Here is a 72089-nt window from a genome sequence, read left to right as displayed (position 1 = left end):
AGCCCTTAGGGCTGCTAAATACAAAATCTATATGCACGGTGATAGGGGCTCCAAGCTACTATCACAAATGATTAAAGGACAAAGAGTGAAAACTTTTATACAGGAAATTAAGTCGGAAAAGGGACATAAGATCACCAATACCACTGCGATAGCAGAAGAATTTGCTAAATTTTACTCCTCTCTCTACAATTTAGAATCAAATAACCCAGAACACACATTGGCCAAAATTAAGACCTTTGTAGAGACAATTAAAGTCCCGACCTTAGATTCACTTGAAAAAGATAGGTTGCTATCCCCGATTACAGCAGAGGAGGTACTAGAAATTTTGGCAAATACCCCGTCAGGGAAATCCCCGGGTCCAGACGGACTACCTATAATATATTACAAAAAGTTTAAAAATATCCTGGTCCCACATATAGCAGACCTGTGCAATTCATTATTAAATGGCACTTCCCTCCCACCACAATCTCTAATCGCTCACATAACAGTTATCCCCAAAGAAGGGAAAGACCCTGCTAAATGTAGTAGCTACAGACCGATCTCTCTACTTAACGTAGATGTTAAATTATGGGCCAAACTTCTAAGCCATAGAATAGCGAAACTCCTTCCCAAGCTGATTGGTGAGGAACAAGTAGGTTTTGTGAAAGGACGAGAGGGGAAACATAATGTTAGCAGAGTTTTACACGCCATATACTACGCAAAGAAACACAAGATCCCATTGACCCTGTTAGGAACCGATGCTGAAAAAGCGTTTGACAGGGTCAATTGGATTTTCATTGATAGTGCCTTACGTCATTTTGGTTTTCCACCCTTATTTATTTCTGCTATATTTTCGCTTTACTCAAAACCTTCAGCTAGGGTTCTCATCAATGGCACCTTATCCCCGAGACAGGGCTGTCCTCTCTCTCCAGCTCTGTTTATATTGACCCTAGAGCTACTCCTCTGCAAATTAAGAACATCCAAGGTCATTAAGGGACTCCAAGTGAAGGGGAAAACTCATTCTTTGGCAGCTTTCGCAGATGACCTGCTTCTTTTTATTACAAATCCAGCAGTTGCAATCCCAGAGGTGACTAAAATTTTCACGAATTTTGGAGAAATCTCCAATTTTAAGGTCAACTATGACAAATCTGAAATACTCAATATCTCAGCACCGAATAAACATATGATAGATGATAAAAAACACACCACCTTTCAATGGCCGAAAGAGGCTATTAAACACTTGGGAATCATGATTCCGGCTAACCCCTTACACCTGTTCAAGCTTAACTATGTTCCTTTATTTGATAAAATCAAAAACTTTCTGGCTTCTATGAAACTACCTTTTCTTTCATGGTTGGGTAGGAAAAATCTGCTTGCGACCTACGTTCTCCCGCAGATTCTCTATATTCTAAGATGCTTACCTATACCACTGGCAAATAGTTTTTTGTCTAATTTCCGGACAATCTTCAGTAACTTTCTCTGGTCTACAAAAAACCACGACTAGCATACCCCCTACTTATCAGGAAAACAAATAGAGGAGGATTATCCTTACCTGATCTTAAAACATATCTCTATGCCATTCAATTGGAGAGATGGGTTGAATTGGCTAGACCCCTTAATGATTCAATACATGTGACACTGGAAAAAGCTCTACTGGGAGAGGACGCCACTCACATGCTCTGGGTTCCATCTCCAACCAGAAAGAAAAAGAAACCTCTTAGTGCTTTAACGAATAGCTTGCTTCAAATTTGTAACAGCTCAGAGGCTTTATCAATATCTACTAATAAATTATCCCCCTTAGCTCCTTTATCTGTCCTCCCGCATTACCTTAATAAAGGTGGATGTGACTTTCATAAAGCGTGGTCATACCTCTCAGATCTTAAAATTTCAGACCTGGTTAAAACTAAAAACCTTCAGGAGTTCCTGGAAAAGATTTATACTAAAATACCTGAGTCTCAGCGTTCCAGACTAGTGGAATTAGATCTAGAACTTAGCTGCAAAAAATATAGGAAGATACATGCGAAATCTCATAATGACCCCACTTGGCTAGAAAACTATGTTCTGCTGCCTTCCCCCCCCACAAAAACTCTCCAAGTTGTACTCTCAACTTATATTAGACTCCTCAAAGGAGAAACCCACATACTTAAGAGCTTGGGAACAAGAGCTGCAGATATCTCTGACAGATGACGAAGCCAATGTAATTTTAAAGCACTCTCATGGATTTTCGAGATGTATCCGTTTCCAGGAGAACTCCTTTAAAATTATAGCTAGATGGTACAGAACACCAGACTTCTTGTATAGAATCCACTTGATACCATCAGATAGATGTTGGCGCTGTCAAGAAGAAGGTGGAACCATATCGCACATCTGGTGGTCCTGTAAAGCTATCACCAACTTCTGGATTTGGTGTGCGTGTGTGTGGGGGCACGGGTGTTCACAAACTCACCCTAAAACTAACAGAAAAAAAAAAATAACAAAAAAAAAGGCAAAAAATGTGAAAAAAACCCTCAAAAACGCTGATCAACCGTCCGAAGTTGATCAGCGGTGGGGTGTGCGATTCACTAACAGTGGCCGGATGCTAAGAGTGCCGGCCACAGTCAGCGTACACAAAAAAAATCCTGCACCCCAAAAAAGTGGGGGGGGGGGGGGCAAGCGGCATCACACCTGGGGGGTCTAGGGTCACACAGCCGTGCTGTGGACCCCATACACCCTAACTTAGGGTGATGCAATCAAAGTTTTCAAACTAACTTTCCCTTTATTTTCCCTGCCTAACCCAAACTTTCCCTATCCTTTCCCTATGTACCTGAAGTTCAGATGGGGGGTGCTGGGGCACAGATCGGGTCCTGGGGGGCACAGATGGGGTGATGCTGGCAGCGATGGACGACGTGCAGGCAGCTCCTCTCTCCTCCGGCTCTGGAACACAAAAGGAGGAGGAGAGGAGAGCTTGCTTCATTTGAATCTGCCGCCGGCCCGCCCACAGACCAATCAGAGGCGATCCTGAGAGGTGATATCACCATCACCTCTCAGGATCGCTGGATGGTGATTGGTGGGGTAAAATCACACCACCATCACCATCCTGTTCCGGGTTATTGGGTCTTCAGAGACCCGAATAACCCAGAAGCGCAGAAAACCGCAGTTCTGAATTGACCTGCGGTTTTCTGCGATCGCCGACATGGGGGGCATTTAGCCTAGGTGCCTGCTCAATGATTTGAGCAGGCACCGGGTTCCGATCAGCGCCCGCCGCGGTGATCGGAACCATACATGACGTACCGGTACGTCATGTGTCCTTAAGTACCAGGACATCATGACGTACCGGTACGTCATGTGTCCTTAAGAGGTTAAAGGGCTTCTGTCACCCCACTAAACAGTTTTTTTTTTTTTGGTTACTTTTAATCCCTATACTGCAATTTATGCATACATACTGTAATTAATCATTTTGGTTCAGCAGATTATGTTAAAAACTTACTTTTAAAATATGCAAATTACCTTGCTACCAGCAAGTAGGGCGGCTACTTGCTGGTAGCAGCGCATCCTCCTATCCTAAAGACGCCCCCTCCGCATGTTGATTGACAGTGCCAGCGGACGGGATCTCTCTTTGCTGGCCCTGTTTGCATTCAAAATCTGGCGCCTGCGCCGTACCTGTCTTCAGTCGGCGCAGGCGCACTGAGAGGCGGATGCTCGCTCGGCCGCTCCATCCTTAATGCGCCTGCGCCGGGTGTAGATGTGACGTCATCGGCGCAGGCGCATTGAGGATGGAGCGGCCGAGCGAGCGGCCGCCTCTCAGTGCGCCTGCGCCGACTGAAGACAGGTACGGCGCAGGCGCCAGATTTTGAATGCAAACAGGGCCAGCAGAGAAAGATCCCGTCTGCTGGCCCTGTCAATCAACATGCGGAGGGGGCGTCTTTAGGATAGGAGGATGCGGCTTCTACCAGCAAGTAGCCACCCTACTTGCTGGTAGCAAGGTAATTTGCATATTTTAAAAGTACGTTTTTAACATAATCTGCTGAACCAAAATGATTAATTACAGTATGTATGCATGAATCGCAGTATAGGGATTAAAAGTAACCAAAAAAAATAATAATGTTTAGTGGGGTGACAGAAGTCCTTTAAGGCCCAGCTGCAAGTGCATAGTGTCACCAGCGCAACTCATATCTGGTGACACAGTAGATTACATTTAAAGAAAAACAACAATTTTGACTGTGAATAAATAGCAGTCAGTTGCACACACGTGTTTGTGTGTTTAAGGCCCAGCAGCAAGTGTATAGTGTCACCAGCGCTACTCATATCTGGTGTCACAGTAGATTACATTTAAAGAAAAAAAAAAAATAGCAGTGTTCTGCCCATTTTTGTGCATAATAAATGTATGTAATGTGCTGTAAAGATTATACTGAAATGTTATGTTTGACGTTGCTGCCATCTAGTGGTCAAAGTTAGTTTCTACTTTGCCAGAACTTTACAGGAAGTGTATTTTTCTCAGAGTCAAAGGCAGTAACCTTTAACCTGGAACTGTATTTCCTCCATTTCATGACTGCTCCTGGATCTAGCAGGCTGCATGCAGAGGAGCTCTTGATCTATTCCTGGACTTATGATGGAATTGTTTGTGAGTACTCTCACTGATGGAGTGAGGATGCTGTATTATGTTTAATGTATTGACACATATGTTTTGTTTATGTTTATATTGTAGTTTTACAAAGTTATTCAGAAAAGAGAATACATACAGATCTAACGCGAATAACGCGAAGCAGAACAGTAAAAAGACAACCCACGTGGGGGTCTGGAATAAACTGAGACGCCATTACTGCAGCATGAGTCTAAGATCAGGAACAAAGTACTAGGCTGATGCCATGCTACCGCCGACACAGCAAGGCAGGGAGAACATTCCCAGTGCCCAGCAAGACGATGCAAAGTCGGATGTGTCCAGAACTTCACGGGCTAGCAAGATGTCCTCAGCAAGTTCCTCAGCAGTTAGAGCTCGTGCCAAGGCAGAAGCTGCCAGTGTCCAGCTACAGTACGCAGAAAAAGAAGCCATGATGATGCAGGAGTGAGCAGCAAAGAAAGCTGCCATAGCACAAGAGAGAGCTAAGGAAGCAGCTAAGGAAGCAGCTAGGGAAGCTGCCATAGCACAAGAGAGAGCTAAGGAAGCAGCAAGGGAAGCTGCCATAGCACAAGAGAGAGCAGCGAGGGAAGCTGCCATAGCACAAGAAGAAGCGGTTTTAGAATCAAAATTGCTCATCCTGCAGCGACAGACTGCAGCTGCAGCTGCTGAAGCAGAGGCCGCTGCCTACATGGGAACAAGTCGGTCAGGAAGTGAAAAATGATATAAAGACTCAGAGGTTCCAGAAAAACCTCTATTCTCTGCAGATCGTACAAGTGAGTACGTCCAGACCCTTACTGATGCGCATACAAAGGAACAGTCTCTTAAACCTGAAGCAAAGAAATTCAGGCTGAGATCAACATACCCCCTGAGCAGGCCCAATCAACCACATGAGGTCAGCGGCTGCCAGCAAACCAAGAATGAAGCACCAGAAACCCCTAAGAACAAAAAACAAGTGTTCCCATCACCTCAACCTATAGATTACATGCGCGAACAACAATGTGCAGTGGATGTCACCAAATATCTCATCCGCAAAGAAATGGTTAGCTCAGGCTTTCCCCAATTCGATGACTGTCCTGAAAACTATTGGGCATGGAAATCTTCCTTTCTAAATGCCACTGAAGGTCTGAACTTATCACCAGCAGAAATGCTTAATTTAATGATAAAATGGCTTGGCACCGAGTCAGCAGAGCATGCTAAGAGGATGAGAAGAGCAAATCTGTTCAACCCTGCAGCAGGACTCAACATGACCTGGAGAAGACTAGAAGAAACGTATGGATTCCCAGAGGTAATAGAAGGAGAACTGTTGAAAAAACTTGAAGTCTTTCCCAAGGTGGGCTACACAGACAACGTGCGGCTACAAGAACTAAGTGATCTTCTACTAGAGATAGAATATGCCAAAGAGGATGGCTACCTGCAAGGACTTTCGTATCTAGATACAGCTAGAGGCACTAATCCGATAGTAGAGAAACTACCCTCAAATCTGCAAGACAAGTGGATGTCTGTGGGAGGTAAATTCAAAGAAGATTATGGAGTCACTTTTCCCCCTTTCTCTGTGTTTTCTAGGTTTGTCCGACAGCAAGCGAAAATCCGAAGTGATCCCAGTTTCGCCTTCACCACCAGCGGCAATCAATCACACAGACCTGAGAGACCTCATGGTAGGACCTATGTATCCACACACAAAACAGATGTACCTTCAGAAGTCACAGACTACCAAAGCACCCACAAGGTACACACCATAGAAAACCCTGATAGACATTGCCCAATACACAAAAAACCACATCCACTAAAGAAATGCAAAGGCTTTTGAAGCAAACCCATTGCAGAGCGAATGTCCTTCCTTAAACAAAACGGCATCTGTTTCAAGTGCTGCGGATCTACTTATCACATTGCCAAAGACTGCAAAATACCAGTAGAATGTACAGAATGTGGCAGTGAGAGACATATTGCAGCTTTGCACACTGGCCCTGCTCCTGCCCCATTAGAGACTGTAGAACCCAGGAAAGATCAGGGCAGGAAGCAACAAGAGACCCCACTCTCCTCTGTAATGTCTAATTGCACCGAAGTATGTGGACAAGGCAAGAGTGCACGATCATGCTCTAAAATCTGTCTAGTGACTGTGTATCCCACTGGCAAGAGAGAAAGGGAAGTGAAAATGTATGCAGTGCTAGATGAACAGAGCAACAGATCCCTTGCAAAGTCAGATTTCTTTGATATCTTTAACCTTAAGGCAAATGCAGTTCCATACACTCTAAGGACATGTGCGGGGACAATTGAAACCACAGGGAGAAGAGTTACTGACTTTACCATTGAATCCTTCAATAAGAAAGTGCAGTTCCCACTTCCTACCCTAATACAGTGTGGCATGATACCTGATGACAAAACTGAGATTCCATCTTCAGAGGTAGCTCATCACTAGTGATGAGCGGGAGGTGCCATATTCGATTTCGCGATATTTCGCGAATATTCGCATGAATATTCGTGTTATATTCGTCGAAATCGAATATTCGCAATTATTCCAATTATCGCGAAATTATTTTTTCGCATATTGCGAAAATATATCTTGATAGTATAAGGCAACGTTCCTATGCTAATGACTTGACTATGGCTAGGCTAATATGTGTATTTTACGAAATTTCGTAATATTGCTCTAATTTCGTCTCTTAGAATATTACGAATATTCTAAAAGACGAAGTTAGAGCAATATTAAGAACATTTGCAAAAGTCGAAATTGCGATGCGAGTAATATAACACGAAATAGTCGCATGAAGATTTAAACTTAGCACTGCTATATTCCATATTCTAGCCTAATATGGAATATAGCTGTGCTAAGTTAGCAATGCTATATTCCATATTAGGCTAGAATATGGAATATAGCTGTGCTAAGTTGAAATCTTCATGCGACTATTTCGTGTTATATTACTCGCATCGCAATTTAGACTTTTGCAAATGTTCTTAATATTGCTCTAACTTCGTCTTTTAGAATATTTGTAATATTCTAAAAGACGAAGTTAGAGCAATATTACGAAATTTCGTAAAATACACATAGATTGTATTTAAGCTAATATACTGCTATAGTAATAATCTTTAATAGTGTACATATTTTACAAAACTTAAGTTCAGAAGAGTCAAAAAAAAATTACAGGAAAAAAAAGGGATTATAGCACTATATTAGCTAAATTACAATCTATATGTGTATTTTACGAAATTTCGTAATATTGCTCTAACTTCGTCTTTTAGAATATTCGTAATATTCTAAGAGACGAAGTTAGAGCAATATTACGAAATTTCTAAAAGACGAAGTTAGAGCAATATTAAGAACATTTGAAAAAGTCGAAATTGCGATGCGACTTATATAACACGAAATATTCGCATGAAGATTTCAACTTAGCACTGCTATACTCCATATTCTAGCCTAATATGGAATATAGCAGTGCTAATTTAGCACAGCTATATTCCATATTAGGCTAGAATATGGAGTATAGCAGTGCTAAGTTGAAATCTTCATGCGAATATTTCGTGTTATATTACTCGCATCGCAATTGCGACTATTGCGAAATTTCGTAAAATACACATATAGATTAGATTGTAATTTAGCTAATATGGAATATAGCAGTAAGTTGAAAACGCCACTGACTGGAGCAGCCAGGAAACCAGGAATCCAAAGGACAGGTAAGAACAACTTTAGGGAAGTGGGAAAGAAAAAAATATAATAAAAAAAAAAAGAAAAAAAAAGAATATTCGATTTCGCGAATATATAGAACGATATTCTAAATATTTGCGAAATCGCGAATATGCGATATTCGCGCGAAATATTCGCATCGAGAATATTCGCGCCCAACACTACTCATCACCACCCTCACCTCCGCTCAATTGCTCACCTTATCCCAGCTGTTGAGCCAGATGTTTCTATCCTTCTACTTCTTGGAAGAGATATCCTTCAGGTACACAAGGTACGCCAGCAGATCAATGGACCTTATAATGCCCCCTATGAGACTGGACCTGGGGTGGGTCATTGTAGGAGAAGTTTGCCTGGGGACAGTGCACCAGCCTGACAACATTAGCACTTTGAAGACGTCTGTGTTAACAAATGGACGCACATCCCTTCTCAGTCCCTGTCACAACAGCTTCATTGTCAAGGAAAGTTTTGGCAGGTCAACACAACACTGTGACTCATCTACACTATATGGTAAAGAAGAAGTCAATTCCAACATTGAGACAGACAATCTAGGGATAACAGTATTTCTGAAAACTAAAGATGATGATAAACAGGCCCTCTCTATAGAGGATCAGATCTTCTTGCAGATTATGGCTAAAGAGGCTTACCAAGATGACAATCACAGTTGGGTGGCCCCTCTCCCCTTTGGCACACCCAGACGAGTTTTGCCTAGTAACATAGAAACATAGAAACATAGAAACATAGAATGTGTCGGCAGATAAGAACCATTTGGCCCATCTAGTCTGCCCAATATACTGAATACTATGGATAGCCCCCGGCCCTATCTTATATGAAGGATGGCCTTATGCCTATCCCATGCATGCTTAAACTCCTTCACTGTATTTGCAGCTACCACTTCTGCAGGAAGGCTATTCCATGCATCCACTACTCTCTCAGTAAAGTAATACTTCCTTATATTACTTTTAAACCTTTGCCCCTCTAATTTAAAACTGTGTCCTCTTGTGGTAGTTTTTCTTCTTTTAAATATGCTCCCTTCCTTTACCGAGTTGATTCCCTTTATGTATTTAAAAGTTTCTATCATATCCCCTCTGTCTCTTCTTTCTTCCAAGCTATACATATTAAGGTCCTTTAACCTTTCCTGGTAAGTTTTATCCTGCAATCCATGTACTAGTTTAGTAGCTCTTCTCTGAACTCTCTCTAGAGTATCTATATCCTTCTGGAGATATGGCCTCCAGTACTGCGCACAATACTCCAAGTGAGGTCTCACCAGTGTTCTGTACAGCGGCATAAGCACTTCACTCTTTCTACTGCTTATACCTCTCCCTATACATCCAAGCATTCTGCTGGCATTTCGTGCTGCTCTATTACATTGTCTTCCCACCTTTAAGTCTTCTGAAATAATTACTCCTAAATCCCTTTCATCAGATACTGAGGTCAGGACTGTGTCAAATATTCTATATTCTGCCCTTGGGTTTTTACGCCCCAGGTGCATTATCTTGCACTTATCCACATTAAATTTCAGTTTCCAGAGTTCTGACCATTCTTCTAGTTTTCCTAAATCCTTTTCCATTTGGCGTTTCCCTCCAGGAACATCAACCCTGTTACATATCTTTGTGTCATCAGCAAAAAGACAAACCTTACCAGCGAGGCCTTTTGCAATATCACTTATGAAGATATTAAACAAAATCGGTCCCAGTACAGATCCCTGTGGAACCCCACTGGTAACATGACCTTGTTTTGAATGTTCTCCATTGACTACAACCCTCTGTTGTCTGTCACTCAGCCACTGCCTAATCCACTCAACAATATGGGAGTCCATGCTCAATGACTGCAGTTTATTGATAAGTCTTCTATGTGGGACAGTGTCAAAAGCCTTACTAAAATCTAGATATGCGATGTCTACTGCACCTCCACCATCTATTATTTTATTCACCCAGTCAAAAAAATCTATAAGATTTGTTTGACATGATCTCCCTGAAGTAAACCCATGTTGTTTTTCATCTTGCAATCCATGGGATTTTAGATGTTCCACAATCCTATCCTTTAATAGGGTTTCCATTAATTTGCCTACTATTGATGTCAGACTCACTGGTCTATAGTTGCTCGATTCCTCCCTACTACCTTTCTTGTGAATGGGCACGACATTTGCCAATTTCCAATCTTCCGGGACGACTCCTGTTACTAATGATTGGTTAAATAAATCTGTTAACGGTTTTGCCAGCTCACCACTAAGCTCTTTTAATAATTTTGGGTGTATCTCATCAGGCCCCTGTGACTTATCCGTCTTCACCTTAGACAGCAAACTTAGAACATCTTCCTCTGTAAAGATACATGCATCAAACGATTTAATAGTCATTCTTTCTAGTGGAGGTCCTTCTCCTTTTTCTTTTGTAAAAACTGAACAGAAGTATTCATTAAGGCAGTCGGCTAGCCCTTTATTCTCTTCTACATACCTTCCGTCCTTTGTTTTTAATTTAGTTATTCCTTGTTTTAATTTCCTTTTTTCATTTATATATCTGAAGAATGTCTTATCCCCTTTTTTCATAGACTGAGCTAGTTTTTCTTCTGCCTGCGCTTTAGAAGTTCTTATAACTTGCTTGGCCTCTCTCTGCCTAATCTTGTAGATTTCCTTATCTTCATTGCTCTGGGCTTTTTTATAATTACAAAATGCTAGCTTTTTATTTTTAATGATTTGGGCCACTTCTGCTGAGTACCACATTGGTCTCCTCCTTTTTTTGCTTTTACTGACAAGTCTAATGCAATTTTCTGTTGCCTTCAATAATGCACCTTTTAAGTAGTCCCATTTCTCCTGGACTCCATGTAATCCGTTCCAGTCTGATAAGGACTCATTTATGACTAATTTCATTTTTGAAAAGTCTGTTTTTCTAAAATCTAAAACTTTTGTTTTTGTGTGGTGGGACTCTTTCACAGTTCTTAACAGGGAGCAAGCCATGAAGCGTTTGCATTCACTCAGCAAAACACTGCAGAGAAAGCCAGAAGTGAAAAGAGATTTCACTGAATTCATTAAGGGGATGCTAGACAATGATCACGCTGAAGTTGCAAGACCACTTGAGACAGACAGGGAACACTGGTATCTACCAATGTTTGGTGTGTACCAACCACACTGTGAGCAGATAGACACTGCTAATGTTTATCCACTCATATTGCCTGAAGCTGACCCTGAAATCAGATTTGAAATTACAAGCTTCAGCACCAGAGCTTCTGAAGCCACACTTCACTCACATTGCTTTGATAGATTTTCTTGCTGGAAGATATTAGTTAAGACCCTAGCCAGACTAATCCATGTCGCTAAAACCTTCCGGAGGGAAACCAGCAGCAATCAGGTCAGAAGGTGGGGAAGTTTCCATGAGCAGGTCAATCTAGAAGAACTTGCTCAGGCAAAGTCTGTTATAATCTCTTCTGTTCAAAACAAACATTTCCAGAAGGAAATTGACTGCATTAAAAAACAAAAGACATTCCCAAAACTAAGCCGTCTTAGGAAGCTTAGCCCCTTTTTAGACAAAAATGGGTTGTTGAGAGTAGGTGGACGTTTGTCTCTTGCAGAACTTTCCGAGGAAGAGAAACAGCCTGTCATTATACCTTATGATCACCACATTGCGACACTGCTTGTTAGGTACTATCATGAACGAGTAGTTCACCAGGGGAGACACATCACAGAGGGTGCAATTAGATCCGCAGGTTTCTGGATTCTTGGTGGCAAACGCTTGGTATCAGCTGTTATACACAAATGTGTCATCTGTCGCAAGCTGCGAGGAAGGCTACAAAGTCAAAAGATGGCAGAGCTACCAGAGGACAGAGTAATTGCTCAACCACCTTTCACCAATGTGGGCTTAGATGTATTTGGTCCGTGGTCTGTTTTAACCCGCCGCACTAGAGGAGGCAGCGCAGACAGTAAACGATGGGCAGTCCTTTTCACTTGTTTGTCCACCCGAGCTGTACACATAGAGCTACTTGAAACCATGTAAACATCAAGCTTTATTAATGCCTTTAGGAGATTCTTCTCAATTCGTGGCCCAGCAAAACTGCTCCGTTCTGACAGAGGAACAAACTTTGAAGGAGCCTGCAAGGAACTTAACATTTGTGCCAGTGAATCACAATTGCAAGACTTTCACCAAAACAGAGGATGTACATGGGTCTTTAATCCTCCACACTCTTCACACATGGGTGGTGTCTGGGAGAGACTTATAGGTATTGCCAGGCGAATCTTGGACGCTATGTTGCTACAAACCAAAACTGCTCACTTGACCCATGAGACTTTAAGCACCTTTATGGCAGAGGTTACAGCTATTATGAATGCCAGGCCTATAGTTCCTGTGTCCTCAGACCCAGATACACCTATGGTCCTTACCCCAGCAATGTTGTTGACTCAAAAGGTGAACTCTTTGTCTGCTCCATCCGGAACCATAAGTACAGCACAAGTTCATGCTAAACAATGGAAGCAAGTACAATGCTTGGCAGACACCTTTTGGAAAAGATGGAAGAGGGAGTGTCTGTCAAATCTGCAACACCGTAGGAAATGGACTGAGGATCGCCCAAATTAAGGCAGTGTGATGTTGTTCTGTTGAAGGACAGCCAAGAGAGCAGGAACGAGTGGCCTGTAGGACTTATTGTCAATGCTCTACCAAGCAGGGATGGCAATGTTAGGAAGGTGGAGGTCAAGATTGCAAACAATGGGACTTCCAAAATTTATCTTAGACCTATAACTGACATTATAGTTTTAGTTTCAGATTAGCTAGGATTCAATTTCCTGTTTATATGTTTTTTTTCTGCATAGCAGTAGTTATTTAGGTAGTGACATAATAATTATGCTAGACAGGGAGTGTTCTGCCCATTTTGTGCATAATAAATGTATGTAATGTGCTGTAAAGATTATACTGAAATGTTATGTTTGACGTTGCTGCCATCTAGTGGTCAAAGTTAGTTTCTACTTTGCCAGAACTTTACAGGAAGTGTATTTTTCTCAGAGTCAAAGGCAGTAACCTTTAACGTGGAACTGTATTTCCACCATTTCATGACTGCTCCTGGATCTAGCAGGCTGCATGCAGAGGAGCTCTTGATCTATTCCTGGACTTATGATGGAATTGTTTGTGAGTACTCTCACTAATGGAGTGAGGCTGCTGTATTATGTTTAATGTATTGACACATATGTTTTGTTAATGTTTATATTGTAGTTTTACAAAGTTATTCAGAAAAGAGAATACATACAGATCTGATGTCTCACATTTCTTGACTTCTGAATTATTGTTAAGCTGTCTGACTAGTGTAATACAACAGTCAATAACGCGAAGCAGAACAAGCAGTCAGTTGCCTGCACGTGTTTGTGTGTTTAAGGCCCAGCTGCAAGTGCATAGTGTCACCAGCGCAACTCATATCTGGTGTCACAGTAGATTACATTTATAGAAAAACAACAATTTTGACTGTGAATAAATAGCAGTCAGTTGCCTGCACGTGTTTGTGTGTTTAAGGCCCAGCTGCAAGTGCATAGTGTCACCAGCGCAACTCATATCTGTTGTCACATTAGATTACATTTAAAGAAAAACAACAATTTTGACTGTGAATAAATAGCAGTCAGTTGCTTGCACGTGTTTGTGTGTTTAAGGGCCTGCTGCAAATGCATAGTGTCACCAGCGCAACTCATATCTGGTGTCACAGTAGCTTGCACGCATAGTACAACTTAACTAATCTAAAAAAAATGACAGGCAGAGGCAGGCCACCCCGCAGGGGCCGTCGTGGTCGTGTAGCTGTGATTCCCTTTGGCCCTAGAATAATGCCCAGTGTTCAGAGGCCACGTACCCTGAACTCGAAAAGTTCTAAGGACATAGTTGACTGGCTAACACAGGACACCCAATCTTCTACAGCTTCCGATCGGAACCTTGACGCACCATCCTCCTCCAGCTCAGCTTCGGGCACCTCTCAAGTTACCACTCACCTGCCTGCCGCCACCACCAACACTATCACTACAGCCGCTTCACTTGATCTGTCAGATGAGTTATTTACACATCAGTTGGAAGAAATGAGTGATGCGCAACCATTATTGCCAGATTATGTAGATAACAGGGATATGTCTCAGTCAGGCAGCATTACACACATGGACATACGGTGTGATGATGATGATGTTGTACCCGCTGCTGCTTCCTTTGCTGAGTTGTCAGATACAAGTGAAGCGGTTGATGATGACGATGTGTCCGTGGATGTCACGTGGGTGCCCGCTCGAAGAGAAGAAGAAGAGGTGGAAAGTTCTGATGGGGAGACAGAGAGGAGGAGGAGACGAGTTGGAAGCAGGGGGAGGTCATCGCAAGGAGCTAGTGGCACAGTCAGACAGCATGCATTGGCACCCGGGGTCAGCCAGACAGCACGCCAATCAACGCATGCTAATGCCACCACCAGAATGCCGTCATTGCAGAGCTCAGCAGTGTGGCATTTTTTTTTGTGTGTCTGCCTCTGACAACAGCTATGCCATTTGCAACCTGTGCCAAAAGAAACTGAGTCGTGGGAAGTCCAACACCCACCTAGGTACAACTGCTTTGCGAAGGCACATGATCGCACATTAAAAACGCCTATGGGATCAACACATGAGTACAAGCAGCACACAAACTCAAAGCCGCCATCCTCCTCCTGGTCCAGCATCTTCAGCCACGTCAACCACTGCTGTCCTCCTTGCCCCCTCTCAGCCATCCGCCACTTCGTCTCTCGCCTTGAGCAGTTCCTGCTCATCTGCCCACAGTCAGGTGTCTGTCAAGGACATGTTTGAGCGTAAGAAGCCAATGTCACAAAGTCACCCCCTTGCCCGGCGTCTGACAGCTGGCTTGTCGGAACTCTTAGCCCGCCAGCTTTTACCATACAAGCTGGTGGAGTCTGAGGCCTTCCAAAAATTTGTAGCTATTGGGACACCACAGTGGAAAGTACCCGGCCAAAATTTCTTTGCACAAAAGGCAATCCCCAACCTGTACTCGATTGTGCAAAAGGAAATGATGGCATGTCTGGCACACAGTGTTGGGGCAAGGGTCCATCTGACCACTGATACCTGGTCTGCAAAGCACGGTCAGGGCAGGTATATCACCTACACTGCGCATTGGGTAAACCTGCTGACGGCTGCCAAGCATGTAATGCGTGGCTCTGCAGAGGAGTTGGTGACACCGCCACGACTTGCAGGCAGGCCTGCTGCCACCTCCTCTACTCCTCCTACTCCATCCTCTTCCATAACCTCCTTGGCTGAGTCCTCTTCTGCTGCTGTGTCTTGCTTCACATCAACGACACCCCCCAGCTCCCCAGGGGCTATTCCACATCCCGGATACGACAGTGTCACGCCGTCTTGGGGTTGACTTGCCTGAAAGCAGAGAGTCACACCGGACCAGCACTCCTGTCCGCCCTGAACGCACAGGTGGATCAGTGGCTGACTCCGCACCAACTGGAGATCGGCAAAGTGGTGTGTGACAATGGAAGCAAGTTGTTGGCGGCATTGAATTTGGGCAAGTTGACACGTGTGCCGTGCATGGCACATGTCTGTAATTTGATCGTACAACGCTTTGTGCATAAGTACCCAGGCTTACAGGACATCCTCAAGCAGGCCAGGAAGGTGTGTGCCATTTCAGGCGTTCCTACACGGCCATGGCGCACTTTTCAGATATCCAGCGGCGAAAAAACATGCCAGTGAGGCGCTTGATTTGCGACAGCCCGACACGTTGGAATTCAACACTCCTAATGTTCGACCGCCTGCTCCAACAAGAAAAATCAGTCAACGAGTATTTGCATGACCGGGGTGCTAGGACAGCCTCTGCGGAGCTGGGAATTTTTTTGCCACATTACTGGACGCTCATGCGCAATGCCTGTAGGCTCATGCGTCCTTTTGAGGAGGTGACAAACCTAGTCAGTCGCACCGAAGGCACCATCAGCGACATCATCCCATTTGTTTTCTTCCTGGAGCGTGCCCTGCGAAGAGTGCTGAATCCGGCCGTAGATGAGCGTGAAGAGGAAGAGTTGTGGTCACCATCACCACCAGAAACAGCCTTATCAGCATCACTTGCTGGACCTGCGGCAACGCTGGAAGAGGAGTGTAAGGAAGAGGAGTCAGAGGAGGAATGTGGCTTTGAGGAGGAGGAGGAAGACCAACCACAGCAGGCATTCCAGGGTGCTCGTTGTCACCTATCTGGTACCCATGGTGTTATACGTGGCTGGGGGGAAGAACATACTTTCAGTGAGATCACTGAGGACGAGGAACGGGACATGAGTAGCTCGGCATCCAACCTTGTGCAAATGGGGTCTTTTATGCTGTCGTGCCTGTTGAGGGACCCTTGTATAAAAATGCTGAAGGAGATCGACCTGTACTGGGTAGCCACGCTACTAGACCCCCGGTATAAGCAGAAAGTGCCTGAAATGTTACCGAATTACCACAAGTTTGAAAGGATGCAGCAGTTCCAAAATAAATTAAAAAGTATCAAATTGTATATATGGACAGAGCACTCAAAGAAATCCGGGACCATGTGTTGACACAAAGAAATTAATTTTATTGACTAATATATGAGCAAAAGATAAAATCAATTACGAATAGTACCTAAAAATCTCTATATAGATAATAGATCACAACCTCATATGGATATAGACAGTATTAAAAGATGCTGAAATTCGAATTATTGAATTAAGTCGGGACCATACATATACTCAAAATGACAAATACAAAAGTCGGTGAATATTCGATAAATTATTCGATAGAATGTTCGACCCAGTGTCCATAGAAGTAATATATGCCCTAAAAACGATAATAATAAAAATCAATTCTGATAAAAATCGGTTATGTGCAATGTCCTGCAGAAAGTTAATTAATAGTATCCGATGAATTCGAGATCAAGAAACAATGTCAATATGACACTTTACCCACACCTGGAATAGCGGCGTCCCGCTTAAACAGGGTAGGTAGCGGCGTCCTGCTACTTAACAACTTGCAAGTCACTTTACCTTTGATCGACTTCACCTTTTGCCAGACCTCGAGATGTTTTCACTCCCCAAATGTGCCTTCATTATTTGTAGCACTATTTTATCGGGAGATTTTCGCTGAGGAAGGGGTGAACACTGGGACCCGAAACGCGTCTGGTGCTACATCCCCCACTTTTGCTGCACGAAAAGACTGAACACCAACTATCGACCGCCATTTACCAGAGGTGTGTTGCTTTAAATCGACGAAAGTTGAAAGCACAGATTTCTCGAGGATCGACCATCTTCTATTAGCAAAAATCTCCCGATAAAATAGTGCTACAAATAACGAAGGCACGTTTGGGGAGTGAAAACATCTCGACACTGGGAGCCGACACACGTCTGGTGCTACATCCCCCACTTTTGCTGCACGAAAAGACTGAACACCAACTATCGACCTCCATTGACCAGAGGTATGTTGCTTTAAATCGACGAAAGTTGAAAGCACAGATTTCTCGAGGATCGACCATCTTCTATTAGCAAAAATCTCCCGAAAAAATAGTGCTACAAATAACAAAGGCACGTTCGGGGAGTGAAAACATCTCGAGGTCTGGCAAAAGGTGAAGTCGATCAAAGGTAAAGGGACTTGCAAGTTGTTAAGTAGCGGGACGCCATTACCTACCCTGTTTAAGCGGGACGCCGCTGTTCCAGGTGTGGGTAAAGTGTCACATGGACATTGTTTCTTGATCTCAAATTCATCGGATACTATTAATTAACTTTCTGCAGGACATTGCACATAACCGATTTTTATCAGAATTGATTTTTATTATTATCGTTTTTAGGGCATATATTACTTCTATGGACACTGGGTCGAACATTCTATTGAATAATTTATCGAATATTCACCGACTTTTGTATTTGTCATTTTGGGTATATGTATGGCTCCGACTTAATTCAATAATTCAATTTTCAGCATCTTTTAATACTGTTTATCCATATGAGGTTGTGATCTATTATCTATATAGAGATTTTCAGGTACTATTCGTTATTGATTTTATCTTTTGCTGATATATTAGTCAATAAAATTAATTTCTTTGTGTCAACACATGGTCCTAGATTTCTTTGAGTGCTCTGTCCATATATACAATTTGTTCCTTTTTTCCAATCGAGTGAGTGTTCTCGATTGGACGGGTGCACCTACTTGGTGACCGGGTTTCCTTAGTGCGACATTTTCAATCGTATAAAATTAAAAAGTATGCTTTACACAGCGTATAAGGGTGATGTCACAGCACAACGGGAATCAAACAGGGGAAGAGGTGAAAGTAATCCTCTTCCTACCACGACCACGCCGGTAAGAACAGGACGCTTTACAGACGTGTTGTTGATGGAGGACATGCAGAGCTTTTTAAGTCCTACACATCGCCACCCCCCTTCGGGGTCCACCCTCAGAGAACAACTCGACCGTCAGGCAGCAGACTACCTCGCCTTAACTGCAGATATCGACACTCTGAGGAGCGATGAACCCCTTGACTACTGGGTGTGCAGGCTTGACCTGTGGCCTGAGCTATCCCAATTTGCGATAGAACTTCTGGCCTGCCCCGCTTCAAGTGTCGTGTCAGAAAGGACCTTCAGTGCAGCAGGAGGTATTGTCACTGAGAAGAGAAGTCGCCTAGGTCAAAAAAGTCTAGATTACCTCACCTTTATTATGATGAATGAGGCATGAATCCCGAAGGGACTGACAGTGGGCGATACATTCGACTAAAAAAGGCCTGATGAGATGAGCTGCCTTGGGCTAAAAATGCTGCTGTATTTTATTTCTGAATGTCGGATGACTTGCAAGACTTATCCTCCACCAACTAGGGTTCAAGCCGCAATGTTTTAGGGCACTTTCTGCCTGGGAAACATCAATTTTTCCGGCCGCTGCTACAGCGGCTGCAACAATACCTAATTTTTCAGGCATGTGTACATGCCTAATTTTTCTGGCCTCTGGTGCTGCACTGTGGCTGCAAAAAAAAAAAGGCACATACATGTGTCAATTCCCCTTCGTGATTGTTACCTTGTTGTGGTGAAGGGGCTTGCGTATCACAATGAAGCGACCACCTCTATGAGTATGTTGGCAATGGCAATCTTGGCACACCCCAGATGATTAGGTTGTTGCTTCATTGTGAACAGACCAAAAGCGATCGGCTGGATAATTTTGCATAGAAAAAACATGAATTTTCTTTGTGATCATCTAAGGCCATCATTAAAGCCTACTAGGCCAACAATGGGCCCACACTGCAGAATCATTGTTTTCTGGGTCACTTAACTGTCACTGAACTACCTCAGCACGACCATAGGCTTTGAAAAACCCCCATCGCCTGCAATCTCCCAAACGTGCGCACGAGCACAGTCATCACTACACCAAGATTGACGCATAGAGGAATACTCTTTGCGGTTGACTAAAATCTATTCCATAGATGTCCCCTGATAGGAGACGTAACAGGGATTACACTGATAGGAATAGTACTACTTAACACACCCCACCTATCTGGTGGCACAGTACATTGCACGGCGCACGCGCAGTGCCCAAAATTGGAAGTAGGAGGACCGACCAAGCATCTTTTTCCATCTCCTGGTTCCTAAAATCTATTCCATACACGTCCCCTAATAGGGGACGTAACAGGGATTAAACTGATAGGAATAGTACTAGTTAACACACCTTATAATAATAATAATAATAATACTAGTGGACGTAACAGGGATTAAACTGATAGGAATAGTACTACTTAACACACCTAATTATTATAATAATAATAATAATAGGGGACGTAACAGGGATTAAACTGATAGGAATAGTACTACTTAACACACCACTCATATCTGGTGGCACAGTACATTACACGGCGAGCGTGCAGTGTCCCAAATTGGAAGTAAGAGGACCGACCAAGCATCTTTTTCCATCTCCCGGTTCCTAAAATCTATTCCATACACGTCCCCTGATAGGGGACGTAACAGGGATTAAACTGATAGGAATAGTACTACTTAAACACACCACTCATATCTGGTGGCACAGTACATTGCAGGGCGCACACGCAGTGCCCCAAATTGGAAGTAGGAGGACCGACCAAGCATCTTTTTCCATCTCACGGTTCCTAAAATCTATTCATTACACGTTCCCTGATAGGGGACGTGACAGGTAATTAAACTGATAGGAATAGTACTACTTAAACACACCACTCATATTGGGATTGCACAGTACATTACACGGCGCACACGCAGTGCCCCAAATTGGAAGTAAGAGGACCGACCAAGCATCTTTTTCCATCTCCCGGTTCCTAAAATAAATTCCATACACGTCCCCTGATAGGGGACGTAACAGGGATTAAACTGATAGGAATAGTACTACTTAAACACACCACTCATATTGGGATTGCACAGTACATTACACGGCGCACGCGCAGTGCCCCAAATTGGAAGTGGGAGGACCGACCAAGCATCTTTTTCCATCTCCCGATTCCTAAAATCTATTCCATACACGTCTTCTGATAGGGGACGTAACAGGGATTAAACTGATAGGAATAGTACTACTTAACACACCACTCATATCTGGTGGCACAGTACATTACACGGCGCACACGCAGTGTCCCAAATTGGAAGTAAGAGGACCGACCAAGCATCTTTTTCCATCTCCCGGTTCCTAAAATCTATTCCATACACGTCCCCTGATAGGGGACGTAACAGGGATTAAACTGATAGGAATAGTACTACTTAACACACCTAATTATAATAATAATAATAATAATAGGGGATGTAACAGGGATTAAACCTATAGGAATAGTACTACTTAACACACCACTCATATCTGGTGGCACAGTACATTACACGGCGCACGCGCAGTGTCCCAAATTGGAAGTAGGAGGACCGACCAAGCATCTTTTTCCATCTCCCGGTTCCTAAAATCTATTCCATACACGTCCCCTGATAGGGGACGTAACAGGGATGAAACTGATAGGAATAGTACTACTTAAACACACCACTCATATCTGGTGGCACAGTACATTGCACGGCGCACACGCCGTGCCCCAAATTGGAAGTAGGAGGACCGACCAAGCATCTTTTTCCATCTGACGGTTCCTAAAATCTATTCCATACACGTCCCCTGATAGGGGACGTAACAGGGATTAAACTGATAGGAATAGTACTACTTAAACACACCACTCATATCTGGTGGCACAGTACATTGCAAGGCGTACGCGCAGTGCCCCAAATTGGAAGTAAGAGGACCGACCAAGCATCTTTTTCCATCTCCCGGTTCCTAAAATCTATTCCATACACCGGCCCCTGATAGGGGACAAAACAGAGATTAAACTGTTAAGAACAGATTTTTTTTTTATTTAAAAAAAAGAGGACAGCCTCTGCGGAGCTGGGTATTTTTTGGCCGCGTTACTGAACACTCATGCACAATGGCTGTAGGTTCATGCGTCCTTTTGCGGAGGTGACAAACCTGGTCAGTCAAACACAAGGCAATATCATCGACCTCATCCCATATGCGTTTTTTCTGGAGCGTGCTCTGCAAAGAGTACTGGATCAGGCCGTAGATGAGCATGAAGAGGAAGAGTTGTGGTCACCATCACCACCAGAAGCAGCCTTGTCGTCGTCGATTGCTGGACCTGCGGCAACGCAGAGAGAGGAGACTGAAGAAGAGGAGTCAGAGGAGGAAGGTGGCTTCGAGGAGGTGGAAGACCAACCACAGCAGGCGTCCCAGGGGGCTTGTTGTCACCTTTCGGGGACCCTTGGTGTTGTACGTGGCTGGGTGGAGGAAGAGACCTTCAATGACGTCAGTGAGGACAAGGAACGGGACATGGCTAGCTTGGTATCCAACCTTGTGCAAATGGGGAGTTTGCGGTTGTGCAAATGGACTGTTTGCGGTTGTTTGCGGTGATTTAAACGGGGAGTTTGGTCTGTCACTGTGAAGCGTGCGTTACCCTTACACTACCTGATCGATACAACATCATACCTGATGTTTTAAAGCACGTTATTCCAAACAATTTAGGAATGTTAGGTGATTTATGCCCTTTATGGATTAAAACCCGACTCTGCGTCAACTACGTAATTTTCCATGGGATCCCCCTCCGGCATGCCACAGTCCAGGTGTTAGTCCCCTTGAAACAACTTTTCCATCACTATTGTGGCCAGAAAGAGTCCCTGTGGGTTTTAAAATTCGCCTGCCTATTGAAGTCTATGGCGGTTCGCCCGTTTGCGAACATTTGCGGAAATTCGCGTTCTCCGTTCGTGAACGGAAAATTTTTAAGTTCGCGACATCTCTACATGGCATCTGTGAGGTAAGGCAGAGGGAGGCGGCTCCCTGTGTATTTCCGATTGGATCCTTCGCAGGGAAATTTGGGTGCTTCAATCAGTAACCATGACAGCCTGGGGCCTGCTGATAGTAATCTGCCTTATAGAGCAGCAGAATCCTAATCACCCTAATGGATCTCTACTAGAGTGTCTAGGACAAGGAATCAAAAGATCCCAGGTTGAATGTGTTTATATAAGGGGGTTAATTTATTTCTAATTTAAAAACTAAATTAAAAGAACATAAAAATTAACTACTTCTACCCCAGACCAGTTTTTGCCCTTCTGCCCAGGCCATTTTTTGAAAATCTGACATGTGGCACTTTATGTGGTAATAGCTTTAGAACACTTTTATTTATCCAAGCTATTCTAAGACTGTTTTCTTGTGACACATTTTAATTCATGATAGTCATAAATTTGAGTCAATATATTTCACCTTTATTTATGAAAAAATCCCAAATTTACCCACAAATTTGAAAATTCACAATTTTCTAAATTTCAATTTCTCTGCTTTTAAAACAGAAAGTGATACCTCATAAAATATTTATCACTTGACATTCCCCATATGTCTACTTTATGTTGGCATCATTTTGTAAATGTCGTTTTATTTTTTTAGGAAGTTAGAAGGCTTAGAATTTTTTAAGCAATTCTACATATTCTACAGTTCTACAATTCTACAGTAGAAACCCCCAAAAAGTGACCCCATTTTGGAAACTAGGGGATAAGGTGCCAGTTTTATTGATACTACTTTGGGGTACATATGATTTCTAATTGCTCTATATTAAGTTTTTTGAGAGGCAAGGTAACCAAAAAATGGCACCGTTTTTATTTTTTATTTTTTACAACATCTGACAGGGTAGATTATGTGCTATTTTTATAGAGCAGGTTGTTACGGACGCAATTATATCAAATATGTCTACTTTCTTTGTTTGTTTGTTTCAGTTTTACATAATAAAGAATTTTTGAAAAAAAATTGTTTTTGTGTCTCCATTTTCTGAATGCCTTATTTATTAAATTTTTCTGCTGATTGTCTTGTGCAGGGGCTCATTTTTTGTAGAAAAAGTTGGTGTTTTTATTATGATTTTTAGATTATTTGTTATTACACTTTATAGGGCAAGGTGACCAAAAAATTTGTTGTTTTGGCACAGTTTTTATTTATTTACTTTTACAGTGTTCACCTGAGGGGTTAGTTCATGTGACATTTTTATGGAGTACATCGTTACGGACGTGGCAATACCCAATATGTATACTTTTTCTTATTTATTTAAGTTTTACACAATAATAGCATATATGAAACCAAAAAAATGATGTTTTAGTGTCTCCATTGTCTGAGAGTCAGAGTTTTTTTATTTTTTGATCAATTGCCTTAGATAGGGTCTAATTTTTTTGCGGGATGAGGTGAAGGTTTGATTGGTTCTATTTTGGGGGGCATGCGCCTTTTTGATCGCTTAGTGTTGCAATTTTTGTGATGTAAGGTGCCAAAAAATTGCTTTTTTGGAACTGTTTTTATTTTTTCATTTTTTTACGGTGTTCACCTGAGGGGTTAGGTCATGTGATATTTTTATAGAGCTGATTGTTACGGATGGGGCGATACCTAATATGTATACTTTTGTTTATTTATTTCACTTTAACACAATAATAGCATATCTGAAACAAAAATTATGTTCTGAGAGCTATAGGTTTTTTATTTTTTGAGCGATTTTCTTATCTAGGGGCTAATTTTTTTCGGGATGAGGTGACAGTTTTATTGTGGGACATACTCCTTTTTGATCGCTTTGTGTTGCACTTTTTGTGATGTAAGGTGACAAAAATGGCTTTTTTTGACACAGTTTTTTTTTATGGTGTTTATCGGACGGGGTGAATCATGTGATATATTTATAGAGCTTGTCACTCTCATTCCATTTCCCCCCCCACTCCCTTGTCACTCTCATTCCATTCCCCCCCACTCCCTTGTCACTCTCATTCCATCCCCCCCACTCCCTTGTCACTCTCATTCCATTTCCCCCCTACTCCCTTGTCACTCTCATTCCATTCCCCCCCCCCCACTCCCTTGTCACTCTCATTCCATTTCCCCCCCACTCCCATGTCACTCTCATTCCATTTCCCCCCACTCCCTTGTCACTCTCATTCCATCCCCCCCCACTCCCTTGTCACTCTCATTCCATTTCCCCCCTACTCCCTTGTCACTCTCATTCCATTCCCCCCTACTCCCTTGTCACTCTCATTCCATTTCCCCCTACACTCCATTGTCACTCTCATTCCATTTCCCCCCCACTCCCATGTCACTCTCATTCCATTTCCCCCCCACTCCCTTGTCACTCTCATTCCATTCCCCCCCACTCCCTTGTCATTCTCATTCCATTCCCCCCACTCCCTTGTCACTCTCATTCCATTTCCCCCCACTCCCTTGTCACTCTCATTCCATTCCCCCCACTCCCTTGTCACTCTCATTCCATCCCCCCCACTCCCTTGTCACTCTCATTCCATTTCCCCCCCTACCCCCTTGTCACTCTCATTCCATTTCCCCCCACTCCCTTGTCACTCTCATTCCATTTCCCCCCCTACCCCCTTGTCACTCTCATTCCATTTCCCCCCACTCCCTTGTCACTTTCATTCTCCCCCCCCACCACCCCACCCCTAATGTAGCGTGGCCGAGCTCTGTTCGGTCCGCGGTACAGGAGCATTTGTTTCCTGTACCCGGCCGGACTGAAAGGAAGTGCACACTAAGTGAGCACTTCCTGTCAGTCCGGCCGGGTACAGAAAACAAATGCTCCTGTACCGCGGACCGAACAGAGCTCGGCCACGCTACATTAGAGGAGCTTCCCTCCTGTCAGTCCCTCTCTATGGGCAGTGCGGCAGCTGCCCGGTGCAGGGGAGGGCCCGCCACCGCCCGCCGTACTTAAAAAAAAAGAAAACTTGAGGCAACGCTTTTTTTTAACTGCTTACCGACTGCCTAACGCAGGGATGCGTCCTGGCTGCAGTCGATTCATTCCTCCTAGACGCATATATGCGTCATCTCGCGAGACGGAACTGCAAGTAAGCTAGTGGATCTACAGCCTGCCAGCGGCGATCGTTCGCTGGCAGGCTGTAGATGCGATTTTTTTAACCCCTAACAGGTATATTAGACGCTGTTTTGATAACAGCGTCTAATATACCTGCTACCTGGTCCTCTGGTGGTCCCTTTTGCTTGGATCGATCACCAGAGGACACAGGCAGCTCTGTAATAAGTAACACCAAGCACCACACTACAATACACACACACCCCTGTCACTTATTAACCCCTTATTAACCCCTTATCACCCCATATAGACTCCCTGATCATCACCCTGTCATTGATTACCCCCCTGTTAGGCTCCAATCAGACGTCCGTATGTGTTTTACGGATCCACGGATCCATGGATCGGATCTGCAAAAAACATACGGACGTCTAAACGGAGCCTGACAAGGGGGTGATCAATGACAGGGGGGTGATCACCCCATATAGACTCCCTGATCACCCGCCTGTCATTGATCACCCCCCTGTCATTGATCACCCCCCTGTAAGGCTCCATTTAAACGTCCGTATGTGTTTTACGGATCCATGGATCGGATCCGCAAAACTCATACGGACGTCTGAATGGAGCCTTACAGGGGGGTGATCAATGACAGGGGGGTGATAACCCCATATAGACTCCCTGATCACCCCCCTGTCATTGATCACCCCCCTGTAAGGCTCCATTCAGACGTCCGTATGTGTTTTACGGATCCACGGATCCATGGATCGGATCCACAAAACACATACGGACGTCTGAATGGAGCCTCACAGGGGGGTGATCAATGACAGGGGGGTGATCACCCCATATAGACTCCCTGATCACCCCCCTGTCATTGATCACCCCCCTGTCATTGATCACCCCCCTGTAAGGCTCCATTCAGACGTCCGTATGTGTTTTACGGATCCACGGATCCATGGATCGGATCCACAAAACACATACGGACGTCTGAATGGAGCCTCACAGGGGGGTGATCAATGACAGGGGGGTGATCACCCCATATAGACTCCCTGATCACCCCCCTGTCATTGATCACCCCCCTGTCATTGATCACCCCCCTGTAAGGCTCCATTCAGACGTCCGTATGTGTTTTACGGATCCACGGATCCATGGATCGGATCCGCAAAACACATACGGATGTCTGAATGGAGCCTTACAGGGGGGTGATCAATGACAGGGGGGTGATCACCCCAAATAGACTCCCTGATCACCCCCCTGTCATTGATCACCCCCCTGTAAGGCTCCATTCAGACGTCCGTATGTGTTTTACGGATCCACGGATCGGATCCGCAAAACACATGCGGACGTCTGAATGGAGCCTTACAGGGGGGTGATCAATGACAGGGGGGTGATCACCCCACATAGACTCCCTGATCACCCCCCTGTCATTGATCACCCCCCTGTAAGGCGTTATTCAGACGTCCGTATGTGTTTTGCAGATTCGATCCATGGATCCGTGGATCCATAAAACACATACGGACGTCTGAATGGAGCCTTACAGGGGGGTGATCAATGACAGGGGGGTGATCACCCCATATAGACTCCCTGATCACCCCCCTGTCATTGATCACCCCCCTGTCATTGATCACCCCCCTGTAAGGCTCCATTCAGACGTCCGTATGTGTTTTACGGATTCACAGATCCATGGATCAGATCCGCAAAACACATAAGGACGTCTGAATGGAGCCTTACAGGGGGGTGATCAATGACAGGGGGGTGATCACCCCACATAGACTCCCTGATCACCCCCCTGTCATTGATCACTCCCCTGTAAGGCTCCATTCAGACGTCCGTATGTGTTTTGCGGATCCGATCCAGGGATCCGTGGATCCGCAAAACACATACGGACCTCTGAATGGAGCCTTACAGTGGGGTGATCAATGACAGGGGGGTGATCAGGGAGTCTATGTGGGGTGATCACCCCCCCGTCATTGCTCACCCCCCTGTTAGGCTCTATTCAGTTGTCCGTATGTGTTTTGCGGATCCACGGATCCGTGGATCCGCAAAACATGGACACCGCGGATCCGCAAAACACATACCAACGTCTGAATGGAGCCTTACAGGGGGGTGATCAATGACGGGGCGGTGATCACCCGATATAGACTCCCTGTTCACCCCCCTGTCATTGATCACCCCCCTGTAAGGCTCCATTCAGACATTTTTTTGGCACAAGTTAGCGAAAATTGATTTATTATTTTTTTTGGTTTTCTTGTTTTTTCTTACAAAGTCTCATATTCCACTAACTTGTGACAAAAAATAAAATCTCACATGAACTCACCATACTCCTCACGGTATCCAAATGCGTGAAATTTTTTAGACATTTATATTCCAGACTTCTTCTCACGCTTTAGGGCCCCTAAAATGCCAGGGCAGTATAAATACCCCACATGTGACCCCATTTCGGAAAGAAGACACCCCAAGGTATTCGCTGAGGGGCATATTGAGTCCATGAAAGATTGAAATTTTTGTCCCAAGTTAGCGGAAAGGGAGACATTGTGAGAAAAATAAATAAATCAATTTCCGCTAACTTGTGCCAAAATTATTATTTTTCTATGAACTCGCCATGCCCCTCATTGAATACCTTGGGGTGTCTTATTTCCAAAATGGGGTCACATGTGGGGTAGTTATACTGCCCTGGAATTTTAGGGGCCCTAAAGCGTGAGAAGAAGTCTGGAATCCAAATGTCTAAAAATGCCCTCCTAAAAGGAATTTGGGCCCCTTTGCGCATCTAGGCTGCAAAAAAATGTCACACATGTGGTATCGCTGTACTCAGGAGAAGTTGGGCAATGTGTTTTGGGGTGTCATTTTACATATACCCATGCTGGGTGAGATAAATATCTCGGTCAAATGCCAACTTTGTATAAAAAAATGGGAAAAGTTGTCTTTTAGAGAGATATTTCTCTCACCCAGCATGGGTATATGTAAAAAGACACCCCAAAACACATTGCCCTACTTCTTCTGAGTACGGCGATACCAGATGTGTGACACTTTTTTGAAGCCTAGGTGGGCAAATGGGCCCACATTCCAAAGAGCACCTTTAGGATTTCACAGGGCATTTTTTACACATTTTGATTTCAAACTACTTCTCACACATTAGGGCCCCGAAAATGCCAGGGCACTATAACTACCCCACAAGTGACCCCATTTTGGAAAGAAGACACCCCAAGGTATTCCGTGAGGGGCATGGAGAGTTCCTAGAATTTTTTATTTTTTGTCACAAGTTAGCGGAAAATTATGATTTTGTTTTATTTTCTTACAAAGTCTCATATTCCACTAACTTGTGACAAAAACTAAAAACTTCCATGAACTCACTATGCCCATCAAGAAATACCTTGGGGTGTCTTCTTTCTAAAATGGGGTCACTTGTGGGGTAGTTATACTGCCCTGGCATTTTAGAAGCCCTAATGTGTGAGAAGTAGTTTGAAATCAAAATGTGTAAAAAAAAGGCCCTGTGAAATCCTAAAGGTGCTCTTTGGAATGTGGGCCCATTTGCCCACCTAGGCTGCAAAAAAGTGTCACACATGTGGTATCGCCGTTCTCAGGAGAAGTAGGGCAATGTGTTTTGGGGTGTCTTTTTACATATAGAAAGATAACAGAAAAAAAGAAAGGAGGTTAGGAAGACCTTGTGACAAGGAAAATCCCACTTGTAAGGCGCCAGCGGTGATGGGACTAGGAATTACTGGAATATTAATTCTTAAATAAAAAAAGATATAAATAAATTATAAAAAATAAAATATTGTGTTTTAGATGTTAAGGACAGCAGTGATAGGGGAGGCTGCACGAAAAAAATATAGTGTTAACACAAGGTTAGACACTTGAGTAGCGGAAGATATAATTATGTGTAAAATTTGGTCTATAGTGTTGGTGACCTTCAGAACTTCTAGATACACATAAACAGCGCCAAATCCCCACAAACATAAAATTACGTACAGAAGCGCAATGAGCTCTAACGATATCCCTAAAGGGCAAGTATCCGTAAGTGATGACTTGCTTTGGTGGGGGGCTGTCAAACGGGTATAAAGGCACCTGCGACAGTGACCCCCCAAGCAAGTTAACCAGAAGAAAGGCACAAATAAGTAAAGATCAGTGTTTACAGCTTGAAGTGAACCGGACTACTCACTTCACTGGGGGGGCTGTCACATAGGTCAATGGTCGCAAGTACCTAGGACAGTGAACCCCCCTGGCCAAGGTCGCTGGAATTCACTTGGACAAACAAATACTTTTGTAAAGGCAGTTATTACTCACTTCACTGGGGGGCTGCCAAACAGGTATAACGTATGGTACCTGAGACAGTACCCCCCTGGCCGAGTCAGCTTATCCAGGTCTCCAATTGGAAATCAGTGTCTCCAGTCTTTAAAATAGGTATCTTCAAATATTTTAATAAACAAAGCTCTACGCGTTTCGGGGTTATGCAAAACCCCTTCCTCAGGAGCAAGGTATTCACTAATACATAAAATCAAAGAAACTCACATATTAAATAGATTCCTCTCACCAATGCATCTTGTTCCCGCGCACGAGAATCGAAAAAAGGCGGGAAATTGCGTTTAAACATAGCCTCCGGTCAAGTGGAACGCATCCAGGGACCGGAAATCGTGCATCTAGCGCGACTTCCGGTTCGATGAAACGCACGCCGGCTGTGTGTGGAACGCACGCCGGCTGTGTGCGGAGCGCACGCCGGCTGCGTGTAGAACGCACGCCGGCTGAGGGGAGCGTCACTTCCTGGCTCTGTGTGGAACGCATGCCGGCTGCGTGTGGAACGCACGCCGGCTCGGGGGAACGTCACTTCCTGTCTCGATGCGCTCCAACTAATGGAACGCATCGGCAGGGGGGGGAAAAGAGAGGGGAGGGAAACCTGCTATTGGCGATGTCCCTCCCTTGCTAACAGCCGCCTGCTGATGCGATCTGGGAGGAGGAAAAAGTCAGTAGATAATGACCTCCTATCGAATTCTCTCTACATTCATATATGTAGGGCCCCCTGATAAGAATTATTTCATGATTTAGGAAGAGGGATATGATATAAAATATAATAATATTAGAAGGACAAATAATTTCATAAATTTGCAAAGGAAAATTAGAATAGGATGTAAAAAATAAATATTTGTGGATCATAAGAAATCAATAATAGAAAATTGATAATAAAAAATTAAAAGACACGTGCAGCACGGGTGGTCAGCGCATGGGTGTAGAGGAATAGAGGAATAGATATTAGGGATATGAGATTTAAAATTTAAAAATCACAAAAAATACATAAAAAATCCAATGAAGATATATAAATATAAATAGTCAATAATAATAACAATGTAGTCAGGTATAAGATCTTTTCCGAATGATAGATAAAATGATATATAAAATATAAAATATGAAGTAGGGAAAGCACCTATATTCAAAATCATATATCGATTTTCTCTTCAAAAAGTGTATAAAATGCTGGTAGTGTATAGATAACTCCTAACGTCATGGGATCTTTTTTCAGGTAAATGTTTATTTTCTCAATTTGGAAATTAGTAGTTAGCGTATTCCAAGGCCTCATTGAGACCAAACGGTGCAAGTGTATTTAATTTATATATCCAAAACATCTCCTTTCTTGATAGTGTCTGATAAGATTGTGGAACCCATTCTAACGGAGTGACTTTCAGGCCCTTGGAGTCACCCTCGTGATATAATGAGAAGTGTTTAGACACACTATGTGTAGTCACTTTCCGTTTTATATTAGAGCGATGTTCATTCATACGCTCTCTCAGAGCCTGTATTGTACGACCCACATATAAGAGCTTGCAGGGACACTCTAATAGATAGATGACATAGGAGGTGTTGCAATTCATTGTTTGTTTAAGGGAAATCGGTTCTTTTGGTGGCGAGAGGATCAGTGTTTTTCCGCAATATATCATTGGACAACACTTGCACTTTCTTGAGCCGCATTTAGATGATCCTGCCTCACTTATCAGACCTTTGTAGTCTGTTTGTATAGTTTTCTGAGGTAGTTTGGGACATGAAGGTGCTAATATATTTTTTAGGGTTTTTGCTCTGCGGAACGTTAGGGTAGGGGCTGATGGGATTGTTTTCTCCATAATTGGATCTTTCAAAAGAATTTTCCAGTGCTTATTAATTATTTTCCTGATCTCTGCATGGCGATTGTTAAAACTAGTGGTTAAACCTAGATTACTATATTTCTGTTGAACTTCTTTCTTTGTGACTTTCGTAAGACTTTCTTTTTGGCTTTCCTTCAGGATTCTGGCTTCGGATTCCAATATTAATTTATTGGGATATCCTTTCTCCTTAAATCTTTCTTTCAGAATATCAAGCTGTTTTTTCATAGTAGCATCGTCACTACAGTTTCTGCGGATCCTTTTCAGAATCCTGAAGGAAAGCCAAAAAGAAAGTCTTACGAAAGTCACAAAGAAAGAAGTTCAACAGAAATATAGTAATCTAGGTTTAACCACTAGTTTTAACAATCGCCATGCAGAGATCAGGAAAATAATTAATAAGCACTGGAAAATTCTTTTGAAAGATCCAATTATGGAGAAAACAATCCCATCAGCCCCTACCCTAACGTTCCGCAGAGCAAAAACCCTAAAAAATATATTAGCACCTTCATGTCCCAAACTACCTCAGAAAACTATACAAACAGACTACAAAGGTCTGATAAGTGAGGCAGGATCATCTAAATGCGGCTCAAGAAAGTGCAAGTGTTGTCCAATGATATATTGCGGAAAAACACTGATCCTCTCGCCACCAAAAGAACCGATTTCCCTTAAACAAACAATGAATTGCAACACCTCCTATGTCATCTATCTATTAGAGTGTCCCTGCAAGCTCTTATATGTGGGTCGTACAATACAGGCTCTGAGAGAGCGTATGAATGAACATCGCTCTAATATAAAACGGAAAGTGACTACACATAGTGTGTCTAAACACTTCTCATTATATCACGAGGGTGACTCCAAGGGCCTGAAAGTCACTCCGTTAGAATGGGTTCCACAATCTTATCAGACACTATCAAGAAAGGAGATGTTTTGGATATATAAATTAAATACACTTGCACCGTTTGGTCTCAATGAGGCCTTGGAATACGCTAACTACTAATTTCCAAATTGAGAAAATAAACATTTACCTGAAAAAAGATCCCATGACGTTAGGAGTTATCTATACACTACCAGCATTTTATACACTTTTTGAAGAGAAAATCGATATATGATTTTGAATATAGGTGCTTTCCCTACTTCATATTTTATATTTTATATATCATTTTATCTATCATTCGGAAAAGATCTTATACCTGACTACATTGTTATTATTATTGACTATTTATATTTATATATCTTCATTGGATTTTTTATGTATTTTTTGTGATTTTTAAATTTTAAATCTCATATCCCTAATATCTATTCCTCTATTCCTCTACACCCATGCGCTGACCACCCGTGCTGCACGTGTCTTTTAATTTTTTATTATCAATTTTCTATTATTGATTTCTTATGATCCACAAATATTTATTTTTTACATCCTATTCTAATTTTCCTTTGCAAATTTATGAAATTATTTGTCCTTCTAATATTATTATATTTTATATCATATCCCTCTTCCTAAATCATGAAATAATTCTTATCAGGGGGCCCTACATATATGAATGTAGAGAGAATTCGATAGGAGGTCATTATCTACTGACTTTTTCCTCCTCCCAGATCGCATCAGCAGGCGGCTGTTAGCAAGGGAGGGACATCGCCAATAGCAGGTTTCCCTCCCCTCTCTTTTCCCCCCCCTGCCGATGCGTTCCATTAGTTGGAGCGCATCGAGACAGGAAGTGACGTTCCCCCGAGCCGGCGTGCGTTCCACACGCAGCCGGCATGCGTTCCACACAGAGCCAGGAAGTGACGCTCCCCTCAGCCGGCGTGCGTTCTACACGCAGCCGGCGTGCGCTCCGCACACAGCCGGCGTGCGTTCCACACACAGCCGGCGTGCGTTTCATCGAACCGGAAGTCGCGCTAGATGCACGATTTCCGGTCCCTGGATGCGTTCCACTTGACCGGAGGCTATGTTTAAACGCAATTTCCCGCCTTGTTTCGATTCTCGTGCGCGGGAACAAGATGCATTGGTGAGAGGAATCTATTTAATATGTGAGTTTCTTTGATTTTATGTATTAGTGAATACCTTGCTCCTGAGGAAGGGGTTTTGCATAACCCCGAAACGCGTAGAGCTTTGTTTATTAAAATATTTGAAGATACCTATTTTAAAGACTGGAGACACTGATTTCCAATTGGAGACCTGGATAAGCTGACTCGGCCAGGGGGGTACTGTCTCAGGTACCATACGTTATACCTGTTTGGCAGCCCCCCAGTGAAGTGAGTAATAACTGCCTTTACAAAAGTATTTGTTTGTCCAAGTGAATTCCAGCGACCTTGGCCAGGGGGGTTCACTGTCCTAGGTACTTGCGACCATTGACCTATGTGACAGCCCCCCCAGTGAAGTGAGTAGTCCGGTTCACTTCAAGCTGTAAACACTGATCTTTACTTATTTGTGCCTTTCTTCTGGTTAACTTGCTTGGGGGGTCACTGTCGCAGGTGCCTTTATACCCGTTTGACAGCCCCCCACCAAAGCAAGTCATCACTTACGGATACTTGCCCTTTAGGGATATCGTTAGAGCTCATTGCGCTTCTGTACGTAATTTTATGTTTGTGGGGATTTGGCGCTGTTTATGTGTATCTAGAAGTTCTGAAGGTCACCAACACTATAGACCAAATTTTACACATAATTATATCTTTTTACATATACCCATGCTGGGTGAGAGAAATATCTTGGCAAAAGACAATTTTTCCCATTTTTTTATACAAAGTTGGCATTTGACCAAGATATTTATCTCACCCAGCATGGGTATATGTAAAATGACACCCCAAAACACATTGCCCAACTTCTCCTGAGTACGGCGATACCATATGTGTAACACTTTTTTGCAGCCTAGGTGGGCAAAGGGGCCCACATTCCAAAGAGCACCTTTAGGATTTCACAGGGCATTTTTTACACATTTTGATTTCAAACTACTTCCCACACATTAGGGCCCCTAAAATGCCAGGGCAGTATAACTACCCCACAAGTGACCCCATTTTGGAAAGAAGACACCCCCAGGTATTTCGTGATGGGCATAGTGAGTTCATGGAAGTTTTTATTTTTTGTCACAAGTTAGTGGAATATGAGACTTTGTAAGGAAAAAAATAAATCATCATTTTCCGCTAACTTGTGACAAAAAATAAAAAGTTCTATGAACTCACTATGCCCATCAGCGAATACCTTAGGGTGTCTACTTTCCGAAATAGGGTTATTTGTGGGGGTTTTCTACTGTCTGGGCATTGTAGAACCTCAGGAAACATAACAGGTGCTCAGAAAGTCAGAGCTGCTTCAAAAAGCGGAAATTCACATTTTTGTACCATAGTTTGTAAACGTTATAACTTTTACCCAAACCATTTTTTTTTTACCCAAACATTTTTTTTTATCAAAGACATGTAGAACAATAAATTTAGAGAAAAATTTTTATATAGATGAAAAATTTTACAACTGAAAGTGAAAAATGACATTTTTTTGCAAAAATTTTGTTAAATTTCGATTAATAACAAAAAATGTAAAAATGTCAGCAGCAATGAAATACCACCAAATGAAAGCTCTATTAGTGAGAAGAAAAGGAGGTAAAATTCATTTGGGTGGTAAGATGCATGACCAAGCAATAAACGGTGAAAGTAGTGTAGTGCAGAATTGTAAAAAGTGTTCTGGTCATTAAAGGGAACCTGTCACCGCGATTTTGTGTATAAAGCTGAGGACATGGGTTGCTAGATGGCCACTAGCACATCCACAATATCCAGTCCCCATAGCTCTGTGTGCTTTTATTGTGTAAAAAAAACGATTTGATACATATGCAAATTAACATAAAAGAGTCATATCTTACTTGTGTGACCAGAGAAGAGTCATATTTTCAAGCTCTGACTTATCTCAGGTTAATTTGCATATGTATCAAATATTTTTTTTTACACAATAAAAGCACACAGAGCTATGGGGACTGGATATTGCGGATGTGCTAGTGGCCATATAGCAACCCATGTCTTCAGCTCTATACCCCAAATCCAGGTGACAGGTTCCCTTTAAGGGTGTTTAAGCTAGGGGAGCTGAGGTGGTTAAACTGCACGGCGCCCCCTGCTAAATTGCGTCCTAGGCGTGGCGCTGGCCCTGGCAGCACGATCTCCAGACTCAAATTCTCGCACTTCACACAGTCACCCTGTGCAGCGCTGGGGTTCACCTCGATTCCTGTTCTCTGCACCAACATGATGCAGTGGCCCTGCGAGGTTCGGGACCCTTCTTTCTCAGTAGATGGGAGGATTCATATACATGCCAATATTAGAACTTCTGGCTGTACTGTGCAATTAATTGCCAAATACCCGCTTCTGGCCGTACTTATATATAATGGGGGTAAGTATAAAATATATATAAAATATGATTAAAGTTCTTTTAGACGGTGTGTGGCCATGCTGAAGGGGTGGAATTATTATAGGGCACCAGATATATAAAAGAATATTAAAATAGACATGTCTACCAACATAAATAAAAGCATATTAGGATTGCAACCATGGCAATCATATATATAAAAAATATAATAAATAATAGGTCTCTACCTTGTTCCATTTTTATGGCGCAGATCAGATACATGAACTCCCAGGGAGCACAATTAATGGAAGACATTAAGTGAGTAAATAGATACATAAAAATAAATAAATATATGAATGGATATATGCAACGAAAGAGGTATTATCTAACTCTGTACTATTAACCCTAATTGGATACATGAAATAATAGGGAAATCATAATTATGGTAGGAAGGGCAAAACATTAATATTGTGGTGAACTTGAATTGGGTTATTGGGAGAGGGGGGGGGGGGTTTGGCTCCACTTTCAGCATTATTATTGGCAATTCCTTTTGAGAGGACAAATATGTGTTTTTGTCCCCCCCCCCATTTACTTTCTTTCATTATGCAGATCATGAGTATCTGCCAGCAGATATACCACCATGTATATTAGTGTCCATGTATATACAACTATGTAATTTCGGACTAGACCGGAACCATATAGACCCAAATCTTAGGACTAGACAGAACCAATGTAGATAAAAGAAAAGGAAAAAGGGGATTCACCCAGAGGAAGCGGATCCGGACAGGTTTCTCTATAGAAAAATTATTATAGAAAGATTATACAGATATATATATAGAGTCATGTGTCCCTGCCCATCTGTATATCTAAATGACATATATATATATAAGCAAACAAAAACGGAACAGCACCTCCTGAGACAAATAGCAGGTGCAAGCCTCGTGGGCTTAGTGTATCTAGTTGGTACATCCAATATACTTCCCTCTTCTGTAGTTTTTCAAAGCGATTATATATATATATATATATAAGCAAACAAAAACGGAACAGCACCTCCTGAGACAAATAGCAGGTGCAAGCCTCGTGGGCTTAGTGTATCTAGTTTGTACATCCAATATACTTCCCTCTTCTGTCGTTTTTCTAAGCGATTATTTATATATATATATATATATATATAAGCAAACAAAATGGAACAGCACCTCCTGAGACAAATAGCAGGTGCAAGCTACCCGGCAATAATACAACAAACAAATAAAGTAGCAGCACACCACTAAATGCGCTAAGACTGAGTGAACAGGTGAATGTGTGAACAGGGTCAAATACATGACGCCACTATTTACTGCAAAGCAGTGAAGAAGCTCTTAGCGCATATTATTGATCAAAAATATGTCGAGCCCACCTACCAGACGACAAGGTAGCTTCTTATCAGGTGGGACCTACTCTACCATGGAGGGTCCAGCTCCATTGTTACTCTGATTAAAAACACCAAAGGGTGGGGGATGGGCAGGGAGTGCTAAGTTCCAAAGAGGATGCCTGGTCCTCTATAATATATATATATATATATATATATATATATATATATATATATATAAAAATAAGCAAGCAAAAACAGAACAGCGCCTCCCGAGACAAATAGCAGGTTATTTTTGGAGTGCTGTCCGATCTTCGTTTTTATATTTTGGCATTGAGCATATGCCTTGGGACACAGCACCCGCCTATATCTAGATTTAACTCTCTTTGGCTGAGCACACGTTTTTGTGGACTTTATTTCTCATTTTTAGCATGGATATGGATTTCCCATGTGGTTCTACCTACTCTCAGGAGGAGGCGGAGCAGATACTGCAGAGGAATGAGGGAGATGCCACCTTTCTTAACATACCATCGGTGAAAGAACTGAAGAGAAAATAAGAGTTCCTGTCTAAGAAAGTTGCTTCAGCCCGTCTACATATGACTACCTTAAGCGAGTACTACAAGGCACAAAGAACACCACGTGGTATGAGATCACATTTACATCCCAATTAGTTTTTTTATAATGCTACATTTTGCAAGACATTTTAGTTACTTTCTAACAGATACTCCTTAGATTTTATTATTTTGAATATTCAATTTTTGCAGCAGGAACTTTTCACTCTCTCTACTGAGTTATCTGAAATTGAACAATCACTCCAGGCCCTTTTGCCAGCAGAGGACTTTGGTTGCTTTATAGAGCAATATGCCCTCCAACTTGCCAAGTTGAGGCATTTCAACAATTCAGGGATAATCTGTCTGTTTACGGTGAAACCTGCTGACAAGGGTGGGGCCGTTGTGATTTTGGATACTCACAAATATGTTGCTGAAGTCAGGCATCAGCTTAGTGACACTGAGGTATACAGTGTTATTGAGGCGGATCCTAGATTTCAAATTGCACGACTGATCAAACAATGCTTGCCTGAAGCTGTTTCAGCTGGCATTATTGACAATGATTTGTGTGAGTACCTCACAGTGGCCCACCCTGTCACCCCTGTGATTTATGTATTACCTAAGGTTCATAAATCTCTCATTGACCCCATGTGGTGTCCCATCGTGTCAGGCTCCAATTCTATTTTCTCCAGCATTGCAATTTTTTTTTTTTACAAAATTTTTCGTACTTTTGCTATTGGGGTGTTGTCCTATATTCAGGACACAACTGATTTTTTTTGTGCAAGTTGGAGTCAATAGATCTGGTTGATACACATATGATATATTTAGCATCTTTCGACATTGTATCTCTATACACCTGAATTGACCATGACCTGGGCATCCTTGCCATTAGAAAGATGTTGGATATGTCTTCTTTATCAGCGGCAGCTTGTGACTTTATCATCGCGTTGCTCAATATCATCCTGAGACAGAATTATTTTCTGTTCCAGGATGTTTTTTATATGCAAAAACAGGGCGTGGCGATGAGCTCGAACGTGGCGCCCACTTACGGCAATGTTTTTATGAGATGCTTTTAGGAGGATGTCGTCTATGTGTCCCACCACTGCAGACATGTTCTGTGGTGGTGGCGATACATCAACGACATCTTCCTCATTTGGACGGGTAGTCCAGTACAGTTAATTGAATTTCAGACTAATGTTGAATAATGTGAACAAGGATCTACAGATTACTTTGGTATACTCTGACTCAGAGATTCAATTTTTGGATACTACAGTCAGAGTGCTCAATGGTAATCTGGATACCTCTTTGTATACTAAACCCACAGACAAAAACACCTTTTTACGTTATGAAAGTAATCATCCTAGGAAAATGGTAAAACATCTCCCTTTTTCACAGTACCTGAGGGCCAAACATATTGTCTCTGACCCTTTGGCTCTAGATGGTACTCTAGACATTCTGACTGACAAATTTTTACAAAGAGGTTATCCACGTGGCTTATTGCAATCAGAGTTAGTGAGGTCCGCAAGATGGACAGGAGAACTACTTTGACTAGGAATGCACTAAAAGATTCGCAAAAAAGAATTCCCTTTATTTCTACATATTCTGAACATAGTATAGGTCTTCAACGTATTATTATACGTCATTGGGGTACACTTTGTGGTAGGATACCTGAATTTATGTCACCACCACTCTTTTCATACCACAGATCCAGGAATCTGCGGGATCAACTTGTCCGTGCTGACATAGGCCCAAAAACCAAACTGACACAGAGTTCATTGACACATTCAGAATTATCTCACGTGTAATTCCAACTTTGTTGTGTATGTTTTAATATGCCCTTGCAAACTTTTATATGTTGGTGAGACCTCCACTGACCTTAAAGGGATTCTGTCACCAGGTTTCACCCCCTCCAGATAAAAATATGGTTTTGATCAGGGAGCTTTCATGATTCCTAATGTGGTCTTATAAATGTAATCTGTAGGCTCATTTTGCAAAAAAAAACGCTATTACAAACCTGTCATTCAACAAAATAAGGTGCCCAAGGGGATGTAAATGGATCCAAGCTGCCGCCCGCACCTGCCTCCGTTCGTGCCCAGCTCCGCCTTTCCCGACCTCAGCGCCGCCTCATAATCCTGTGTGACGCCTCCGGCTCTCCCTCCCTCCCCCCTCCTTCTGCTCTAAGATCTCGCGCGTGCGCACAGGGCTCTGCCTGATGCGCCCGTGCGGACTTCTCCGTTCGGCTTCATAGAGCGAAGTGCGCATGCGGCGGCACTTCGCTCAACCTCTCGATGACCTGCGCACTGGCAGAGCCCTGTGCGCACGTGCGAGATGTTAGAGCAGAAGGAGGGGGGAGGGAGGGAGAGCCGGAGGCGTCACACAGGATTATGAGGCGGCGCTGAGGTCGGGAAAGGCCAGAATTCCCTCTAGTTTACATATGGTAATGAGCTGCTAAACTAGATATACCAAGATACAAATAAACATTAGTACATTTATGAAGTGTATGCCATTTAAAAATACAAGTGTAGGCATCCAACTCCCTAGGCTTAGATTGAAGAATAGAACATCCAATTTTTAGAGCCACAAATCTAACAGATTATTGACTATGAGACAGAAATGTAAAATATGGTACTTGGAAATATCCTCCTTGATAATAAGTTATGATGAACAATTTAACAAACATTTTTTATGTTTATTTTTCCCAGGCCCACCTAGATTGTATGTATAGAGCAATTTAAAGGGGAAGTGTCAGAAAATGACCTGCTGTTTAAATAACAATTTTTTTTATTTGTAATACATTTTTTAAGAATTTTGATGATGTTTTTAATTTTCCATGCATTCCACATATTTCTTCACAAAAGACAAAATCTTCAAATTTTTGCAATGGCCAGTATGTCTAATAATTGACACCGCTTATTGGTCTGTATAGGTCACTTTACTGCAGTTAACTTATTCTAATCCTGCCTGTAATGATACCACCTTTGTGTATAGATAAAACAGGTTCCACCATTCACAATGGGTGATTGTCGGAGCTTATCTACTCTTTCCTTGTACAATCCCCTCTGCACAGGTCACAGGTCACAGAAAATGCCTATAAAACTCTCCCATAAAAGTCAATAAGGTCCCTCCTGACCATTGTGTCTATGGCACATGGGGCTTCCGTTAAGCAATTTTCTTAAAGCTTTCTAAAAGAACAACTCAGGCAAGATGGCCGTGCCCATAATCATGCTTTGAAAATAGAATAAAAAATCTACAATCAGAAAATAAAGACAAAATGAAAGGTTGGAGGGCACTCAGATCTTTAGAGTTCATAGGGAGATATAGTGCATTATGTTTCTAGTAAAATAAATTCATTATAAAAATTGAAATTAAGGGTCAACAACATCCCAAAAAAATGCATAAAATGTGGTATGCACAAATACAATACAATATATTCTAATTGTATGTATCCCCTTTCAATAGTCCATATGGAAATCGGTGCAACGGTACACACTATGTGATGTATCGGCAATGCAGTGTGTTCAGACTATAATAACCTATTCCACTTAGACTATTCAATTAAGGGTGTACATTCCCCAAAAGTTATAACAAATACAAAAAGGTGCACACTCCTCGATACACCCATTATCGATTTGCAGAGAAAATGTAAATTGGAGGGCACTCAACTATCTGCAAGCATACAGGACACTCCAAATTATATAAAAAAAGCTGAATTTATTAAACTAAAAACACAGTGATATACGGTTACAAATTCCTCACTAACGTAAATCCGGATTATCTATCTAATATATACACATTGCATCATTGTAGTACCCTGAATTCAAGAGCAAACACCCAGCTTCCTATGGTAATGATGGTCAGCTATTATTGGCTAAATATGCCAAAAAGGTTACTGAATGTTATCTTACAAATCCACATCAATAAAAATAACAATAAAATTTATAAAAAGCAATACAATTAAAACATAAGTTAATGATCATAAGATCAACCACTTGAATTATCAGCAGCAACACTGTAGTTGTTAGGGGCAGCGGCGCAGGCACAGGCCGCTGGGCTATCAGCAGGCACGGGCGCCGGGCTCCCTCTTTTCCCTCCTGCCGCCCAGCTGACAAACACAGGCAGCAACTAACTTTACTCTGCTACATGTGATCCATGCCAGTTGTTTCCTCGCTGCTGGAGACTTGCACTGGTGCTGAAGCTTGCGTGGGTGTGTCTCTCCTTCCTATGTGGCAACACACACACGCCCTCTGTCTCAGCAGCCAATGGCCGGATTGCAGCATGTATTTAAAGGCACTTCCTACTACAGGAAGTTGCCTGAGCAACCTCAGTGTCTAGCTTGTCTAGTCCCTGTGCAAATGTGTTTATCTTGTCTGCCGTCCTGTGTACCGAATCCTGCTATTGTACTCCTGGACTTTGCTTTCTGCCGCCTGCCTCTGACCTCGGACTTCGTTTATGGACTTTGCCTGTTTGCCGCCTGCCCCTGACCTCGGATCTTGTTTGCTGACTTTGCTTGATGGTCGCCTGTCCTGACCCATACCTCCAGGCCTCGTAAGTCCCCTCGGTGCTTGCACCGAGCACTCTGACCCCCTGGTCAGCTGCCACTGACTTGGGGACTACTCTGGAGTGGCACCTGGCACCTACCCTATGGCCCAAGCCTATCCCCACCATCAGGGGCTCTATTGAATACCAGGTAGCTGCTTAGTTACGCCCCTCCAGGGTATACCCAGTCAGTGGCGCAGTGGGTCCACACCCGCTTTCATAACAGTAGTCCTTTTTGCAGATAGTTAATCGTATGATTCAACAACAAAGCTGCAATAGACTAATAGTCTTTTTCAATAGGCCCAGTATAGCTCAATACAAAGATGAATATGGTGGGCACGATGTAGCTGAATACAAGTTGGTATAATAAACTCAGTATGGCTGAGTACAAAGTTTATGTGGCAAGCTTAATACAACTGAGTATAGAGTTACTACAGTGGACTCCGTATAGCTGAGTACAAAATAGGGTTCGCAATTGTGACAGTTTGGAACACATATAGCAGCACTTGAATATAATGGTATATATGTTACCACTTCTTGGAAGCTCACTATGGGCACAGTCCGCACGCCGATACAGCGTCCCACGTGACCAGGAGCTGATTCTTGATTGGTCACGGGGCTTCCCGAGTGATTCCTGGTATGGAATGTACAGCTTGAATAGGAGCGGTATCTGTAGTTGGTTATTTGTGGTTCAGATAGGTCATCATCCAAAAAAGGGATATAGATCTGTACTTTGATCTTTGAGTCCCCCGAATCTTATGCTGCCATTTATAAAACCAAACGTGTTTTGGGACTAGCGGTCCCTTCCTCAGTGGCAGGCAGAATACCTATTTGATCTCCTTTATAAAGTAAAACTTTAATTACGGGGGTGTGTGGCTTCTTAAAACATATATATAACATGTGGAGTGGATTTGAGATTGTTTCATTAGAAATGGCATGATTTGTATAATTTCAGAGGCTCCTTTGTGTTTTCCATGCGTTTTTCATGCGGTAATTGTGTTATACTTATCTTTGAATGGTTTACCATATTTATCCACATGTATACAGAATCCAATAATTATATGTAAAAAAATATACAAATTTTTTATTTATAAAACAAAATTCTGCATAACGGTGAGAATAAAAATGGAGGAATATAAAAAGTGGATCTCAAATATAGATTATAAGTGTGTTATAACACTACAGTACATTATACTCTTTGTATGTCACACTTCAATGTATCCATTGTGTCCACTAATAGTTGATATTCAGTGCAAGATAGGAGTAAATTTTCCCTGCACTTGAAAAATGTATTACAGATGAGGTTGATAGAAGTATGGATGGTAGAATGGGGATAGGGGCCGATGATGGAGATGTCGGGACGCTGGTAAACAGCCTGGCCCCGACCTCCCGTCCCGCAGCGGCACCCACCCCTATTATAGATATCTTATAGAAAACCAAATAGTCCCTGCGTTAAGGCCAGCAGGGATTAGTGTGTGAAATTCATAAATCTTTATGGCCTCTGCTTTAGACATGTTTGCGATAAAATTCCCTCCTTGCCTAATTTTTTCTAGGGGCGCAAATTTTTGTGAGCTGGGGTCTTGATTATGGAACCGTTTGTAATGTTGTGAGACCAAGTGGTTTTCAAAACCTTTTTTGATATTATTGATTTGTTCAGCTATCCATTTTCTCAGTGTTCTTTTTGTGCGTCAAATATACTGCTTGCGACATGGGCATTCTAGAATATATATTACTTTGGTCGTATTGCATGATAAACTGTCCTTAATTTTATGGTGAAAATAACTTTGGGTTGAATGAATTTCTAGAGTTTTTTTTACAGAAATTTGTCGTTCTGCAGTTATTACAATTGCCACACCTATGGAAGCCCTTCAAGAAAAGCCAGTTAGCATTGGTCCCTAGTACTCTTTTCTTTCTAATAGAAGGTGCAACTAATAGACCCAAATTTGGTGCCTTAGTGTATGTCATAAGTGGTTTGGGGGTCAGTAATGGTCCGACAGTCTTGTCTTTAAATAGATGGTGCAGTGTTTACTTATGATTATTTCTATTTGCCTGTATTCTGAATGAAATGAAAGTATAATTCTTAGGTCATTATCTTGTTTAGCGACCTTTTTTTTTAGAGTCGCAAAAAAACTCACTCACTTTATTTAGTGATGTTTCCACTAGCATCTCTGGATATTCTTTAGTGGTAAACTGATATTTTAACTGTATGGCCTCTTTCTCAAATTGTTCATTTAATGTACAATTTCCATTTAGTCTCCTAAACTGACTGGTTGAAATATTGAATAAAAAAATGATGCCTGCACACACATATAAGCAGTAAAGCTGAGAAATGGGGATCATTCTAAATTCAAGTGGTACTATGCCTACTATTGGAATCAATGGAAGCTCTTAGCGTACATTTTGATCAAACTTGTGTCGGGCCCATCCACCATGCGTCAAGGTGGCTTCCGCGGACGGGTCCATATCACTAATATACCGCCTCTCTTGGACTTATCCAAGTCCACATTATCAGGGCAGTGAAGGAACCAGCTTAATTTGTACTTTGCTCCGAAGCTCCAGGCAGATGGGCGTGTGCATGGTTGAAATATTGGTCAGCCATCTGGGTAGGTGAGAGCTGGAATACAAGATGTAGTTGCTCTTCATCATGGGTTTGTGGTAAGTGTTGCAGACTAACTTCTGATTTGTGATTGTAATGTTTAAATCCAAAAACTCAATATGTGATCTACTAATGTTTGTTAAAAAACTAAGATTCCTGTCATTATTACTGATGTGTTGTAAGAAAGCGTTCAAGTTTTTGTCACCGCCAGACATCTGTGAAGCTCTGAACCACATTTGTCTGCCTTTTGCAGCCCTCTAGCCCTTTCCCTGACTTTTTTAGAGCCATTTTAGTGCTTTAAAGTTCGGGTCCCCATTGACTTCAATGGGGTTCGGGTTTGGGGTCAAGTTCGGGTCAAGTTCGGGTCAAGTTTGGGTCCCAAACTCTAACTTTTTCGCAAAGTTCGGTCGAACACTTCGAACCCGAACTTCCAGGTGTCCGCTCAACTCTAGTGATAATAAAAATGGAGGAATATAAAAACTGGATCTAAAATATAGATTATAAGTGTCTTATAACACTATATTATACTCTTTGTATGTCACACTTCAATGTATCTATTGTGTCCACTAATAGTTGATATTCAGTGCAAGATAGGAGTGAATTTTCCCTGTGCTAGAAAAATTTATTACAGATGAGGTTGATATAAGTATGGACCCCTTTTCTGGGGACGGACCTGGTACTATGGCGGAGATATGTAGACATGACGTTGGTATTGGTTACTTACCGTCCGACCCCTGAAACACCCCCTTCTTCCCATTCCCCCCATAAGATACCTCCCCCCAGTAACTTATCCCTGACAACCCATAAAGAAAACACAGACACCGGGCTTGGAATAAATCGGCCACAGCAGCCGTCTATTATTAACATACAAAACATAATATATTAAATGACAATTCCCTCCGAGGGGAGGTCCTTGAAGCCCCCAAACAAGTGCAAATACCCCACAGGGTGAGCCATCTTGCTCCAGCCGTTGCCCACAAGCTCAGAAGCACCACTGAATGGCCCCTTTTAAATCCGCCACCACTGGGAATCCAACCCCAACCATGGAGCCCTCCCAGCATCCTCCTCTGTGAATATGACCAACTTCAAGGACCTCCCCCCGCCACTGACGCGAAGACTTGACCGCCTTAAGTCTGTGCGTCCCTCCACAACCTTAAAGCCACTTCAATCCCCTCCTGAATTGCTAGTTTCTACATGTCTAGACCGACTGCATTTAAGTGCACACCGTCAGACCTTCAAAACCCCCCCCCCCCACACCCTTCTCAAGCTCCATGTGTCTCACCGCCCCATTCCTGGCCATAAATCGACCCATTGCCCGGTTCACCTTGACTCTTGCCCTGTTCACACTCTCCACTGAGCGGGCACCCCTCCACACCATCCTCGGAACTATATCGGACCAGACTGTCACCATCCGTGGGAACAACGCCCATATCTTCAACAAATCAAATTTAATGGCCAGCAATAACTCACGGAACGGCCGCGCCACCAGGTCATTACCGCCCACATGCAGTACTAACACCTCGGGTGCCCTATCCTGCCTCACAAACCTGTGAATCTCTGGCAACACCCCCGCCCAAACCATAGCTCTACGCCCCAGCCATTTCACCACCGCCACGGACCTTGAAAACCCCAACTGCTGACAGCCCCCCAGAAGACATAAGAATGTCCGAGGATCCATACTAGGGCCGGCACCGCATCTGTAACGAAAAAACAAAACCAAGAACAACCAGTAATAACATCTCAGACGCAACCACCCTTCCACTAGTCCCCCCGGGCTGTTCCCTCACAAACTATTCAAGCGAATGTATGATCTAAACCGAATAGACTCCCATTGCCCAATCCTTTCTATGATCTTGTCGCCCAACCCCGACCTCGCTGCTTCCGTCGCTGCTCCAATTCTAAAGGAATGACTTGAGTACCCTTGAGGACCCAACTCCAGCCGAACCAAACATTTCGAAAAAAATCACAGAAAACTGAAAGCTTGACAGAAATAAATCATTCCTATGCACTAACAACGGCAACACCACGCTCCTCCTATCCCACCAGTAATCCTGCAGACTCCGCACTGGGCACATAGCGCAACCTGGAACGCCAAACAACACTACTCTCCGCCCCCGACCCTTCGCATCTGTCTTAGAGCGGCGAATAATGAATTCCAACCTGTCTTGGAACAACTCCACATCCGCCGTTTGTAACCCCCCCGCCCGTCAGACAAACCAACTCCCCCACACGTAAAGCCCCAAAAAACGCCAATGAAAAGGCCAACCTTAACAACCGTTCCTTCGAGGCGGAACTACAAACCTCCCCCAACTGCTCCCCCAGCTTCAACAATAACCCAAAGGACACAGGTCTCCTGTTATCCACCCCCGCCCGCCCCCTGCGCCACCCTCTTCAACGCCCGCATCACCAAAAATGACTTTGTCACATCTGGCCACTGCCTACACTTAAACCCAAACGCCAGCCCGGCCATGCAAATATTCATTTTTGCCACTGACCAACCTTCCTCTCTACAGTGACCCACAAACAATAGCATTGGAACCTCCAACTCACCGTCCCCAACCCCCAACTTACTGCACCAATCCTCCCAGTACTGCCACGCTTTCAAGTACGTCGCCCACGTGCCGGGCGCCAGCGATGCCTGAATGATACCCGCTACAGTTCTTCCAGTACCTCCCATAGACAACTCGGGCACTCCCTCCCAAACTCTTCCGCGTCTGGGGCCAACTGCCGGAAACGGTCCCACTGTGAACGAGAGAACGTCAGCTATGCCGTTGTCAACCCCAGGCACATGAACCGCCACCATCCACGCATTGATTAACAGACACTCCAACACCAACTGTTGCAGCAACCGCACGACCAAAATCGACGAAGCCGCCAACCCATTTATCGCCTGCACCACCCCCAAGTTATCACAGTGGAACCGCACCTTTCTGTCTCGGAAAACCTCTCCCCACAATATCACCGCCGCTACTATGGGAAAAAGTTCCAACAAAGCCACATTCTTTACCCAACCTCTTTCCACCCAGCTATCCGGCCACCTTCCCGCACACCATTGCCCCCCACAGTAAACCCCAAAACCCTTGCTCCCCGCTGCGTCCGAAAACAACTCAAAATCAAAGGAATTCACCACATCCCCTATGAATAGAGAGCGACCATTATAATTCTCCAGAAAAGAACTCCACACTTTCAAGTCCGCTCTCAATTCCCTCCCTAAACGAATGTAATGATGTGGTGCAACCACTCCCGCGTTGCCATTGCCAACCTTCTACTAAATACCCTCCCCATGGGCATAATCCAGCACGCGAAGTTGAGTTTACCAAGAAGTGACTGAAGCTCTCGCAACTGCAATTTTTTTAAACGACACGCCCTCGCTACCTCACCTTTCAAATCCACTAATTTATCTAAGGGCAATCTGCATTCCATCCTGTCTGTGTCAATCACTATCCCTAAGAAACTCAACTCCGTAACCGGCCCAACCGTCTTATCTTTAGCCAACAGGACCCCAAAACCACCAAACAACGACTCCAACGTATGCAACAACAACCTGCACACTCTAGAACTCGGGGGACCAATACATAGGAAATCGTCCAGGTAATGAATGATAAATTCACAACCTGACGAATCAGCCACCGCCCACTCCAAAAACGTGCTAAACGCCTCGAAGTAAGCGCACGACAGGGAACAGCCCATAGGCAAACACCTATCCACAAAAAATTCCCCCCCAAAAAACAGCCCAACAAGTGTAAACAATCCGGATGTACCGGCAGCAACCTAAACGCTGCATCAATGTCAGTCTTTGCTAGCAGCTCCCTTCTCCCAAATTTCTTAACCCACTGCACTGCCGCATCAAATGAGGTATAAACCACCGAACACAAGGCCGGGTCTATACAGTCATTGACCGACGAGCCCTTTGAAAAGACAGATGATGAATAAGCCGAAACTTATTCATCTCCTTCTTCGGAACCACCCCCAACGGTGACACCGGCAAATTCGGCAATGGTGGGTCCAAAAATGGGCCCCCCCATCCTGCCTAGACTAACCTCCTTACTAAGTTTCTCTGCCACTACCTCCGGATGCTCCAACGCTGACCTCAAATTTTTCCTAAACAGCACCGCCTCACTCTGAACAAACGGGATCCTAAACCCCACCGAAAACCCGTCCCTTAATAATGTTGCCGCTTCCCTATCCGGATACCTGTCTAGAAACGGGCCCATCCTTCCCAGACGTACCGGCGTCTCCCCCTTTGCTATTGAAGTCCTCCCCTTGTCTGCTGCCCCTAAAGCACCGCGCCGCACCGTGTGACCCTCCACAGACCGAGCATTCGTGCTTAAATGCAAAACAAAGGCCCTTCGCTGAGGCTGATGCAACGTTGGACTGCCCTCCGCCTCCTGAATCCCAACGAAAGGACTGGCCCTATCTAACCAGCGCAGTAACCTTCAACCACAAGGCTATATCCTTATGATCCCACTTTATCTCAGGACGCACCGCCTTCCGCTGCCTGAACTGTTCATCGTACCGCAACCACGCTATCCCCCCATACACCCTATGCGCCTCACCAATTGCATCCAAATAGCAGAACAACGCCGAACAACACTCCGGCGCCTTTTCGCCTGTCACGCTTGCCAATATCGCAAACGCCTGCAACTAGTTTGCAAAGGTCCGCGGTATCAGGCGATACCGCCGCTTCTCCTCCTCCTCCTTCTTACCCTCATACCTTCTTACCCTATCCAGGTTAAATTTATCCAAAGGGAGCAAAGAAAAAATTTAAACATACTCCCCCCTCCAAATCTTTTCCCTCACCTCCTGTTTTAAATGCGCCCCCAATGGGCCTTCAAAACAAACGTAGACCTCCCCTCTCGCCCTATCGTCCATCCGTACTGTCTCCTCCTCAGCCGCTCCCCCCGCCTGCGTGTGCACCGATGACACTGCGGACCCGACCCCCGAACTGGCCCCCCCAACCACGTCTGCTCCACCCGAGGGCCCAGACACCACCCACGCCGGCAACGGAGACGTCCCTCCCATACCCCATCCTGCAAGCAAACCCGCCAGCCCCCCCAACAACTGCCCTAAACCCCTGCTAAGATCTAACGGGGGCCCCCCAACACCCCCCCCCACTACCAGAGCTAACGTCCCCCATGAGGCCTCACCTGGCTGCCTGGGTGCTGTGTCCCCACCAGCCGCAGATCCTGACTCCAGCAGACCGATCCTCCGCGTCGACCTTCTTCATCCAGTCCCCTAGCCAGGTCCAGGCTAGAGATGTCAGGTCTTCCATCTTCCTGGGCTTGTACAGAGGGGGCGGAGCTTCTTCCTCCCTGCAGCATGGCTAATGAAGACAGGGGCCTGCTGCCGGATGCCATTGGAACTGCAGCAGCCCCGTTCCTCCCGACGTCCTGCACACGCTGTGGGGTCTCAACCTCCGATCCTGGGCTGGAGACCCCCGCACCTGGTCCCGCTCCCACGCCGTCCATCTCTGAAGACCGAGGTGACCAAGCCCGCCTACTGTTCTGATTCCTCCCACGCGGGGAGTACTGGAGGAAGTGGTCGCCGCTGACCCCCGACGTGGAGGGTCCCTGGAGGGGCTCCGTTTGCGGCGCTGAGCCCGGGGGGGGGGGTTGGGATGCTTGTGGGCTGTAGCACGGCGGCGGCCTGGCCCGCCGCGACCGGTTCAGTATTGGCTGAGGCACGGCTGGAGCCTCAGCCGCCCCCTGAAGCATCTGCCACACCTGCTCCTGAATCCATTCTGCACCGCAGACCTCCGCTGCTGCCCTCAGCTGTCTAATGGTCACCTCAAGCTTCTCCATTTCAGGTACCTCTTGGCTCTTTTCCAGCTACCGAAAATGGCCCCTTTCTCATCCTAGCTCCAACTATTTAACCCCTTAACCACTCCCCCTACACTTAAACCACCCAATCCCCCTTTACCACAGCCCCCTCAACCCACCCCCTTTAAACCCAGCCTATCACCCACTACCTGGGGTCTCCCTAAACCAAACCCCCCGTCATAATAGCCTCCCCTAAAGGCTACGCCCCCCAGTCCGGTCATAACTATATTATTTTCATCTGGAACAACACAGAGGAAAACTTGAACGCTTTCTTACAACATATTGGTAATAATGACAGGAATCTTAGTTTTTCAACAAACATTAGTAGATCACATATTGAGTTTTTGGATTTAAACATTACGATCACAAATCAGAAGTCTGCAACACTTACTACAAACCAGTGATGAAGAACAGATACATCTTGAATTCCATCTGTCACCTATCCAGATGGCTGACCAATATTCCAACCAGTCAGTTTAGGAGACTAAAGAGAAATTGTACATTAAATGAGCAATTTGAGAAAGAGGCCATACAGTTAAAATATCAGTTTACCACTAAGGAATATCCAGAGATGTTGGTGGAAACATCACTAAATAAAGTGAGAAGTCTGGATAGACTCTAAAAAAGGTCTCTTCGCGACTCTAAAAAAGGTCACTAAACAAGATAATGACCTAAGAATTATACTTCCATTTCATTCAGAATACAGGCAAATAGAAAGAATCATAAGTAAACACTGCACCATCTATTGAAAGACAAGACTGTTGAACCATTACTGACCCCCAAACCACTTATAACATACACTAAGGCACCAAATTTGGGTCTATTAGTTGCACCTTCTGTTAGAAAGAAAAGAGAACTAGGGTCCAATGCAAACTGGCTTTTATCAAAGGGCTTCCATAGGTGTGGCAATTGTAATAACTGCAGAACAACGAATTTCCCTAAAAAAAACTCTAGCAATTCATTCAACCCAAAATTCTTTTCTCCATAAAATAAGGACAGTTTATCATGCAATACGACCGAAGTAATATATATTCTAGAATGCCCATGTTGCAAGCAGTATATGGAATCTACAAAAAGAACATTAAAAAAAAGGATAGCTGAACATATCAATAATATCAAAAAAGGGTTTGAAAACCACTCGGTCTCACAACATTACAAACGATTCCATAATCAAGACCCCAGCTCACAAAAACTTGCGGAACTAGAAAAACTTAGGAGACCATGGCAAGGAGGGAATTTTTATTGCAAACATGTCTAAAGCAGAGGCCGGAAAAATTTATGAATTTTACACACTAATCCCTGCTGACCTTAACGCAGAGATAGAACAGTTTGGTTTTCTATAAGATATCTATAATAGGGGTGGGTGCCGCTGCGGGACGAGAGGTCGGGGCCAGGCTGTTTACCAGCGTCCCGACCTCTCTTTCCTCATCGGCCCCCATCCCCCATTCTACCGTCCATACTTCTACCGTCCATACAATCTCATCTGTAAAACCTTTTTCTAGCGCAGGGAAAATTCACTCCTATCTTGCACTGAATATCAACTATTAGTGGACACAATAGATACATTGAAGTGTGACATACAAAGAGTATAATATAGTGTTATAAGACACTTAGAATCTATATTTTAGATCCACTTTTTATATTCCTCCATTTTTATTATCACCTTTATGCAGAAAAATTTATTTTTTCATAAATACTTTTTTTGTATATTTTTTATATACACTCACCTAAAGAATTATTAGGAACACCTGTTCTATTTCTCATTAATGCAATTATCTAGTCAACCAATCGCATGGCAGTTGCTTCAATGCATTTAGGGGGGTGGTCCTGGTCAAGACAATCTCCTGAACTCCAAACTGAATGTCAGAATGGGAAAGAAAGGTGATTTAAGCAATTTTGAGCGTGGCATGGTTGTTGGTGCTAGACGTGCCGGTCTGAGTATTTCACAATCTGCTCAGTTATTGGGATTTTCACGCACAACCTTTTCTAGGGTTTACAAAGAATGGTGTGAAAAGGGAAAAACATCCAGTATGCGGCAGTCCTGTGGGCAAAAATGCCTTGTGGATGCTAGAGGTCAGAGGAGAATGGGCCGACTGATTCAAGCTGATATAAGAGCAACGTTGACTGAAATAACCACTCGTTACAACCGAGGTATGCAGCAAAGCATTTGTGAAGCCACAACACGCACAACCTTGAGGCGGATGGGCTACAACAGCAGAAGACCCCACCGGGTACCACTCATCTCCACTACAAATAGGAAAAAGAGGCTACAATTTGCACAAGCTCACCAAATTGGACTGTTGAAGACTGGAAAAATGTTGCCTGGTCGGATGAGTCTCGATTTCTGTTGAGATATTCAAATGGTAGAGTCCGAATTTGGCGTAAACAGAATGAGAACATGTATCCATCCTCTGATGGCTACTTCCAGCAGGATAATGCGCCATGTCACAAAGCTCGAATCATTTCAAATTGGTTTCTTGAACATGACAATGAGTTCACTGTACTAAAATGGCCCCCACAGTCACCAGATCTCAACCCAATAGAGCATCTTTGGGATGTGGTAGAACGGGAGCTTCGTGCCCTGGATGTGCATCCCTCAAATCTCCATCAACTGCAAGATGCTATCCTATCAATATGGGCCAACATTTCTAAAGAATGCTATCAGCACCTTGTTGAATCAATGCCACGTAGAATTAAGGCAGTTCTGAAGGCAAAAGGGGGTCCAACACCGTATTAGTATGGTGTTCCTAATAATTCTTTAGGTGAGTGTATATTTAATGGATGCTGTACACATGTGGATAAATATGGTAAACAATTCAAAGATAAGTGTAACACTTTTTATTCCATTATCTATTAATTGGACAATCACCGCATGAAAGACGCATGGAAAAGGAGCCTCTGAAATTATACAAATCATGCCATTTATAATGAAACAATCCCAAATCAACTCCACATGTTATATATATGTTTTTCAGAAGCCACACCCCCCCGTAATTAAAGTTTTACTTTATAAAGGAGAGCAAATCGGTATACTGCCTACCACTGAGGAAGGGACTGCTAGTCCCGAAACGCGTTTGGTTTTATAAATGGCAGCATAAGATTCGGGGAACTCAAAGATCAAAGTACAGAGCTATATCTCTTTTTTGGATGATGACTTATCTGAGCCACGAATAACAAACTAAAGATACCGCTTCTATTCAAGCTGTACATTCCGTACCAGGAATCACTCGGGATGCCCCGCGACCAAGGAGTGAGCTTCCAAGGAGTGAGCTTCCAAGGAGTGGTAATGTATATACCATTATATTCAAGCGCTGCTATACAGTTGCAAGAAAAAGTATGTGAACCCTTTGGAATGATATGGATTTCTGCAAAAATTGGTCATAAAACATGATCTGATCTTCATCTAAGTCACAACAATAGACAATCACAGTCTGCTTAAACTAATAACACACAAAGAATTACATGTTACCATATTTTTATTGAACACACCATGTAAACTTTCAAAGTGCAGGTGGAAAAAGTATGTGAACCCTTGGATTTAATAACTGGTTGAACCTCCTTTGGCAGCAATAACTTCAACCAAACGTTTCCTGTAGTTGCAGATCAGACGTGCACAACGGTCAGGAGTAATTCTTGACCATTCTTCTTTACAGAACTGTTTCAGTTCAGCAATATTCTTGGGATGTCTGGTGTGAATCACCTTCTTAAGGTCATGTCACAGCATCTTAATCGGGTTGGGGTCAGGATTCTGACTGTTCCACTCCAGAAGGTGTATTTTCTTCTATTTAAGCCATTCTGTTGTTGATTTACTTCTATGCTTTGGGTCGTTGTCCTGTTGCAACACCCATCTTCTGTTGAGCTTCAGCTGGTGGACAGATGGCCTTAAGTTGTCCTGTAAAATGTCTTGATAAACTTGGGAATTCATTTTTCCTTTGATGATAGCAATCCGTCCAGGCACTGACGCAGCAAAGCAGCCCCAAACCATGATGCCCTCACCACCATACTTTACAGTTGGGATGAGGTTTTGATGTTGGTGTGCTGTGTCTCTTTTTCTCCACGCATAGTGTTGTGTGTTTCTTCCAAACAACTCAACTTTGGTTTCATCTGTCCACAGAATATTTGGCCAGTACTGCTGTGGAACATCCAGGTGCTCTTGTGCAAACTGTAAACGTGCAGCAATGTTTTTTTTGGACAGCAGTGGCTTCCTCTGTGGTATCCTCCCATGAAATCCATTCTTGTTTAGTGTTTTACATATTGTAGATTCGCTAACAGGGATGTTAGCATATGCCAGAGATTTTTGTAAGTCTTTAGCTGACACTCTAGGATTCTTCTTCACCTCATTGAGCAGTCTGCGCTGTGCTCTTGCAGTCATCTTACAGGACGGCCGCTCCTAGGGAGAGTAGCAGCAGTGCTGAACTTTCTCCATTTATAGACAATTTGTCTTACCGTGGACTGATGAACAGCAAGGGTTTTGGAGATACTTTTATAACCCTTTCCAGCTTTATGCAAGTCAACAATTCTTAATCGTAGGTCTTCTGAGAGCTCTTTTGTGCGAGGCATCATTCACATCAGGCAATGCTTCTTGTGAAAAGCAAACCCAGAACTGGTGTGTGTTTTCTATAGGGCAGGGCAGCTGTAACCAACACCTCCAATCTCATCTCATTGATTGGACTCCAGTTGGCTGACACCTCACTCCAATTAGCTCTTGGAGATGTCATTAGTCTAGGGGTTCACATACTTTTTCCACCTGCACTGTGAATGTTTACATGATGTGTTCAATAAAAACATGGTAGCATTTAATTCTTTGTGTGTTATTAGTTTAAGCAGACTGTGATTGTCTATTGTTGTGACTTAGATGAAGATCAGATCACATTTTATGACCAATTTGTGCAGAAATCCATATAATTCCAAAGGGTTCACATACTTTTTCTTGCAACTGTATGTGTTCCGAACTGTCACAATTGCGAACCCTATTTTGTACTCAGCTATACGGAGTCCACTGTAGTAACTCTATACTCAGCTGTATTAAGCTTGCCACATAAACTTTGTACTCAGCCATACTGAGTTTATTATACCAACTTTGTACTCAGCTATGCAGAATCTGCCACATCAATCTTATATTCAGCTATACTGAATCTGCTACATCTTGTATTCAGCTAAATAGTGCCCACCATGTTCATCTTTGTATTTAGCTATACTGGGCCTGTTAGACTATTAATCTATTGCAGCTTTGCTGTTGAATCATACGATTAACTATCTGCAAAAAAAAAACTACAGTGTTGCTGCCGATAATTCAAAGAGTTGATCTTATGATCATTAACTTATATGTTTTAATTTTATCACTTTTTATAAATTTTATTGTTATTTTTATTGATGTGGATTTGTGAGCTAACATTCAGTAACCTTTTTGGCATATTTAGCCAATAATAGCTGACCATCATTACCATAGGAAGCTGGGTGTTTGCTCTTGAATTCAGGGTACTACAATGATGCAATGTGTATATATTAGATAGGTAATCTGGATTTACGTTAGTGAGGAATTTGTAACCGCATATCACTGTGTTTTTAGTTTAATAAATTCTGTTTATTGATATAATTTGGAGTGTCCTGTATGCTTGCAGATAGTTGAGTGCCCTCCAATTTACATTATTTACATTTTCTCTGCAAATAGATAACGGGTGTATCGAGGAGTGTGCACCTTTTTGTATTTGTTATAACTTTTGGGGAATATTTACCCAAATTGAATAGTCTAAGTGGAATAGGTGATTATAGTCTGAACACACTGCATTGCCGATACATCACATAGTGTGTACCGTTGCGCCGATTTCCATATGGACTATTGAAAGGGGATACATATAATTAGAATATATTGTATTGTATTTGTGCATACCACATATGCATTTTTTTTATGCATTTTTCTGGATGTTGCTGACCCTTAATTTCAATTTTAATAATAAATGTATTTTAATAGGAATAAAATGCACTATATCTCCCTATGAACTCTAGAGATCTGAGTGCCCTCCAACCTTTCATTTAGAATTTTGTAGCACTAATTTCATAGGGCTTGGGGGGCTTCCCTTGGAGAGAGCACCTTTCAAGATAACACCTGCTGGTGAGCCACTGTTATTTTATTCACTCTTTACCAGAAAATAAAAACAGATTCGAAAAAAAGGATATGTGCTGCTATCTGATTTTAACTGGCAGATACTATTTTTAGTGACATGTTTCCTTTAAGTAGCCAGACTTCCCGGCTCATATATTCAAAGACACTGGAAACATGAACAGATCCTCCCAAGTGATTATTGGAAATGTGTGCTACAGCCTGCATGGGGCACAAAATCAAATACAGCCCTTTGGTATTTATTCAGAATGACATAGCAACAGAAATGTTTTCTGAATTCAGTCTTTCCTTATTTCATCACTTTTTTCCAACTCTCATTTTAGACAATTTAGAACTTTAAATATTGCACCTTTTCTGTTCATATAAATTTGTGAATGAGTTACTGTTCAGTTCAGTGTTGCTCTATAAATAGTCTCACACTAAAGTTCAGTAATACATTTTTTTATTTTATTTTATTTTACAAAAATGTACCTCTGTATGCCTCAGATTCCACTTGGAGGCATACACAGTTTTTTCAGTTTTTTTTATCTGGAAAAATCTGGAAAAAAAAACATGGCATGTTTCATTCCCTATGATGTCTGCATACGTACAGCACCTAACAAAGTTTACTAAGGCCTCTTTCACACGGGCGTTGCGGGAAAATGTGCGGGTGCATTGCGAAACACGCGCGATTTTTCCACGCGAGTGCAAAACATTGTAATGCGTTTTGCACTCGCGTGAGAAAAATCGCGCATGTTTGGTACCCAAACCCGAACTTCTTCACAGAAGTTCGGGCTTGGGATCGGTGTTCTGTAGATTGTATTATTTCCCCTTATAACATGGTTATAAGGGAAAATAATAGCATTCTGAATACAGAATGCATAGTAAAATAGCGCTGGAGGGGTTAAAAAAAAATAAAAAATTTTTTAACTCACCTTAGTCCACTTGATCACGCAGCTGGCATCTCTTATGTCTCCTTCTTTGCTGATTGTAGGAACATGACCTGTGGTGACGTCACTCCGGTCATCACATGGTCCATCACATGATCCATCACCATGGTAAAAGATCATGTGATGATCGGAGTGATGTCACCACAGGTCCTGTTCCTGCACACAGCTAAGATGAAGACAGAAGGAGATGCCAGGCTGCGCGATCAAGTGGATTAAGGTGAGTTAAATTATTATTATTATTTTTTTAACCCCTCCAGCGCTATTTTACTATGCATTCTGTATTCAGAATGCTATTATTTTCCCTTATAACCATGTTATAAGGGGAAATAATAATGATCGGGTCTCCAACCCGATCGTCTCCTAGCAACCGTGCGTGAAAATCGCACCGCATCCGCACTTGCTTGCGGATGCTTGCGATTTTCACGCAACCGCATTCACTTCTATGGGGCCTGCGTTGCGTGAAAAACGCAGAATATAGAGCATGCTGCGATTTTCACGCAACGCACAAGTGATGCATGAAAATCACCGCTCATGTGAACAGCCCCATAGAAATGAATGGGTCGGGATTCAGTGCTGGTGCAATGCATTCAACTCACGCATCGCATCCGCGCGGAATACTCGCCCGTGTGCATGAGCCCTAAGGAGCTATACAGTCTCTGAATACTGCCACCAAGGCTCCATGAACTGTCCTCTGTTGCCCACATTGAGCCCAGAGGCTGGACTCTTTTGATGCAGTTTTCTAAACCAAAACTATGATAAGGATAAGTATGAAAGAATATAAATTATTTTCTTTTCTTTTGCAGAAAAAAACTGCATATGTGAATCTAATCCATTAGGAATGACAGTAACTTAATGAAAACATCAGGTTTGTGACATCTCACCTATCTACTGAAGAAAAGCTGAGAAAGAGGAAACATTTTCATAAGGTTAAATCTCATAGTGAGGGCATATTGGGTGCACATCTACAGGAAGCTGGTTCTTTTTTCTACTTTAGCAACCAAGAAATTCGTAGCTGTTACTTCCACTTTTTTTTTTTTTATAAAAGAAACCTCAGATAAATGTCCTGTAAATCTACAATTTAGCTATGACATATTTAAAAATGCACTGTGCAACTTTATGGAAGGCATAAAATTTATGATACGGTAGTTTGCTTCATGTATTATAATAATAATTTCTCTGCTTCTGCTTGGACCAAATTCCAGGGCCAGCACACAGGTCTCTTAGGCTCCCTGGGTTCTGTATTGTGTTAATAAAAATCAGATTTCCTAGAGCAGAGACAGCCAAGCATTCCTTACTACTATATGATCAGCAAAAGCAGTGAGAACAGAAAGAACAGAGTGGAAGAATACAGCAGCGGATAGGGAAAGTTATGATTTAGAAAAAGCAGATATGCAGTAGAAGTCAAAGAAGCAGACATTCATTTATCATATATCTAAAAACAATTAACATACAGTACAGACCAAAAGTTTGGACACACCTTCTCATTCAAAGAGTTTTCTTTATTTTCATTACTATGAAGGCATCAAAACTATGAATTAACACATGTGGAATTATATACATAACAAACAAGTGTGAAACAACTGAAAATATGTCATATTCTAGGTTCTTCAAAGTAGCCACCTTTTGCTTTGATTACTGCTTTGCACACTCTTGGCATTCTCTTGATGAGCTTCAAGAGGTAGTCACCTGAAATGGTCTTCCAACAGTCTTGAAGGAGTTCCCAGAGATGCTTAGCACTTGTTGGCCCTTTTGCCTTCACTCTGCGGTCCAGCTCACCCTAAACCATCTCGATTGGGTTCAGGTCCGGTGACTGTGGAGGCCAGGTCATCTGGCGCAGCACCCCATCACTCTCCTTCATGGTCAAATAGCCCTTACTTTCAAAGTTTTCCCAATTTTTCGGCTGACTGAATGACCTTAATTTCTTAAAGTAATGATGGCCACTCGTTTTTCTTTACTTGCTGCTTTTTTCTTGCCATAATACAAATTCTAACAGTTTATTCAGTAGGACTATCAGCTGTGTATCCACCTGACTTCTCCTCAACGCAACTGATGGTCCCAACCCCATTTATAAGGCAAGAAATCCCACTTATTAAACCTGACAGGGCACACCTGTGAAGTGAAAACCATTTCAGGGGACTACCTCTTGAAGCTCATCAAGAGAATGCCAAGAGTGTGCAAAGCAGTAATCAAAGCAAAAGGTGGCTACTTTGAAGAACCTAGAATATGACATATTTTCAGTTGTTTCACACTTGTTTGCTATGTATATAATTCCACATGTGTTAATTCATAGTTTTGATGCCTTCAGTGTGAATCTACAATTTTCATAGTCATGAAAATGAAAACTCTTTGAATGAGAAGGTGTGTCCAAACTTTTGGTCTGTACTGTAAATGTCACAAAGACAATTAGAATAATGGCTCAGCTAATACACAACTCTTTGATATATTTAACTCCTGTGAAGTTTTTCCTTCAGCACCTCAAGAAATAGTCTAATGCATCAGCATCGTTGTAGAGATTAGACTGAAATTGCTATTATTTTGAGAAGACCCTGACCCTTTTTAATCATATGCAACTATTACCCACATAGTTGAGTATTACATATAGGAAAGGATTAAATCATGTTAAAAGATATCCTAGTTCACAGTCACTTGAATTGATCTAAAGTTGACACCTGGCATGGATCTGAGCGGAAGAGCTCTCACCCTTCTGTGTATTTACATGCCTACCAGCAGGTCATTTTGAAACCCTCTTGATGATAAACAATATGTCAGTGAGTTGTGCATGTTGCCAATGTATATGCCTTATGATTTAAATGGGCAAAACCCTATAGAGGTTAGGGAGACAGATTTCTAAATATCTTAGTGCTTATAGGACACAAGCTTGCAGTTTCTTGTCATATCACATTCTTGTGTGTTTGTCTACATGTCAAGAGAATTTTGACAAGAAATTGCAGCATGATAAGGCAAGGTGAATTTACACCCTGGATACTCTAAGCCCAAATAGACTGAAAGTTTTTCAGCTTTCCTTTAATATTTTTATTTTTTCTGTGGTTAGAGATTTAATGATATAAATGTATTACTACTTACTATATATTTTTTAATTATTATATCTTATATTTATTATGTTGAACTTAGCTTCTTCATGATATTATCTTAGATTGAATAGCCAGTGTACTGTATATGTATAGTAATTAGGGATGAGCGAATCGATTTCGGATGAAACATCCGAAGTCAATTCGTTTAGTAGTTATAAAAGTAGTTTTCTTCCTCTGCTACCCACTGTGTTTACTCATAAATTACCATGGCATCGACCTGTAGTTCTGAGCCTTTGTTAGGTCGAGCATGCTCAGTGTGTTGCTATGAGTTCTCTAACTAAATGTCTTGTGAAATAAAGGGGGAGTGTTTGTGTGCTCCTGATTACTGAGTAGAGGGGGCGTGACCAGACTGTATATCAGGCAGCCAATCAATAGACATCAACACTCACGAAGAAGCACAAACTCACAGCAGGAAAACTAGGGATTGTGGGTATTGTAGTCTTTGAAGTTTTGTGAGGGAAGATCAGGTGCTATAATACTCTCAGTGTGTTGTAGTCTCACACAGGAGCTAGACAAATGGATTGCTAGGTAAATTGAAGCTCTGGTTATATGTATAGGTATGGGTTCTGGTTGGGTCACAGCTTGCAGCCTTAATGCAGTTTTTCAAAAATTAAGTTACTTTACCGGAATACCTCTTTAATACCCACAACCCAAATATCCCTAACATTTTGAGAGTAGTACATATACAGTGCCTTGCAAAAGTATTCACCCCCCTTGACTTTTTTTGTATTTTGGTGCCTCACAACCTGGAATTAAAATGCATTGTTTGAGGATTTGCATAATTTAATTTACAGAACATACCCACAACTTTGAAGATATATATTTTTTTAGTGTGAAGCAAACAGCAAATAGGAAAAAATAACAGAAATAGGCAATGTGCATAACTATTCACCCCCCTAAAGTCAATACTTTGTAGAGCCACCTTTTGGGGCAATCACAGCTCCAAGTCGCTTTCGATAAGTCTCTATGAACTTGCCACATCTTACCACTGGGATTTTTGCCCATTCCTCCTTGCAAAACTGCTCCAGCTCCTTCAAGTTGGATGGTTTGCGCTTGTGAACAGTAATCTTTAAGTCTAACCACAGATTTTCTATTGGATTGAGATCTGGGCTTTGACTAGGCCATTCCAACACATTTACATGTTTCCCCTTAAAGTGCTGATTTAGCAGTGTGTTTGGGGTCATTGTCCTGCTGGAAGGTGAACCTCTGTCCTAACCTCAAATCACGCACAGAGTGGTACAGGTTTTGCTTAAGAATATCCCTGTATTCAGCACCATCCATCTTTCCCTCAACTCTGACCAGTTTCCAGTCCTGTCTGCTGAAAAACATCCCCACAGCATGATGCAGCTACCACCATGGGGATGGTGTTTTTTGAGTGATGTGATGGGTTTGCGTCAGACATAGCGTTTTCTTTGATGGCCGAAAAGTTCAATTTTAGTCTCATCAGACCAGAGCACCTTCCTCCATACATTTTGGGAGTCTCCTACATTCCTTTTCGCAAACTCACAATGTGCCTTTTTGTTTTTTGCTGAAAGTAGTGGCTTTCTTCTGGCCACTGTGCCATAAAGCCCAACTCTATGGAGCGTACGGCTTATTGTTATACTATGTACAGATACTCCAGTCTCTGCTGTGGAACTCTGCAGCTCCACCAGGGTTACCTTAGGTCTCTGTGCTGCTTCTCTGATTAATGCCCTCCTTGCCTGGTCCGTGAGTTTTGGTGGGTTGCGTCTCTTGGCAGGTTTGCTGTTGTGCCGTTCTTTCCATTTGGCTATGATAGATTTGATGGTGCTCCTGGGGACCATCAAAGATTTGGATATTTTTTTATAACCTAACCCTGACTTGTACTTTTTCCCTTACTTGTTTGGAGAGTTGCTTGGTCTTCATGGCAGTGTTTGGTTAGTTGATAAAGGAGAAACTGGGCGGCACAGCTCACATACCCTGATCACCCCCTTTGCACAGATCATTCAAACACGGACGTCCAGCGCACCCTTGTTAAACTGCAATTCAGTGGTGCAGCGCCTAAAGCAGATAGCCAAAGATTCTGAGAATGGAAGAAGATAATGAGGCGGCACTCACCCGCAGGGGCGGACAGCAATTCTTACATGCACAGCGGCTACAGTGCAACAGAAATACACTGAGATCGTTACGGTCATTCCGTCCTAGTTCACCTAAGCCTAGGGCATTCGCACGCAGAATCCACCTAGCTTCTCTCTGTAGTAATAACCTATGCCTATCTCCTCCGGCGGGGGGATTGGGTACTAATTCGATGCCAGCAAACTCGAGAGTTTTACAATCACCATTATGTGTCTCCCTCACTTGTTTTATAAGTCTAGGGCAGCCCTTGCCTGATTGTATGGAATTCATATGTACTCTAATCCTCTCAAAGAGGCACCTGATGGTTTTACCTATGTAAAAATGACCACAGCCACATGAGATCACATACACTACAAAGGTACTCCTGCAAGTAATAAAATCTGTTACCCTATGTTGTATCCTCCAAGACTGAGGACAGTCTTTTGGGAATTATATCTACAAAAAGAGCAATTGCCACATTTATAATTACCTTTGGGTCTTCTCTCATACAGCCAACTGCGGTTTTTATCCTGGATAAAACGACTTCTCATCAGCCTGTCTCTGATAGTGTGACTCTTTCTGAAAGTGATTAATGGTCTATCAATGTATTCTGCAAGTGCATCATCCCTTTTGATAATCTCCCAATGCCTGTATATAGTCTTCCTTATAACCTCTGCCATCGGGCTGAATTTAAAGGAAAACCCAAACCTATTTTTCTTAACCTGTCCTTCATTACTGTACTTATTTCCATCTGAAGTTCTATACCTGTTAATAAGGAGATCACTCTGGGAGAACTTCCTTGCCCTTTCCATGGCTACATTTAACATCTCTTGAGGGTAACCCCTCTTGCTCAATCGTTCTGTCAATTTCGTGGCTTGTTTCTCATAGTCCTCACAGGTACTATTAATTTGTTACAAATATATAACAAAATACGAAAAAAGTCAGGGGGAGTGATTACTTTTGCAGAGCACTGTATATGTATATATACATATATATATATATATATATATATGTGACACAGTGAGGGGTTGTGTCTGTCAAGGCAGGTATTTTCCTCCCAGCATGGGCAGCTGGGCTGGTTTCCAGCCAGCCAGGTGAGGTCAAATACCGTACCGGAGTTTAGGTGCCAGTCCCGGTTTTGACAGCACCTGGCTGTCCTTATATAGGCAGTTGGGCTCAGCAGAGATGTCTCTCTTTTTGGGATCTGAGGCTTTGTGCCATGCTGGAGGGCTGAGAGCCGCACACTGTGGACTACTGGAGGCAGAACTGCCAGCAAGGTGACTTTTATTATATGAACTTTCCATTGTGTGTGAATTAACACTAACACTGCAAAGTTACATGCTTTTTTGTGCAATTGCCTCAAGTGTGAATAAACACTGACGTTTTGAGTTAAGAACTTGCATTTTGCCTCTGTACTGCGCCCGCTTACCCTATCTGTAAGAGTGAAGCCCCACAATTGGTGGAGGATGCGTGCAATAACAGTGAGGCTGGCATGAACGTCAATATTTTTGTTTTCTGCATTTTTCAGGCACGGTTGTAAGTCGTACATTAAACCAGCTGTATTACAACCAGTGCCCCAAGACAAAATGGAGGCTGTTGTGAAGGCCCTTATGGAGGTTAATCTGCAGCAGCAAGAGACAAACCTGCAGCAACACGAGGCTAATAAGCAGCAGCAGGAGACTAACCAGCTGCTGCTACAACACGTGATGGCTTTGCAGACAGCAGGAGCAACCCCGAGCGTCCACGATGCACGGATAGCAGTCCGTACCGCGATTCCTAAGATGACCTCCGCAGATGACATCAGTGAAAAGCTATCCCGTGACCAGTGGGCTGAGGCCGTCGCTCCATTCCTGGCATCCGATTCCCAGAGGGTGTATTTCGACTTGCCGGACAATCAAGCGGCCGACTACCAAACATTAAAGGGTAAGATATTGGCAAGACTGGGGGTGAATGTGTTGGTCTGGGCCCAGCGGGTACATCAGTGGGGGTTTAGCCGGCTGAGCCTGCGAGGACCCAGTATTATAACTCTTGCAAAAGTGGCTACAGCCTGATGTGCTGAGTCCCACGGCTATGCTGGATAGACTATTGGCTGATATGTTCTGGAGAGCTCTGCCACCCCCTCTCAAGCACTGGATCGGCCAGGTGTCTCCTGGCAACGCCCTAAAAATGGGAGACCTGGTGGAGCGCTACGACATTACTAAGAGTGTTACAGGGGGTTCTTTTGGGAGGGGGCAGTCAAACCCCGTAAATATCCATCCCAGACCCAGCGACTTGCACCAACCAAACCCACCCGGAGTGACCCCACTATGGTTGGGTGGAAGAGGGGGAGACAACCCGGCTAAGTGTGATGGTGGGAGACATGGAGGACTTGCCGCCGGGTCCTGAATTTGCACACCTAAATGTCTCGCCCAACGTCGGGACCCAACCCTATTTCGCACCTGGGAAAATGTGTTAATAGTAGATGGTGAACCACAACAACTTGGGGCAGAGTCAGTGTTTCCACGTTTTGTGGTTGCTCAGGATATGTTGTATCGGGTAAACCAACTATGGGGTGAGCCTATTGAATAGTTTGTGGTCCCCAAGGCTTAGCGCAAGCTTGTGTTAGATCTAGCCCACCAACACGTTCTCGGGGGTCACCTGGGTCTGTGCAGAAAACTCAGGATTATATTCTACAGCAGTTTTACTGGCCCAGCATATTTAAAAAAGTGGAAGACTTTTGTAAATCTTGCCCGATCTTCCAGATAATTAGCGCCAGCCACATTTCTGTAGTCCCCTAGTACTGTAGCTGTCCAGAAAAGACCTGTCTAGGTTGCTAATATAGCTTATATGTTTATACAGCTAAACCTGCCAATAACCTTAATACAGTTCCTATGTTTGTGTGTTAAAGACAAAAGCAGATTTATTTACAGTAACTTCATGTTTGGATGTCATGTAACAGTTATATTTTGTGTTCACAGAAGTAGAAAAAGATAATATGCCTTTAAGATTCATTATATAATGTAAGGTAAGCTCAAAGACACAGCAGAAACAACAGAAAGCGAGTTAAACTGGTGTTGCTGGGCAGGTGTCTAGACCAATCACAGCCAGCCTCACACACAGCAGGAGTCTTGGCCAATCACAGCCAGCTTCACACATAGCCTGTGTGGGAAATTCCCTTGCCGGAGCTGCTAGAAATTAATATTCATCAGAGAGAGAAGCTGAACAGACATTCACTCCACTAAGAGCTGTGTTTTATGGAAGCAGAGAGGCCAAAATAGGTATTTAAAACAGTTATATAATGTTCCTACTGTTAATATAGCGATTAGAATTGTATACTAAACTGGTTATATGTATGTTTACTTACAGTTCCACCATACAAACAAACTACTTAGCCATACAATCATACACTCCAAACAAATTGCATACAAATGCGATCTGCTCATACCAGATCATAAGCAATTGTATAGAGCAAACTGCAAACCAAGTAGAGCAAGTGAACTATTGGTTAACCTCAGCTATACCTCTCAGAGAGATCTTAAAGTGCTTAAATAACTTAAAGTGAGAGTACAGATACTCAAGAGAGAAATATATCCACCAATTTATGTTGAATGAAAAGATTGCACAGTTGGACTACCATCTTATGCATACCGCCATTTTATGATACTTTATTCAACAAGTGTTTTGTACATGGACTATCTGCTGCGGAGGCGGCAGTGTTATATGAAGAAAATTTGACGTTAATAAAGAAATAATTTCAAGCATTTGGTGTGCTCTTTAAATCTACTGTTTCCATAGAACGGCGCTAGACAAATTATAGAGTAACAAACAGTCTAGTTGGACTAAAAAGTTAGAGATATCAAAATTCTTCTAATGCCACAGCACAAAAGGCACTTCATAGTGCTGCACCGGTCACAGTGGAACTATTACCCTCAGAGGGGGAAGTGATAGCACTCCTCAACTTGCACAGTAAAGAGCGCATTAGAGCAGCAGAGTGCCAGCATATACTGCCGCGCAGCAACTGTTCCCTGAGTGAGCAAGCAAAGACACCTTAGCGGAGCTACCATAGAGGCCATAGAACGTGCGCATTAGTCAAACTGCAGCCAACTCTTGAAGTGGCAGAACGGCAAAGGCAAAATAGTCAGAGAAAGAGCGCCAACACTCCTGCGATCCCTAGAGAGAGAAAGAGACGCATGGTAGGAGGCCAAAGTCCAGAGCTAGAGTGCCCGCACCGCTATCCATGGAGAGACCACGTACTGCAGCCAGCTAGATTCCCGCCACTAGGCCCAAAGTCTGCAAGCATCGCAAGTCTGCACAGAGCATCGCAAGTCATTCACAGAGCATCGCAACATATCAAGAAAAGACAAGTCTTCTTTAAGACTGACATTTTGTTCCTGCTTTTCAGAATAAGGTCAGAGCTTTCCTTTTATTACTTATCATTGCACATAGGTTTTGACATAAAGAGACATTTTCGTGTTCAGGAATTAAAGACAAAGGACAGTATGTAATACACGAACTCTATTGCATCTAAAGTGAAAGTCATTTATTGCCTGCATTTATTATCTGTTACATTTAAAGTAAAAGTCATTTATTTCTGCATTTGTCAATATTGCATTTAAAGTGAAAGGCATTTTATTATTGTATTGATTGTTATAGCATTTAAAGTTAAATGTCTGAGCCTAGTATTACCATGCCACTATTAGAGGATACAAACATAGATAGAATAGAAGTTGAAGAGCAAGAGAACCTGTCTGAGGTAGAAGAGTCTGATGCAGCAATAGTCTTGCCTCAAACAAATATAGCCCAAACAGATGAATTAAGACGTTCATCACGTGCCAGAAAACCAACCCCAAAGATGTTTAAAAATTTGGAGAAAGAAGCAGCATTAAAAGAGAAAAAGTTTGCCCGGATGTATGATAGGTGGAAATCAAACATTAAAGACATTCATAGAAAGCTAAAGCAAGAAAGTATAAAAAAAGGAACTTGAGTGATATGGTAGAGACAGTAGAAAAATCTGAATCGGAGCTTATGGCAGCATATGTCAACCTGCGTTCGTTTACAACACCTTCTCTGGATATTGTAAGGAACATGGACACATTTACTGCGGTCACTAAAGATTTGGTAAAGCTCATGAGAGAACTATCATCTGCAGAAAACTATGATGAAGTTAAAGCAAGAAGTAGAATGAATGAGTTTTTTATGAGAGACTATGCAAGGTCCTTAGGTGGTACCACAATCTCAAGTGTGACTTCCTTCACTAGTAGAAATGCCACACACATATCAGAGTCCTCAATACTTCAGCCAAATAAAAGGAGTTAGCTGAACAACTTGCTGTCAAGAGAGCAGAAATTGAAATGGAAGCTGCCATCGAGGCGCAGCACCATCTGATGGCTGAAAAGGATGCACAACGCCATCAGATGGAAGCTGAAATGGTAGCACAGTGCCAACAGATGAAAAGTCTGGAAAGGCAGAAAGAAGTTAAGATCATAGGAGCCAGACTCACAAGAAGGATATGAGTCAGAGTAGTCATAGGTTCAAATCTGTACTAAGTGAAGAAAAAGACTCCTATTTTCCTTCACGCTCAAGAGAATGAAAGGAAATCTCCAGCACCTACTGAGGAAATAAGTCATTATTAGAGTTGAGCGAACACCTGGATGTTCGGGTTCGAGAAGTTCGGCAGAACTTCCCGGAAATGTTCGGGTTCGGGATCCGAACCCGACCCGAACTTCGTCCCGAACCCGAACCCCATTGAAGTCAATGGGGACCTGAACTTTTCGGCACTAAAAAGGCTGTAAAACAGCCCAGGAAAGGGCTAGAGGGCTGCAAAAGGCAGCAAAATGTAGTTAAATCCCCTGCAAACAAATGTGGATAGGGAAATGAATAAAAATAAAAATAAAATAAATTAAAATTAACCAATATCTATTGGAGAGAGGTCCCATAGCAGAGAATCCGGCTTCATGTCAGCAGAGAATCAGTCAGCAGGGACTACAAGGTTCCGGAGCATGAGCCCTCCTACCATCAAGGTCGGCTCATGTAGCTAGGAGTCAGGGTCAGATTAGGGATGCTATAGGAGTTGACCTGCTCCCTAGTTCTGTGGTCCTGGCCAAGTAGAGATCTAACATCTCGTGGCACTGCACGGCTGAGGGTTTTCCCCATCCTCAGCCGTGACATCATGTCAGCAGAGAATCAGTCTTCATGTCATAGCAGAGAATCAGGCTTCACGTCAGCCAAAACTGGAACAGTCCATTGTCATATATTTAGGCCCCGGCACCCAGACAGAGCAGAGAGGTCCCAAAACAGAGATTCAGGCTTCATGTCAGCAGAGAATCAGTCTTCATGTCATAGCAGAGAATCAGGCTTCACGTCAGCCAAAACTGGAACAGTCCATTGTCATATATTTAGGCCCCGGCACCCAGACAGAGGAGAGAGGTCCCTTAACAGAAATTCCGGCTTCATGTCATCAGAGAATCAGTCTTCATGTCATAGCAGAGAATCAGGCTTCACGTCAGCCAAAACTGGAACAGTCCATTGTCATATATTTAGGCCCTGGCACCCAGACAGAGGAGAGAGGTCCCATAACAGAGATTCAGGCTTCATGTGAGCAGAGAATCAGTCTTCATGTCATAGCAGAGAATCAGGCTTCACGTCAGCCAAAACTGGAACAGTCCATTGTCATATATTTAGGCCCCGGCACCCAGACAGAGGAGAGAGGTCCCATAGCAGAGATTCAGGCTTCATGTCAGCAGAGAATCATGCTTCACGTCACCCAAAACTGGAACAGTCCATTGTCAGATATTTTGGCCCCGTCACCCAGACAGAGGAGAGAGGTCCCATAACAGAGATTCAGGCTTCATTTCATCAGAGAAACAGTCTTCATGTCATAGCAGAGAATCAGGCTTCACGTCAGCCAAAACTGGAACAGTCCATTGTCATATATTTAGGCCCCGGCACCCAGACAGAGCAGAGAGGTCCCAAAACAGAGATTCAGGCTTCATGTGAGCAGAGAATCAGTCTTCATGTCATAGCAGAGAATCAGGCTTCACGTCAGCCAAAACTGGAACAGTCCATTGTCATATATTTAGGCCCCGGCACCCAGACAGAGGAGAGAGGTCCCATAGCAGAGATTCAGGCTTCATGTCAGCAGAGAATCATGCTTCACGTCACCCAAAACTGGAACAGTCCATTGTCAGATATTTTGGCCCCGTCACCCAGACAGAGGAGAGAGGTCCCATAACAGAGATTCAGGCTTCATTTCATCAGAGAAACAGTCTTCATGTCATAGCAGAGAATCAGGCTTCACGTCAGCCAAAACTGGAACAGTCCATTGTCAGATATTTAGGCCCCGGCACCCAGAAAGAGGAGAGAGGTCCCATAGCAGAGATTCAGGCTTCATGTCATAGCAGAGAATCATGCTTCACGTCACCCAAAACTGGAACAGTCCATTGTCAGATATTTTGGCCCCGGCACCCAGACAGAGGAGAGAGGTCCCATAGCAGAGATTCAGGCTTCATGTCATAGCAGAGAATCATGCTTCACGTCACCCAACACTGGAACAGGCCACTGTCAGAAATTTTTAGGCCCAGACACCCAAATAGAGGAGAGGTTCATTCAACTTTGGGTTGCCCCGCAATATAATGGTAAAATGAAAATAAAAATAGGATTGAATGAGGAAGTGCCCTGGAGTACAATAATATATGGTTAAGGGGAGGTAGTTAATGTCTAATCTGCACAAGGGATGGACAGGTCCTGTGGGATCCATGCCTGGTTCATTTTTATGAACGTCAGCTTGTCCACATTAGCTGTAGACAGGCGGCTGCGTTTGTCTGTAATGACGCCCCCTGCCGTGCTGAATACACGTTCAGACAAAACGCTGGCCGCCGGGCAGGCCAGCACCTCCAAGGCATAAAAGGCTAGCTCTGGCCACGTGGACAATTTGGAGACCCAGAAGTTGAATGGGGCCGAACCATCAGTCAGTACGTGGAGGGGTGTGCGCAGGTACTGTTCCACCATGTTAGTGAAATGTTGCCTCCTGCTAACACGTTCCGTATCAGGTGGTGGTGCAGTTAGCTGTGGCATGTTGACAAAACTTTTCCACATCTCTGCCATGCTAACCCTGCCCTCAGAGGAGCTGGCCGTGACACAGCTGCATTGGCGACCTGTTGCTCCTCCTCTGCCTTCGCCTTGGGCTTCCACTTGTTCCCCTGAGACATTTGGGAATGCTCTCAGTAGCGCGTCTACCAACGTGCGCTTGTACTCGCGCATCTTCCTATCACGCTCCAGTGCAGGAAGTAAGGTGGTCTTTGTACCGGGGATCCAGCAAAGTGTCAACCCAGTAGTCCGCACACGTTAAAATATGGGCAACTCTGCTGTCGTTGCGCAGGCACTGCAGCATGTAGTCGCTCATGTGTGCCAGGCTGCCCAGAGGTAAGGACAAGCTGTCCTCTGTGGGAGGCGTATCGTCATCGTCCTGCGTTTCCCCCCAGCCACGCACCAGTGATGGGCCCGAGCTGCGTTGGGTGCCACCCCGCTGTGAACATGCTTCATCCTCATCCTCCTCCACCTCCTCCTCATCCTCGTCCTCCTCGTCCTCCAGTAGTGGGCCCTGTCTGGCCACATTTGTACCTGGCCTCTGCTGTTGCAAAAAACCTCCCTCTGAGTCACTTCTAAGAGACTGGCCTGAAAGTGCTAAAAATGACCCCTCTTCCCACTCCTCCTCCTCCTGGGCCACCTCCTCTTCCATCATCGCCCTAAGTGTTTTCTCAAGGAGACATAGAAGTGGTATTGTAACGCTGATAACGGCATCATCGCCACTGGCCATGTTGGTGGAGTACTCGAAACAGCGCAACAGGGCACACAGGTCTCGCATGGAGGCCCAGTCATTGGTGGTGAAGTGGTGCTGTTTCGCAGTGCGACTGACCCGTGCGTGCTGCAGCTGAAACTCCACTATGGCCTGCTGCTGCTCACACAGTCTGTACAGCATGTGCAAGGTGGAGTTCCACCTGGTGGGCACGTCGCATATGAGGAGGTGAGCGGGAAGGCCGAAGTTACGCTGTAGCGCAGACAGGCGAGCAGCGGCAGGATGTGAACGCCGGAAGCGCGCA

The sequence above is a fragment of the Bufo bufo genome, chromosome 3 (genome assembly GCF_905171765.1).
Source record: "Bufo bufo chromosome 3, aBufBuf1.1, whole genome shotgun sequence".
Taxonomy (NCBI): domain Eukaryota; kingdom Metazoa; phylum Chordata; class Amphibia; order Anura; family Bufonidae; genus Bufo; species Bufo bufo.
The sequence above is the reverse complement of the archived record's forward strand: the minus strand, read 5'-3'. Positions refer to the sequence as shown.